At 32.8% G+C, this 72,089-nt stretch overlaps 1 protein-coding gene and 1 long non-coding RNA gene across 2 annotated transcripts; both read right to left on the minus strand.

Moving 5' to 3' along the window:
- Window positions 1-30,397: 30,397 nt before the first annotated feature.
- On the minus strand, window positions 30,398-34,733 carry LOC131631959 (mitogen-activated protein kinase 15-like). Its single transcript, XM_058902724.1, has 10 exons — window positions 34,261-34,733; window positions 33,473-33,881; window positions 33,221-33,348; window positions 33,081-33,140; window positions 32,630-32,779; window positions 32,398-32,553; window positions 32,096-32,307; window positions 31,652-31,756; window positions 31,332-31,495; window positions 30,398-31,172 (listed from the first exon to the last, which is right to left on the minus strand). Exons 1-10 carry the CDS (start codon window positions 34,282-34,284, stop codon window positions 30,898-30,900), a joined length of 1,683 nt encoding a protein of 560 aa, XP_058758707.1. The 5' UTR covers window positions 34,285-34,733; the 3' UTR covers window positions 30,398-30,897.
- Window positions 34,734-58,782: 24,049 nt separating this feature from the next.
- LOC131631961 (uncharacterized) lies at window positions 58,783-60,442 on the minus strand. Its single transcript, XR_009292884.1, has 3 exons — window positions 60,265-60,442; window positions 59,174-59,444; window positions 58,783-59,004 (listed from the first exon to the last, which is right to left on the minus strand). It is a non-coding gene; the product is annotated as an uncharacterized LOC131631961 (long non-coding RNA).
- Window positions 60,443-72,089: the final 11,647 nt, after the last annotated feature.

The raw sequence follows: 72,089 nt of genomic DNA on the forward strand, positions 1-72,089 counted from the left end.
TTATATAATAAGAATGAATTAAAGATTTTACAAAGAATATAAAAACACACACGCTCTCTCTTCTATATTTCAATTTTAAAATATTTTAATTTAATTTAGAATTTCTAAAAATATTTTTAAATTTTGTATAATTAATGTCACAAAATTTTAATATATTTTATTTATTTGGTGTTACAAATATTACAAAAATCACTTAAATAATATAATTTCTTAGGATTTTATGTGTTTAATGGTTTTTATAACGTGATTAAAGTAAATACCGTTTTTATAAACTTCTATATTTACTGCACAATAATACTAATAATATAACTTTAAAATAAATTTTCATATGTTTTTCTAATTTTATGTAATAAGAATGAATTAAATATTTTACAAAAAATATAAAAACATTCTCTCTTCTATATTTCAAGTTCAAAATATTTAAATTTAATTTACAATCTATAAATTTTTGAAATGTAGGTTTTTATAAAGTAGGTTTTTATAAAGTAGGTTTTTTATTTTGTTTTAAACAAATAGCTAAATTTTTGAAATGTTATTTTTGGTTTTAAATTTTAATTCTATAGTTCATCAACAATTCATATTTGGTGAGAGTGATTTTATATGAAATAATATATTGACAATCAAATAGTATTTTTTCACATTTAATCTTAATTTGTAATCTTTTTATTTATTTATTTCTAAACTTTATTTTACTTAAATTTAAAATAATGTCAACTAGAATAGTTAAATAAATTAATCTAAAACTTAAAAAGTTGTTTAAAATTTAAAATTTATGATATTTCAAAAACATTAAATTAATTAATTTTACATTAATTTAATAAATAATTTTTACAAATTAAAAAAATAATAATAATAACTGATTTTATAAAAATATAATTTGAAATCTCATTTTCTAAATTCGCCTTAAGCCTTAACATGGGTTGGGCCGGCCCTGATAAAGAAACATCTACAGAAGTATTGTGACTTAAATATCAATTTTATAAATATCTTTCTTTCTTTCTTTCTTTTTCTTTCTCCATTTTCATTGAAACATCTTTCTTTCTTATTCTTTGTCCATTCATTCAATCTTATTTAACCAATTTCATTTATTTTTAATGTTCTTTTATTATTAAATTTATTAAAGTGTTATGACTTAAGGATCAATCTTATGTCATTTAAGATATAATATAAATTATAATGTTTGATAATTGTATAATGAATTTTAAGTTTATGCATGTACGTTTGTATGCTATGTAAATGATAAGAGTTGTTTTAAGAGAATTAAAATTAATTCTAAAAATTTAGGTTTAGTTTTAATGGGTTTATGTTTAATATTATTAAATCATCTCTACAAGATGAATATTGAATATTATAAATATATGATGATGACTGTTTTGGGTATAAAAATTTGGTAATATTGTTGTTTTACATGTTTTTTTATTAAGTAAAGTATATTGTGTGCTTATTGAAGAAAATTTAAATTTAAAATTGTTTTTCTTGTTCTTAAATGATTTAATAACAAATGTTGAGTGATTAAGAATGTTAGCACGAGATACAAATTAATTCAGTGGTTACATTATCATGGTTGTGAAATAGTTGGTTAAACTACCATAAATAAATAAAAGATATATGTATGTCTGTGTGTTTGAATATTCAAAATTAATAAAATAGAAATATCTTGTAATTAGTTGACAAAATAATTGATAATGATATGACGTAGAAGGTATCATGTAGGGATGTGATACAAGCCCATATCTAATTAATCACCGATAATGAAAAATTAACTCACACTTGATTAACATCAAGTCTTGAGTTCAATGATGAAAGTATATTATTATAATGAATGAAGTACTTGACAAAAGATACATCCCAAGAGATAAAAATATCTTAACCATAATAATAAATGTCATAAGATGAAGTTTTCTTCTTTATAGACATTTATCATATGATTGTTGGAATGCATAATTATGGATGTATTTTTGATATAGTCTACCTATATGAGAATGAAGTGGAGTTGCTTTAGAGAGTTAAAGAACTTTTCTCTTAAATTCTCATGAAAAGGATATGTGACAGAAGACCATATTAAATATGTCAATTTTTATAATTCTTTTGATAGTACCGAGATTTCATATGTGAATTATGCACACATGCTCTAATAAATAATTGGTTCAAAGCTTGTCTATCAATCTATTTCAGGAAGAGTGAAAACTTAATTTACTAAGTAATTATTCAAATCTTGTCTACATGTATTAACAACACATTAGCCTTTCTCACATTGGGGTGGATACTATTGACCATTTTCCCTTGACTCCAGGATAACTCAAGTATCACATTGTGGCAGTGGACTACTTCACCAAATGGATTGAAGAAAAAGTAGTGGAAAATATCACGACACCCAACCTGTTAAATTTTTTCAAGAGAAGCATCCTAGCCAAATACGGGATCCCAAAAGCCATCATAATAGATAACATGGCGCAATTCAGAGACAAGAACTTCAAGAACATATTGGAAGATTTGAAGGTAAAGCAAAAATTCACATCACTAGAACACCCCCGTCACAACGAGTAAGTTGATCGAGTAATTCTCAAGGGGATAAAGTAAAGACTCGAGTAGGATAAAGGAAATTGGGAACATGAGCTCCCACACTTCCTTTGGGCATATATGACTACACCTCACTCCATAATAGGCGAGACTCCTTTTCTACTAACATATAGAACCAAAGTTGTGATCTCGGTTGAATTAGAAAAGTTAAATTGGAGGACACCTTATACCCTATCAAAAGACGAGAATGGTTGGGAAATCATAGAAGATATTGATGTCATAGAAGAAAAGAGAACAACAAATACCCTCATAAGTATCGTAGTCAAACAAGCAACGAAGGCCATGTACAAAAAATGAGTCCATCTCCGAGACTTATAGATGAGAAGCGCCAACATCGAAGGAAAGAATGCCATGGATAGGAAAAGGGACTTATAGCCTAGTAACTCTAACTGGTGAACCCATCTCAAGAACCTGGAACACTTTAAAGTTGAAACAATATTATAGTTAAAGTATCTTAAAGCTTGTAGTCACTTATTATTTTATGTAACACTTTGAAACGAGTGATACAATGTTGTTTGTCGAAAATTTTTAAAGATACCCCTAAAATAAATGGGAAACAAAGAAAATACTCACACATGCCTCTCTTGGTAGCTAGCCTTCCAGAGCAGAGACAGTGAAGCCTTTGATACATCAAAATCAAACTAGGTCCGATCCTAGGGACAGAAAAGAGAACCCGACCCTTGGTCAGCCATAGTCCTCCTCGACGTCAAAGATCACAATATCCTTGATTAAAATGATGAAACAATATTGCGCGTGCGTACAAAGTGATGAAACAAAATTGCAAGCAAACAATTAAATCGATGAAACAAAATCACAAATGATTAAAGCAATGAAATAAAATCGTAGGCGGCTAAAATAATGAAATAAAGTCGTGGGCGATTAAAGCGATGAAACAAAATTGCAGGCAGATAAAACATTGAAATAAAATTGAAGGAAAAACATTGTTTGAATTACAACTATAGAGGTCCACAACGACCGCAATATTATTCAAAGAAATTACAAATATCACACCTCATGCTCAGGACTAGGGCTGGAAATGAGTTGAGTCGAACTCAGTTCGACTCGGTAAGAATTAGCCGAGTTCGAGTTCATGACGAACTTTTTTTTCAGCTCAAGCTCGACTCGTTAAGAATTGGCCGAGTTCTATTTCGAGTTTATCACAATTTTTTTTAGCTCTAACTCGACTTGTTAGTGAAGGATAGAAAAACACTTAGAAAGGGGGATTTGAATAAGTGTAGTCTAAAAACTTGAACGATAAAAACAATTTGCACAGTTATTTTTATCCTGGTTCGTTGTTAACTAAACTACTCCAGTCCACCCCCACGGAGTGATTTACCTCACCTGAGGATTTAATCCACTAATCGCAACAGATTACAATGGTTTTCCACTTAGCCCACGACTAAGTCTTCTAGAGTATCCTGATCACAACCTGATCACTCTAGGAACAAATGCTTAGACACAAGCTAAGACTTTCTTAGAGTATCCTGACCACTCTAATTACAACTGCTTAGACACAAGCTAAGACTTCCTAGAGTATCCTGATCAACACTTGATCACTCTAGTTACTTACAAACTAATGTAATCAATTCTAAGAGTATTACAAATGCTTCTGAAAAGCTATAATCACAACAGTGATATTTCTCTTAACGTTTAAGCTTAATCTCACTAATATATTACAACAGCAATGTAGTGAGCTTTGATGAAGATGAAGTTTCTGAGCTTTGATTTGAACAGCGTTTCAGCAAGTTTTTCAGAGTAAGTTCGTTCAGGATCGTTAACCTTGCTTCTCATCAGAACTTCATTTATATAGGCGTTTGAGAAGATGACCGTTGGGAGCATTTAATGCTTTGCGTATTCCGTACAGCATTGCATTTAATGTTTCACGCTTTTGTCAACTACCTCGAGCCTTGTTCACGCTGTGTCTACTGACGTTGCCTTTAATAGCTTCCAACGTTCCTTTTGTCAGTCAGCGTAGCCTGCCACCTGTACTTTCTTCTGATCTGATGTTTGTGTATACAATATTTGAATATCATCAGAGTCAAACAGCTTGGTGCATAGCATCTTCTTGTCTTTTGACCTTGAAGTGCTTCTGAGCGTGATACCATGAGAACTTCAGTGCTTCTGCTTCTGATCTCAAGTTCTTCTGATGCTTCCATAGACCCATGTTCTGATTCTGCCTTGACCATCTTCTGATGTCTTGCCAGACCATGTTCTGATGTTGCATGCTGAACCTTCTGAGACAAAGCTTTTGAGCGCTGATTTGTGCATACTCTTTATATATTTCCTGAAAGGGAAATTGCAATGTATTAGAGTACCACATTATCTCACACAAAATTCATATCCTTGTTATCATCAAAACTAAGAATAATGATCAGAACAAATCTTGTTCTAACAATCTCCCCCTTTTTGATGATGACAAAAAACATATATAAATGATATGAATTTGCGATCAGAAAGAGCAGACGGCTAAAGACAAATTACACAGCTATAGCATAAGCATGTGAATATGTCTCCCCCTGAGATGAATAATCTCCCCCTGAAATTAATACTAGAAGAATTTTATAAATAAAAGACTTCCCTGATTATTTCGGTAGAGACGTTCACAGTGCTTGATCTTCAGAACATTCATGACTTCTGATTTCTGCTTCCATAGGACAGCTTCAGAATATTGAATTTTTTTAGATCCTCAGAACATTCACAGCTTCTGATTTCTGCTTCCATCGGACAGCTTCAGAACTTGAATTTCTTTGATCTTCAGAACATTCACAGCTTCTGATTCCTGCTTCCATCGGACAACTTCAGAACTTGAATTTCTTTAGATCTTCAGAACATTCACAGCTTCTGATTCTTGCTTCCAGCGGACAGCTTCAGAACTTGAATTTCTTTGAGCTTCAGAACATTCCCAGCTTCTGATTCTTGCTTCCATTGGGACAGCTTCAGAGCTTGAATTTCTTCTTACACACTTCATGCTAGATTGTATCAGAACATTGTTGAATGTACCAGAGCATCATCAGAGCATCTCTACATCCTTAAATGTTACAGAAACAAAACTAAACGACAAAAGTCAGCATGAATGAATCAGAACATAAAATATGTTTCTGAACACATAATATGTATCAGAGCCATGTAAGCCATATAGAATGTATCAGAACAAATAGACATAATGTTTCAGATAATATTCTATCATCAGAATATCTGAACATTCTTCCTTCTTGCTTCTGATTCTTAAGCTTCATAGCACTCAGCTTGCTTCATCTTGTTGCTTCTCATGTTGATCTTGAATCTTCGATTCCTGCAACAGCACAACTTAAAAACATAGAACTTTGCAAGTTCTGTTAGTAATGTGAGGCCTTTTTACCCGGTAACTGATAATATTTAATCAGATCATTTATCATATATTTTCTCCCCCTTTTTGTCATAACATCAAAAAGAATATAAAAGATTCAGATGTAGAAAACGACAAAGGAAAGAAACAGAATTGAACTTTTCATTGATTTAAACAAGCAGGATTACAAAAGATGTATGCAGAAAACAGATGCAACAAGGAAAGAAAACTACAAAGACCAAAGACTAAGACCCTAGCTTAGACAAAATCTGCGCCAGAACGTCATGAACCCCGTCAGTGCTTGCAGTTTGCCTTGCCATGAAGGAGCGAAACTCAGCATTGGCTGCTTCTTGCGCGTCCAAACGAGAAGCCAGCATAGCTTGATTCTGATGCAGAGCTTCCAAGGTCTCCATCAGAGCTGAGGGTACACCAGAAAAAGAAGCACCATAGTTTCTGCCAACAGGGACAGCAATCTCAGCAGGACGATCTTCTGGGAGGTCTTCAGCTTCTGTACCTTCCATCTCAACATCTGAGTCTGACTCAGGACCAGCCTCAGCATATTCTGGTTCAGGCAACTCAGAAGCTCCAACTTCCAACGCTTGAAGAATAGCTGCTAGGTTTGTTGGAGGAGTAGGACCAGCAACTTCAGCAGGATAAACCACTTCTGGAAAGACCATGTGAGGAGACCTTGGTCTCCATACCACAATGTCTCTGCAGGGATTTTCCTCTACCATCTCATCTGCAGGTATCCTCTCTTCAAGAACTCTTCTGTTCCTGATGAGATGGTGATAGCTGCTTTCACCAACTTCCAAGAGACGACCACGAACACCAGGTGCGTCAGACATGATCCTTCTCTGGACGTCCATAGCCCTAACCAGAAAATCCTGACGAAATGCATCCCAGAGGTTGCAAGTAGCATACTCATCCAGATGGTTAAGGTGAGCAGCGCCCAGAATCTCCAACCAGCTATTTACATCAGAATGTAAAAGCTCTAGAAATGATTGAGTGGTAGGTGTTGGAGGGTTGACAGTGAACCTGGAGTCGGGAAACACAAAACTGTAGGGGTTTGGTGTTCTGGTGGGAAAAGGGTGTGAGAGAGATGAGGATATATCTGAGGGATGGGTTGAAGGAGAGGAGATATCAGATGGTGAAGAAGGTGGTTCCAGAGGGATGAATGAAGAGGAAGAGGTGGTGGATGTTTGTGAAGAGGAAGGTGATTGAGGGATACCGTCAAGAGGTTGATACACACGTCTAGAGTAGTTTCCAGACATCATAGCTTCAAACGGGTTCACTTTGAGAGGGTCATAGGTGATCCTTACTCTTTTTGGTTTGATTTCTGGTTCATCAGTTGCCTTTCTCTTTTGTTTACGATCAGTTTCTTGATTTGCAGAACTTGACGAGGGATTCATGATGAAGTTGCAGATAGTGAAAACTACTAGGGTTTACGATATGAATGCAAAGAGAGAGAGGGCGAAAAAGAAACTGAATGCAAGAGAGAGAAATATAAGAGGGAAAAGAAACGTTTGAAGAGTATTAAAAGAAAACGAAATAAAAGGAAATGATGGATAGAATTTAATGTTACATGACGTGAGGAGAGATAATAATGACAAAAGAAATGATTAGCACAGTTACCTAAGTAGGTGTCCCCTCAACTACACGCACGCTTGTCCAGAAATAGTGAACACGTGTTTATCATCTGGATAGCCAGTTACAGCTGTTTTACTTTTAAAAAGATTCTGAGTCAACTTAGACAATGAAACGTTAGTAATAACTGAAACACTACTTCTAATTGATTACAATCAGAACTTCTTATAAAAGACTAATCCAATCTCATTTCAGAAGATACTCATACATAAGATCTTTTCATCTTCTCATTTTGGGCATAAATCCATACTGATATTCTTCAGAATGAACTTAAACCTATCTTCAGCAAGGGGTTTTGTAAAGATATCAGCCCATTGATGGTCTGTATCCACAAAGTTTAAGGATATAACACCCTTCTGAACATAGTCCCTTATGAAATGATGTTTAATCTCAATATGTTTAGCTTTTGAATGTAAGATAGGATTCTTAGATAAACATATAGCAGAAGTATTATCACAGAAGATAGGAATGTTACTCTCATATATCTGATAATCTTCTAATTGACTTCTCATCCAGAGCATTTGTGTGCTACAACCAGCAGCAACAACATATTCTGCTTCTGTTGTTGAGAGGGCAATAGTAGCTTGCTTCTTGTTGTACCATGAGATCAGATGACTTCCAAGAAATTGACAACTTCCAGAAGTGCTCTTCCTTTCAATTCTATCTCCAGCATAGTCAGCATCACAGAATCCTACTAAGTTGTAATCTTTGGATCTTCTGTAAACTAAACCAACATTAGTAGTACCTTTCAGATACCTCAGAATTCTCTTAACCGCAGTTAAATGAGATTCTCTCGGATCTGATTGGAATCTAGCACACAAACAAACACTGAAGAGAATGTCAGGTCTAGAAGCAGTTAGGTATAGAAGAAATCCAATCATACCTCTGTACAACTTCTGATCTACCTTCTTACTTACCTCATCCTTACCTAGGACACATGTTGGATGCATAGGAGTTTTGGCTTCTTTGCTTTCAGAAAGATTAAACTTCTTCAGAAGTTCTTTCACATACTTCGTTTGATGAACATAGGTTCCATCAGAAGTTTGGTTGATTTGAATCCCAAGGAAATACTTGAGTTCTCCCATCATGCTCATTTCAAATTCAGCCTGCATAGACTCAGCAAACTCCTTTCCAAGTGTAGCATTAGATGTTCCAAAGATAATATCATCAACATATATTTGACAAATTAAAATATCCTTTTTAAATGTTTTACAAAAGAGAGTAGTGTCCACTTTTCCTCTAGTGAAACCATTTTCCAGAAGGAAAGAACTCAAACGTTCATACCAAGCTCTAGGAGCTTGTTTCAATCCGTATAATGATTTCTTTAATTTAAAAACATGATTTGGAGACATGGAGTCTTCAAAACCAGGAGGTTGATGGACATAAACTTCTTCATCTATGTAACCATTTAAGAAGGCACTCTTAACATCCATCTGATAAAGAGTGATGTTGTGTTGAGTGGCAAAAGAAATTATTAGACGAATAGATTCTAACCTGGCCACTGGTGCAAAGGTTTCTGTATAATCAATCCCTTCTTGCTGACTATAACCCTGAGCCACAAGTCTGGCTTTGTTTCTTACCACTTCACCTTTCTCACTCAGCTTGTTTCCGAATACCCACTTAGTGTCGATAATGTTAAATCCTTTTGGTCTAGGAACCAAGTCCCATACATCATTCCTTGTAAACTGATTTAGTTCTTCTTGAATGGCAATTATCCAGTCTGGATCTTCTAGAGCTTGATCAACAGAAGTTGGCTCGATCAAAGAAACAAGACCTAATTGACATTCTGCATTGTTCTTAAGGAATGCCCTTGTTCTGATGGGATCATCTTTCTTCCCAAGGATCTCATCTTATGAATGAGTTGAGGCAAGTCTAGGTGATCTTCTGACTGTTGGTTCTTCAGAAATCCTGAGATTCTCTAAAGATGCAGCAACTTGATCTTCTGATCCATTTCTTCTGAGACTGCCAGCTTCTGCAGCTTTGCTTCTTGGTTCTACTGCTTCTAATATATCAATATCAAAATCTGCAAAATTCTCAAACTGCTTTGGTTTTTCACGACCAAGCTTATCATCAAACCTGATATTGATTGATTCTTCTACAATCAATGTTTCAGTATTGTACACTCTGTAGCCTTTAGAGCGTTCAGAATATCCAAGAAGGAAACACTTTTGTGCTTTAGAATCAAACTTACCAAGATGATCTTTAGTATTCAGAATAAAGCATACACATCCAAAAGGATGGAAATATGAAATGTTGGGCTTTCTGTTCTTCCACAATTCATAAGGAGTCTTATTTAGAATAGGTCTGATAGAGATTCTATTCTGAATATAACACGCAGTGTTTATTGCTTCTGCCCAGAAATGCTTAGCCATATTGGTTTCATTGATCATGGTTCTGGACATTTCTTGTAGAGTCCTATTCTTTCGCTCTACAACTCCATTTTGTTGTGGAGTTCTAGGACAAGAGAAATCATGGGCAATACCATTTTCTTTGAAGAACTCCTCAAAGAATTCGTTCTCAAATTCACCACCATGATCACTTCTGACCTTTATGATTTTGCACTCCTTCTCAGATTGGATCTGAGTGCAGAATTCAAAGAACACTGAATGAGACTCATCCTTGTGTTTCAAGAACTTTACCCATGTCCAGCGGCTATAATCATCAACGATGACTAATCCATATTTCTTCCCTCTGACAGATGTTGTTTTGACTGGGCCAAACAGATTAATGTGCAAGAGTTCTAACGGCCTTGAGGTAGAAACAACATTCTTAGACTTGAATGCAGGTCTGGAGAACTTGCCCTTCTGACATGCTTCACAAAGAGCATCTGATTTGTATTTTAGATTTGGGAGTCCTCTGACCAGATTTAGTTTGTTAATCTGAGAAATCTTTCTCAAACTAGCATGTCCTAATCTTCTGTGCCAGACCCATTGCTCCTCAGAAACAGACATAAGACAAGTCACCTTCTGCTTCTCAAGATCAGAAAGATCAATCTTATAAATGTTGTTCTTTCTCTTGCCTATAAAGAGGATTGAGCCATCCTTCTGACTTACAGCCTTGCAAGACTTTTGATTGAAGATTATATCATAACCATTGTCACTTAATTGACTTATGGACAATAAGTTATGCGTTAATCCTTCTACAAGAAGTACATTAGATATGGAAGGAGAGTTACCAAGACTAACGGTTCCAGAGCCAATGATTTTGCCCTTCTGATCTCCTCCAAACTTGACTTCTCCACCTGGTTTAAGCACCAGGTCTTGGAATGTAGACCTTCTTCCCATCATGTGTCGCGAGCACCCAGAGTCCAGGTACCATGACATTTTGCTTTTTGTCCTCTTTGCTGCCAAGGATATCTGCAACAGAAATTATCTTCTCCTTAGGTACCCACAATTTCTTGGGTCCTTTCTTGTTAGTTCTCCTCAAGTTCTGATTGAACTTGGGTTTAGCAAAATATTTAACAGGAGGAACATCAAGATATTCTTTAGGTTTGTCAGCATGATATTTCTTAGAATGTGTCACAAGCTTCTTGGTGTGAACAGTGTTAAACTTCTGTGCATGTGAAGTGAGCCTAATATCATGTGCATGGCCATATTTGAACTGATCATACAATGGCTTGTATGTGATCTTCAGATCATCAATAGGTTCAAATTTATGTGAGGTATCACCCTCATAGCCAAAACCAAACCTTCTGTTTCCAGAAACACCATATATCATAGAAGCAAGATGACTTCTGCCAATACTTCTAGATAAGAACTTTCTGAAGCTCGAGTCATATTCTTTCAGAATATGATTCATGCTAGGAATGGATTTTTCTGTTTCAGAAGGAGATCCACTATCTTTGGATAGATTTAAAGCTTTTTCCTTCAGTTCAGAATTTTCCAATTCCAGCTTCTTAGTTTCAAATTCAAACTGCTTTTTCAGCTTTTTGTATTTGATACTAAGATGAGCCTTGAGTTCCAGAAGTTCTGTTAAACTGGAACCTAACTCTTCTCTAGATAGTTCAGAAAATACCTCTTCAGAATCTGATTCTAATGTAGATTCTGATCCATCATCTTCTGTAGCCATCAGCGCAAAGTTGGCTTGCTCTCCTTCAGAGTCTGATTCTGATTCAGAATCATCCCATATTGCCATAAGACCTTTCTTCTTATGAAACTTCTTCTTGGGATTCTCCTTCTGAAGTTTTGGACACTCGTTCTTGTAATGTCCAGGCTCATTGCACTCATAGCAGACAGCCTTCTTCTTGTCAGATCTTCTGTCACCAGAAGATTCTCCTCGTTCAAATCTCTTTGAACTTCTGAAGCCTCTGAACTTCCTTTGCTTGCTCTTCCAGAGTTGGTTTACCCTTCTGGAGATCATGGACAGTTCATCTTCTTCTTCAGATTCTGATTCTTCAGGATCTTCTTCTCTAGCCTGAAAAGCGTTAGTGCATTTTTTAACATTAGATTTTAATGCAATAGACTTACCTTTCTTCTGAGGCTCGTTTGCATCCAGCTCTATTGCATGGCTTCTCAAGGCACTGATAAGCTCTTCCAAAAAAACTTCATTCATATTCTTGGCAATCTTGAATGCAGTCACCATTGGACCCCATCTTCTGGGTAAGCTTCTGATAATCTTCTTTACATGATCAGCTTTGGTGTAGCCTTTATCCAGAACTCTCAATCCAGCCGTTAGAGTTTGAAATCTTGAGAACATCTTCTCAATATCTTCATCACCCTCCATCTTGAAGGCTTCATATTTCTAGATTAGAACAAGAGCTTTAGTCTCCTTGACTTGAGCATTTCCCTCATGGGTCATTTTCAATGACTCATATATATCATGGGCAGTTTCCCTGTTAGATATCTTCTCATACTCAGCATGAGAGATAGCATTCAGCAAAACAGTCCTACATTTATGATGATTCTTGAAAAGCTTCTTTTGATCATCATCCATTTCTTGCCTTGTAAGCCTTACGCCACTGGCTTTCACTGGATGTTTGTAACCATCCAACAGAAGATCCCATAGTTCACCATCTAGACAAAGAAAGTAACTTTCCAGTTTAGCTTTCCAGTATTCAAAGTTTTCACCATCAAATACTGGTGGTCTAGTATAACCATTGTTACCGTTGTATTCCTCAGCAGAGCCAGATGTAGATGCAGTTGGATTTGTTTGAACTTCACCAGCCATCTTTTACTGAAGCGTTTTTCTCTTCCTGAATCTTTTCTAAACACGGTTAAGTGCTTGCACCTTAGAACCGGCGCTCTGATGCCAATTGAAGGATAGAAAAACACTTAGAAAGGGGGGTTTGAATAAGTGTAGTCTAAAAACTTGAACGATAAAAACAATTTGCACAGTTATTTTTATCCTGGTTCGTTGTTAACTAAACTACTCCAGTCCACCCCCACGGAGTGATTTACCTCACCTGAGGATTTAATCCACTAATCGCAACAGATTACAATGGTTTTCCACTTAGCCCACGACTAAGTCTTCTAGAGTATCCTGATCACAACCTGATCACTCTAGGAACAAATGCTTAGACACAAGCTAAGACTTTCTTAGAGTATCCTGACCACCACGTGATCACTCTAATTACAACTGCTTAGACACAAGCTAAGACTTCCTAGTGTATCCTGATCAACACTTGATCACTCTAGTTACTTACAAATTAATGTAATCAATTCTAAGAGTATTACAAATGCTTCTGAAAAGATATAATCACAACAGTGATATTTCTCTTAACGTTTAAGCTTAATCTCACTAATATATTACAACAACAATGTAGTGAGCTTTGATGAAGATGAAGTTTCTGAGCTTTGATTTGAACAGCGTTTCAGCAAGTTTTTCAGAGTAAGTTCGTTCAGGATCGTTAACCTTGCTTCTCATCAGAACTTCATTTATATAGGCGTTTGAGAAGATGACCGTTGGGAGCATTTAATGCTTTGCGTATTCCGTACAGCATTGCATTTAATGTTTCACGCTTTTGTCAACTACCTCGAGCCTTGTTCACGCTGTGTCTACTGACGTTGCCTTTAATAGCTTCCAACGTTCCTTTTGTCAGTCAGTGTAGCCTGCCACCTGTACTTTCTTCTGATCTGATGTTTGTGTATACAATATTTGAATATCATCAGAGTCAAACAGCTTGGTGCATAGCATCTTCTTGTCTTCTGACCTTGAAGTGCTTCTGAGCGTGATACCATGAGAACTTCAGTGCTTCTGCTTATGATCTCAAGTTCTTCTGATGCTTCCATAGACCCATGTTCTGATTTTGCCTTGACCATCTTCTGATGTCTTGTCAGACCATGTTCTGATGTTGCATGCCGAACCTTCTGAGACAAAGCTTCTGAGCGCTGATTTGTGCATACTCTTTATATATTTCCTGAAAGGGAAATTGCAATGTATTAGAGTACCACATTATCTCACACAAAATTCATATCCTTGTTATCATCAAAACTAAGAATATTGATCAGAACAAATCTTGTTCTAACAGTTAGAAGTTCACTAACATCTCGGTTCAACTCGCTTATTTCATGGGCTTAAAAGTAATTTTTTAAAGTTTATTCTTATATAAATATATATATATATATATATATATATATATATATATATATATATATATATATATATATATTTGATATTTTAAATTAAATTTTTTAAATAAAAAATATAGAAATAAAATAAAAGTTATAAGATTGGAATTTATACGATGTTAATTTTATTTGTATAATTATTTGTAGAAATATTTTGCTCACTTGAGAATATAAATTATCAATTAAAACCGTTAGATTAAAATAAAATATGATATTAAGGTTTAGAGCAAATCTTTAAACCTACTCTAAAAAGACAATATAATATATCACATATATAATCGAATTGACGCATGAATCTAACGAGTCGAACTATTAATAGTTCAAATTCAGCTCATTTAGTTAACGAACTTAGTTTTTAGCTCATACTCAACTCATTTGGTTCATGAATCTAGTTCAACGATTTAATTTTCGAATCGAGTTTTGAACTATTTTTAAATTAGTTTAGTTCATTGCCAGCCCTACTCAGGACCCTCGTCTTCTCCTATCTCCTTACTGATTTCACCTGCTTCCTCATCATCATTTATGACCTCTCCATCGAAAAATTTCTTTAGGAATCCCATCTTTTTCCCATGGAACCTCGATTTTCAGACAAATGATTTTAATAGGCTCAATAGCCCATTGGAAGGCATCCATGTCACTTTTTATACCTTCGTTAATGACATTGGCATACTTACTTCATAGCTTTTCAACCTACTTCCGAGAATATTCCTTTCACCGCTCAAAGGCCTCTTTAGCTGCCAAATGTTGAGAAGATAAAACCCTCTCAGAAGACTTTTCATCCTTCAGGGCTTTCTCTTTTTAACGAGGTTCCCCTGAAGATTGTTGATTCAGGCAGCCAAATTAAGGGGCACTATAAGCTTCCACCTCCTCATTTAAGAGCATACATTTTATCAGCCTCGTTTTTCCAACCTTTTATTATTTTCTTGGTCTCATCCAGATCTCCCTAGAGCTTGGTCGCCTTTTTTCTAAGAGGAGTATACTCACAAATGGTAGCTTCACCCTTTCTCTTCGATGCTTTCTTCTCCTTAGAGATAATGCCTGGAGCAAAGATCTCTGTTTTGCCGGCACTAACCAAGGTCATCAGAAAAACATTGTGGTGATCATGGTAGGAGTTATCGGAAAGTAGCTCCTTCTTACTAGTATTAGAGAGGCTCCAAAGGTAGACGATATATTCCTAAGAAATGCATCCATGTGCCTCCAATAAAGTTCATGGGATTTTAGAATGGAGAGGAGATGGGAACATGGGAAGAAATCCTGAAATCGTAAGATCCATAGGAATTTGAATCCAAGTAAGAATTGTGTTGAATTCAAGTTGTTGAGGCACAATGTCTTGCATCCAAGGTTTAACTGCGAGCCATGTGTTGAGAAAAGTTCAAGTGTTACCTTTAAGAATCCTTTTGACGTCTCTAAGAAATTCTATGGTGATGTGATAGATGCTTGATTCCATTTCTGTTATTTTGAGACTGACTTGATCACACCATTTTTTTTCCAATTTAGACATTAGCGAGTTCTTGTGTATTGGTTTTTCTAACAAAAAATTTCTTATTATGGCATCTTGAGAGTCTATATACGCATCTTTAATATCATCATCATTTCACACAAAAAAAAATCAAGTATTTCCTTAATTTTGTTGTTGTTAATGTTTGAGTTTTTTTTTAGGATTGATTTATATGATCACTACTTTCTCCAACCAAAAAATTCTTTGAAATGTGCAAATAAGAGGGATTTGAATTTTATGCTAGATCTGTTTCATTTGACCTTGTCTTGAGCATCTTGCAATTCCATAATAGATGAAGGTGTCGGACTGACATATCAAATCGTTGAGAGGAGGGATAGACTGAATAAGAAGATGACTGAAACTATAACACATGGTGATCCACACCATTTAACAAGGAGCAAGAGAGAAAAACAATCTTAAAAGAAACGAGATGGAACTGATATGACACTCACAAATGGAAAAAAAGATAGACTAGGTAAAGTATTTATACAAAATTTAAAATAAGCATAACATTATTTCATTTGAATTTTTTTAAAAAAAATTTAAGATAAAGTAAGTAAATAAAACATAGTAATTAAATTTTGAACTATGTTTTTTGGAAGAGGTTTTATAAAGTTTTAATCAAACATTTAAAAAATCACTTAATAACATATATTTTTGTTAAAGGATACAATATATTGTGATTGGAGTTTAAATCATAACTTTTTATTAAATAAATAACCTTTATAATAAAATTTAATTATATGGCTAATGCATGCAATACCTAACTGTTATCATACAATCATACAATATAATCATACAATATAATAAAGCTAAATGAGTATTTTGGCAAGTTTGACACTTGTCAAACTCTCTGCCCATCTTCTATTTATATTTTAGCTATAAATGGAAACTTCCTTTAAATATATTATTACTATTAAATTTTTATATATTTTTTAATTTTTAATTTATCTAATTAATATACTCTGTTTTTGTATCGGGCTATTCTTGCATGGACACGGCCATAAATCTATATTCTTAGGCACAACCAATAAGAAGAGAGTAAACACGGCCATAAATCTATATTCTTAGGCACAACCAATAAGAAATGAGTAATTTTTAATTTATTTTAATTTTAATTTTGGTTTTAATTGGATTTATGGGGTGGTTGAGATTATGAAGGAAAGAGAAAATTCTTAATTTATCTTTTAATTAATTAAAATTATGTGATTGGTTATGTGTAAAATGTAACACCCCATTTCTACCCGGCAAAATATATATAAATCAGAGTTTTTAAAATTTCTCAATAAACAAATGAGGCATCACATAATCAAAACAAAACAAATCAACTCGTCGCATACGGCGGATACATAGCACCTTTGAAACAAAATAACTTATTTTATTAAAACACAACAGAATCACTTAAACAAGTATTCAATAAAATATCTTCAGTTAACTTATCATTTTGTTCAACCAAGATAACACAATTAAACAACAACATCATGAATGACATAAATCGTTTCCCCCAGAGTGCTACGTATCAGAGCGACAACCGACTCGAGTAACGGCAACTAAATCTTCATACTTGAATACCTGCACGTTACCAATATAAAGGCAACGGCGAAACAAGAGAAAAGGGTGAGATATCAAATCGTATAAGTGGGCGCATGATAAATTGTATATTAGGATTCAGGCATATAAAATCATTACATCGCAAGTATCAACAGTTACCATACACATTATACTTCCACAGTTCATTAATCTCTCATACTTTTCATCGCACAACCAGTCATAATCATGTAAATAGTATCATCCAATAAATTTCACATATTCAATTATGCACGAAGTTCAATCGTATAATAATCACAGGATTCAATACTATTATTCCAAATATATACACAATCCATCATTATCACATATTCTCGCATTTAACCAATTGCGTATTCAAGCATCACCCCTTCTCAATTCTCAATTAATACAATTATCACTACAACACCAAGTGTACATAATCAATTACCAAACTCATACACATAGCATCACAACATCAATGCACATAATCAATTGTTCACTCGTACACTTATCACACCAACATAATGCACATAATCAATTATCACATTCATACACACATCATCACAACATAATGCACATAATCAACTATCACATAACTCTAATGTGACTCAATGAAACATGTGACACTATGCATGTGGTACCAATGTGAAATTCTAAGTTTCACCGGCCTCCGATTCATAACTCTAGAATCTAAGCCACACTTCCGATCCGGACAAGACCAAATTCCACCAATTGTAAACATATAGTTTACGGCTTCCGATTCACTCTAGAATCCAAGCCCGCTTGTGTTTCAAAGCAAATCCACCTGTGTTTCAAGGCACACTATGATATGAATGTATGTACAATATCACAAATATATACAATTAAGATCATCTCTACCATCTTAACTTTCCGCATATCTCAATAATTCAACTCTATGAATTATCCACCAATTGTACACAACATTCGCAACACACACATCATTAACATATAAGAGGCCAATTAATCAATTACGATTCACACAATCCAATTAACACTAGTAACCATATTATCTCATGTTAATTCTCATTTTTGCCAATTATACATAAACACACACTTTCAACATCAAGCAATTAATCATTAAAATTAATGCTATCCAACTACCCACAGAGAATCAATATCAAAACAACATCATTGGCATAGCAATATATATTTCTCAACATACATATTCACGCCAAAACACAATTACGGATAATTTCTCAAAATATCGTAATTTACCGACAAACCGAATAGTTGATCTAATTTCAAATTATATTCCAATCAGTTAAACACATTGAAATTAATTCAACTATTAATTTAATCAACCAATTAATAATCACACTATATTAATTTAATTCACTTCTATTTCTACTCCATTTCCAATTTCTAGAATTCTATTGCTCAAGACCATTTTTATTGAAAAGAATATCGCGCTAGCTTTCTAACGCTTCGAACGGGGACTCGAACGGAGTTACGGTTTAAAAGATATGAATTGTTAAAGTTCCAATGAAAAAGAAAACACCGACATTATATACTGACAACTCTAAACATATCAAAATTACTCAAAACAAACAAAAGTATGACTCTTAGTAATTCAAAACAACTCTAACAACTTTATTGTCAACTCTAACAACTCTATTGACAAATTTAATAACTCTATTTACAGCTCTATTAGCAACTCTAACAACTCTATTCAAATTAAAATAATTAAATTAGTTTATTAATCTAATTATTTATCTCTAATTCCAAAACTCCTAAAATTATTACAAATAATATTAATTCCAATTCCAATATATTCTATTCCTAAAATGTGTGTCAATTTCTATCACAAAACCAATATTTATTTATAAAAATATTTAAATTAAAATCCAATTTCGGTCGATTCGTAAAATATCACAATTTCAACAAAATAACGTCACCACATTAATGTACTAATTAAGCTTAGCTACCACGTCAATTTTCATCAAATTCCGGTCAATTGATTATACCGCTTAATTCGACTATTTTGATCAAACATGACTATTTTATATTTTATTAGTCATATTCTACCGTTTTTAATTTATTTCCTTTCATAATTAGAGTCCATTTCCAATATATATTAATATAGGAAATGCTTGTTTGTACCATTAATTCATATAATAATCTATCCATGATTTCTATCAATTACAAAAATAATTGTTTCCACTTAACTAGAAGTGATGCCACAGTATATATTCTTGTTATAGTGAAACAGAGAACATGGTAATTTAGAAATAGTGCTACTGTTGTTGCATACTATCTATAAGTATCAAATAAATATAGTGTATGTTCTAATTCACTACTACTTATATTTAACATGTTCGTATATTCCAACAAATGAATTATAGTTTAATAGCTAGTAGTCAAACAGTAAGGAAACAATATTCAGAATATATAAAAATGGCATAAAAACGAAATGGAAAGCAGCTTCATAGCACGGGTTTAGCATTTCCAGTATACTAAAATAGTAGCAAACAGCAACAAGCAACAATGACAGGAATGCAGAATTTCAAATCTTGGTAACAGTTTATCATAGCACAAAAACCATAACCTAAATCCCTAATCCCCAACATACAATTGCTCATAAGCCCCATTATAAGAAGAGAACCCCACCCTTACCTTATTCACGGAAGCAACTCAATGGGTCTCCAATTGTATCTTCAATTTGACACCATGGATGAAATCTCTAAGCTTGTTATTCTCCTCCAAAAGTTGCCTCTTTCTCTTCTATTCTTGTTTTCCCCCAAATAAGAACACTCCTCTTCCCAATCTCTAAAACCCTATTTAATATTCCAATTGGGCTTAACATGTAACAACTCTTCTTTATTATTTTCCAGAAATCAATTTAGGCCCAATAAAATAAATAACTCCAATTAACCAATTATATCACTTTTATTAATATTCCAACAATATAATAAATTCCGACTTGTAAATAATATTATTCTTAATATTATTCTTCGACCGTCCGACTAAAATCCGACTTTTAACTTAATAAATTCAAATACGCTTCTTAAAATAACACCGTCAATCCAAATTCGACCAATATATCATATTTTTGGTCTAATCTTAATTACTCAGAAAATTCCCAAAACTTTAAATATTATTCCAATAATATTTCTAATACTGAAAATATCAAAACTCTTGATTAAATATCGATCCGCTATCCCGAATTAATACCGACTAAATCGTCTCAAAATACAAAAACTTCACTAAACACTCCGAACGTCTAGATTAAGCGAATAATCGAATTTCCGGGCGTTACATAAAACAATATTCTTAGGTCCGTGTCCACCTATGAATTTTCCTTTTGTATCTCACGCTTCACATACCAATCTCGGTACATGTATAAGCAAATATGTATAAGTAAATGTTTGGGGAAGACCAAAGAAAATATACCTTGAGCCGTTTCACATTCATCGTCAATTTATATTCTCCCAATCCCATTCATCTCATCTTCAATGTCACACCTTCAATTTTTCAAGTAATCAATTAAAGTTTTTATTGATTTCTCTCTTGCGCGTTTCCATTTCAATCTCGGTAACAACACCAAAACACTCGAATCAAATCTCTACATGATCTCTCGCTCATTCTCGATCCTCAAACGCATCGATTCAGCAATATAAAGCAAAGAAGAAACGAACCCTAAACCCATCAAATCTCATACCCCATATTTGATATTCACGGTACATACATGGTGAAAAAATGAAGATGCAACAACAACTTACAAACAAAAGATAAAAACGAATTCGAAAAGGGTCAGGTACATGGAATAGTTGATCTTCTATTCTCAAGTCCTCTTTTGTATGCTTTGTCTTCTTCTCTCTGATTTCTTATTCGTTCTTCTTCTTTGTTTTCTTTTGCGGGTTATTGTTATCTGTACGGTGTTTTAGCGGTGTCTGAGTTTGGGTTGTGGGAGTTCTAAGTGGTTTAGTGAAGGTGCTAATGATTTGATTATGATTTGTGATGAGAGTAGGCGTGTAGTGACATTGACAGGGAAAAAAAGATGCGAATTAAATGGTTTTTTTGAAGTTTATTCTTATCAAGGTTTTGGTTGGTCTGGTTTAGGTGAATGATATTGAATTTTGATTAATAATTTTAGTTTTGCTTATTATGGTTTACAGTATTCTATAGATATGGTGTAATGAAGAAAGTTCAAGATTCTAGCATGTCATGACAGCAGAAAGCTCAAGAAAGGTAAATGTTATTAGGTGTTGTTTGTCTAAGATAAATAGTTACATGGGAAATTTATAGCTTATAATTATTTCTTCCCTGAATAACTAAACTTTTTATTTTGTTAGGCATTGAAGAGTTCTACAGCTATTGTGTTACACCCTGGTCGAAATACTATAACCTTTGATCTGCCACCTCATAAACCAGGATCATATGTTCTTGAGGTTCTTACTGAACATATTAGGTAGTTGAGGTTTAGATCCCATGGTGTTTCAAAATTTGGTCCTGCAGAGAGGGATGATGTTATGAGTTATGAAAAGCCAGCTCAACCTATTTTGAAGGTAACATCTATTTAGCACTATAAAAAGGAATGTGATGATTCAATAGAAGATATGGAGTATGTTCATATGAACATAATCCTCCCTTTGATGTTTCCTATTTAACTTTAATTTTCTTTAGGATTTTGATAGACATGTTCTATCATTTGTTTTCATTAGTGTTTTTTATCCTTTGTATCATTAAAATAAGCTACTATCTATGTTTTCAAAATCTTATTTTGTCCTTTGTAGGCATATTCTTTAGGATTTTGATTTATTTTGTCCAGATTCTTTAAATGGACACTTATTCTCCATACATTATTCTCAAAGAGTTGTGTATTTAAGTGCGTGGATAAGGACTTTATGCTATCACCGGCTTAATCTTCTGGAACAAGTAATTATAATTTTTAGTTTCTGAGTATGACTAAGAAAGTATATGATATGCATATACTTTAATCACAGGAAAAATCAGCTGGTTTTTGACAATTTTTGTATGTACTCATTAATTCATTCTTCATTTTATGCTAAATGCGAATAAGGAATGTCTCTCCCAAAAGAGTACTCTTCATCGAGACTTCTTCAATGTTAGGAAAGTTGATACTCATGTCTACCTCTTAACATGCATGAACCAGAAGCATCTTAGCTTGGTTGCACATCATGATTTTCAAGCTTGCTTGTACAGAGCTTGCGATTTTCACGGTGAAAGAAATGGATTTGGATTTGGCGGTTGATCTGTTATCACTTCAAAGACTCCCGATTATTGTTGGTTTTGGCTACGCAGTAGAGTTGACTTTGACGGCGAGAAGGTACACTCCTCTAGGATGGATTAATTAAAGGTAACATTTGAGCATAGCCCATTTGTTCTCTCTTATTTGTGTTAATCACATTTATAACCTTTTTAATTCGTGATTCAATTAAATGTCATGTGGATTTAAATAACAAGTTATTTACATAGTATGCATTGTATATTCAGGAAACGAGTAATTGGAAAGGGTTTAGATGGGAAATTTATTGTTGAAGATGGAGGCGAAAATTCACGGACACAAGCGACATTGAGTGTTTAACAAGGTGTTTGCAGATGATTCCTTCTTTGTGAAAAGAAAAGTCTGATTTCTTCTCTTTAAATATTAAGTCAGAACATATAGACGATGATATGCTAGCTAAATTGAATGATCAATCATCTTAGGTGAGTTTCTTCTGTAAAATTTTCTTAAATATAACATAGAGAAATCCACATCATCTGAGGTGAGTTTACTTTACATACAGTACTCACCACATCTATTCAAATTTGAATACAACACAATAGTTGGACGCATAAAGGATAGTCAAGATGACATTGAGGTTCAAAAGCATGATTTTGCTGTTGTCGTTTTCCCAAGCCATTACTTCCATCTGCCTATAGGATTGGGCATCTTAACTACTGTATATTTTGTTTGTTAATTTAAGGGAGTCTGCAATGTCAATAAATTCTATGTACCTAGATGGTTGGTTTGCATTTGAGGTTGCTGCATTGAAGGTAAATTGTGTGATGTGCCTTAAACTTGCTTATCATCTATTTGTTTATAAACTATAGGTTTTCAATCAAATCCGCAACTATTGTACAATTTATCTCTTGTGAGTGTCTGGATATACCTATGAAAAATAATGTGGCACAATAATCTATTTAGTGTATTGTGATATGAATATTATAATGCGGTGTATGTTTTTGAGTTTTAGTATGGAAGGTATAAAATGCATTTGTTGGCATGACTAAGAAAGCTCGAGCACGTCGTATTAATACATTTCATTCTTTTCTGAACACTGAACTCATGCTGGATTTTCTCATAAATGTTTTACTTTTATATATGACTCTATGCTTGATTAATTTCGGTTAGCGGACTATCATCTCGATGTCCTTCTGTGTATAAGATAAAGGCCAACCATATCTTATATATTATGTGCAACTGCATGTGTGGTTTATGTGCAACTGCATGTATTTCAAAGTCTCATTTTAAATTCTTCATCTCACATTTCTCACGCGTTGTTTTTGTGCAGGTGGTACTTTTGCTCTCTATTCATTAATTTTTAGGAATGCTAAAGTTAGTCTTATACAAAATATACAACAATCTAATGAAGCACTTTTTTCATATAAGATGGAGGAGCTTCTGGAGAAAGATAGTTCTAAAGTGAAGATTTTGCTTGAGAAGTATAAGACTTTGCATACAACTTTGTTGATTCTGGTTCTTTATTGTAGTTCTATGGTAATTGGGGATGGAATGCTTAAAGTTACAACTGCTATTTCTGGTAACAATCCTATCCTCCTTATTTCACAAATTTTATAAATAGCTACTTGATTAGGCTTAACCGGTTAATTATTTTCAGCTAAAGTCGAATTGATCGGGAGTATATGGCCATTCAGATACGGGAAAGTACTATGCTAAAATCAAAAAATTGTTTTCTTCTTATGAATTAATGAGAATAATGCATGAACATTGTGAAATTATGAGAAAATTGGATGAAAATTACATTGAGGTTATCTCTGCACATTCTTCACTGCTGGGGATTTAGTTATTTATGTTGTGCATGCATGTATATATATATATATATATATATATATATATATATATATATATATATATACATGAATGTAATTTTTGGTGATAATAACTTATAGATTGAGAAAACTCTACCTATGTAGTATATTAAAAGGAAACTTCTACCTATGAACATGATTGATTTCACCGGTAAGTTTTGCATATAATTGTTTTGTTATTAACCCAACTTGGTTGAAGGATTTTATATTTGAAGTAAAGAGACTTATATATTTGTTTTGAATAAAGTAAAAAGTTTAGCTTATATAGAAGTTTGATTTGTATTTGTTTTGAATAAAGTAAAAAGTTTAGCTTATATAGAAGTTTGATTTGTGTGCTTCAATCTATAAGTTATAAAAGTTATGGTGAAGCCTCACTTTTAAACTATTAGATAAACAATATGATCAATTTTCGAAACACATATATTATCTTTTTTGAAAATACTAATTTTTATTGGTTATTCTATTATATTATTTTAATTTTAATATTTAATTACTGAATAACTTCATAAATAAATTAGTTCTATTATTCGGTTAACTTTTGTGTTTTGTCTAATCTATAAAATAATAACTCTCTATTATATTATTTGAATTGTATTTTTCATAACTTATAAAAAACAAAATAAAATTTAAACTTTACATATCTCTTTTTTATTATTTTGTTATATATATATATATATATATATATATATATATATATATATATATATATATATATATATATATATATATATTGTTTTAACTAATACAAGTTAAACCCGTGCCTCGCACGGGTATACACAATAGTAATAAATTTAGAATTCTACCGGTTATTATCCATTAACTGAAGAAAATAACAATATTATTAATTCATCTTTTCTTTTACAGTTTTTAATATACCAATGTAACTAACATGCTATAACATGATAATTTGAAGCAAGTATGTTGGGAAGTCTTTCTTGTGTCGATAAAATATTATTGCGCATATCACATATGAACAAACTTTGTGAGTCTTGTTCACGTTTCCTTACATGCTTCAACAATATTCGTGGCAACACAAAATCTTTATTTTTTTAATCAGATCTTAACAGAAATGATTTTGCAAAACTTTTTACATGATTAAAATATGTTCAATTTGTATAAATTTCAAGCTACATTGTTTTCTTTTTTTCTAGTCTAAAAACAGAGATTTAATTTTCTTCATTATGTTTATTTCTAAACTTTGTTTTATATAATCTTTTTTTCCACAGACTTCCAAGTTTGTAAGATGAAAATTTTATTCTTGTGATCTTTTTTTCCTATATGGGTCAATTACACGATAATGTGAAAATATATTGAAGAAAATAGATATTCACTATTCTTTTGATTCTTCTTTTTAAGTGTCACTTTTAAACGTTTTATTATTATATATTATTTTTTAATATTTAAACAATAATTATTTTTAATATATTGAAATTATCTCTAACAATGGTAATATTATGAATTTTCATGAATAGATTTTAACTAATTGTCGTGAGATTACAACTAAAAGCAAAAAGAGAGTATAAACCTTTCTATTTGCCATTTGGGGCACATGTTCTTCATAGCAACTGTGCTCAACATATTTGAAGTTTGAGACAAAACTTAAAGTAAATATTTTAATATAATAAAAATATTATTTTAGATAATATATTTTAGTTTTAAGTTTTTTTAAATATAAAACCATTAAATTATAGCAATCAATTTTATTTAATATTTTCTTTTTAATTGATGATAAAATCGACACATCTAAACACATACATCTTATCCTTTAAAAAAATCATAATTGAAAAAACATTACCAAAATTATTTAATAAAATACTTATATTTTAAGTATTCTTTTATATAAGAGAACTTAAAAGTTTATTATTCATAATTATGATTTTTAAATTAATTTTTAGTTATATAATATACATTTTAAATGATTGTTATTATTATATAAATTCTTAATAGATATCATTGTTTAATTGATATAAAAAATAATTTAATTTTTAAAAAAAATTAATTAATCAAAATTATATAAATAAAAAATTGAAATCCTTTAAATCCACTTTTGTAACCTACCCCTAATTACGGAGTGACAAGAACAGAAACTCAGTAAAAGAAATTTCCCATGATAGCGTGGGAAGACATGGCATGAGGTTTTTAATACTGTAAAAACTATTTGAAATAGAATGAATTGGTGCGATCGTGGGTTCCCTACCTTCCGCACGAGAAAAGTAGGTGACTTTTCAGAACTAATGTCGGTTAGATATATCCAATCATTCCTGATATATCTTTGTTTTCACTATCGGACTTATACTTTATAACTACTTTTTATTATTTTGCAAAATAAATCATTTATTTTTAATGTAGTCAGATGACTTTTACCAACTAAAGTCCATTAGATATAACCAATTTTTTGATTTCAATGTAGCTTTAATTTCTTTAGTTTCTTTAGTGGTTTATTTTATATATTTACTTTATTTGATTTTTGTAATTTAATTAAAAATAAATTTGTTTTATTTTGTTCATTTGTATTATTATGCAATTACTTCATTAAAAAAAATAATTTTACCAATAATATTATATTAATTAATATAATTAGAATGCACTAACAAATAACAATGTAAGAGAATGTTATACAATTAATTAGTCATCTACCTTGATGTTAAAAGAAATTTGGCTTTTATTTTAACCATCTATAAATTAACATAGACGGATGTTGGTGATAAATTGACAATGTAATTTTTTTTAGTACATAAAAATTAATGGGTCATGTTAACCGGTACCCGAGGGAACGGTTAAAAATTATAAATTTTATTTTATGTTCAATGTTTTGAATACATCCAATATTCTTAAAAAAAAAATTATTTATGTTTTCAATCCATTGAATACACATTTTTTTAAAAAAACTTATCTTTTTAATTTCTTAACGACTATCCAACTTATTTTTTTAATCTCTTAACCAGTGCGCTTCAGGGTATAATTAATATCATCTAACTAATGTTTATTTTATATTTTATATATTTTTAAGAAATTAAATTTTTTATTAAAAAGAGTTAGTCAAAATATTAAATATAAATTCTCAACAATGATTCAGTTTTTTTTATAAGTGATTACATTAAAGAGACATTTTTCTTAACTATTAAAATGAATGTTTTAAATTTTTTTTTGTTATGTTAACCCTTGGGTTTATCTAGTAATTCTTCAAAATGTATTAGGGTAGTCTTTTATAAATTAGTTAATAAAGTTATTATTAATTAGATAAAAAAGAATTAACTTAATACGTTTTGAAGAATTAAGGAATCAATATATCATCTATCATCTAAGGTTAACATGCCAAATCAAAAACTATTGAACATAAAATATAAGATAAAAACTAAATGATAATAAGACATAAAATATAAAATGAAAACTAAAATAAAAAATATATAAAAAAAGTAAATCAAACATTAATTATATCAACCAAAATGGCATGAATTGTGAAAATTACTTTTTAACAATGTTACGCATAATAAGACAGATGAACAAAAAAAACATAAATTTATTTTTAATTAAATTATAAAAATCAAATCAAATAAATATATTATAGATAAGAACAACTAAAAAAGTTAAGAGAAACTCTAACACATCCTTTGGGTGTCTTATGTCCTTGTTGCCACAAATGCCCTTATGTTTTATGTTTTTGTAGATGTACATTCGAAAGTACTTTTAAAAAAAAAATTAATTTTTTCTATAAATACATTTATGGAAGCGTAAAAAACATAATGAACTTTGAAAAAATGCAAATCATTTTAGTTTAGTAAATCTTTCGGAGATGTATCTACGGAACGTGTTAAAAATAGAGTGTTTCGTAGATGTACCTACATAACATTCTTGTTACATTTTTTTTAAACCTTAAACCCTAAATCATAAGCCTCAAACCCTAAACCCTAAGGCAATGGAAAATAGTACACCAAAAGAATACATCGTACACATTGCATAAATTGCACTATAATTTAATGTTCCATTTTTGTAAACCATATAAACCTTAGACTTTAAACTCTAAACCCTAAGGCAATGGAAAATAGTACATCAAAAGAATACATCGTATACATAGTATAAATTGCACTATAATTTGATGTTCCATTTTTGTTATAAAAATTGGAATTTAGAATGTTTCGTAGGTGCATCTACGGAACACTCTGTTTTTAACACGTTCTGTAGATGTATCTCCGGAAGATTTACTAAACTGAAATGATTTTCATTTTTTCAACATTCACTATGTTTTTAACGCTTCCATATATATACCTTCGGAGTAAACCAATTTTTTTATAGAAAAAGTACTTCCAGATGTACATCTACAAATGAATAGGTGACTGAGATAATCAATAGGTGTAATGAGATATTCTTAAAATTAAAGTTACAAATTAAACAATCGCAAAAGTATAGAAAACAATAGTTATAAAATATGTATGCACTTCAGATATTATTGAAACGAAAGACATGTCATGGATGGTTGGATATATCTAATGGATATTAGTTGACAAAATTCACCTCCCGTTCCCGCGCGGAAGGCAGAGAATCCAGATCTGCGATTGTGCAAACATGCCATCATTATCCAGTTAAAAGTTGTATTTGGAGCCGTGACATTAGGAGTGACTCTATTGGAAAAAACATTATGAAAAAGTGACACTTAGGAGTGACTATTAGAAAAACCATTATGAAAAAGTGGATTAACAATCAAATAGGTTGAGAGCATTTGTATACGGAAACAAACGTCGCCTTTTGATATAAGGGAGAGTTGTTTGAGTGGGCCTCAGAAGCAAGGTGCGTACGACATTATTGTTAAAAACCTCATGATTAATAATGTAAAACAATGGGATTTGAGAGTTTTAATGGATTTGTTTGATTATGCAACAGTGGAGGAAATTCTTAAAGTGCCTCTAGTGGTGGAGGTTAAGGAAGATAGGTTGTTGTGGAAGGAATAACAAAATGGGTGTTCGCCGGGCGATCGGGATACATGGTCTGGAGGAATGCTAAGAAGATCTCTTCTAATCTTAATACCAATGAAAATTGGAATAGTATCTGAAATATTAAAGCATCGGCTAGAGCGAAAGAACTTTTTCGGAGAATCTGTCAGGATTGTTTACCTACCCGTATGCGGCTTAGGCAACATCATGTCCAGTGCATAGGAGCCTGTCCGTTTTGCGGTAATAACGACGAGGATGACTGACATATTTCCTTTGGATGTCATGCTACGTACAGTTGTTGGATCCCTGCAAGTTTGAGCAACATTATTGACCATAGAACTCATTCTTTTCATGATATAAAATCGCTCATCCTTGATATTTGCAGCAAGAAAGATAGGAACACTGCGGAAAAATTTGTTGTTACGATTGAAGCTATGTGGAAAAATAGAAACAGTCTTATTTGGAACGATGAACACTATGAAGGTTCCAAAATTGGTTGGCTTGCATATAATAACTAGCGTGAATTGATCGGATTATATTTGAAAGTGACTCTCTTAAAGTGATTCAACCTTTTCAATCAGTTTCTGCAGGAAACTCTGAATTCTATTATATAGTTAGCGATATTAAGTTGTTACTTCATAACTTTTTCAACTTTGAGGTCAAGTTTGTTAAACGTCAAGCGAACATGGTTGCTCACTTGTATTGAACTTTTGATTATGAATGAGAAATAATAGTTTTGCATTGTTCAAAAGAAAAATATTTTTAGGTTCTCTTATATTAAAATATTTAACTGTATTTGCCAATAAATTTAGAGAGTTTTAATATTTTTAAAAACTTAAGGTTTATTTCACAAAAAGAAAAAAATATTAAATATATAAATTTACTTTTCTCTTGAAAGAATCATGAGCCTTTAGGAATTTCAAATTCAATTTTCTCTTATGATCGCTCGGAATTTCAAATTCATATATTTAATATTTTAGAATTTTATAATTATAAAATATAAGACATAAAATTTCAAATTCACTCCAAAAAAACTTCAAAAACTAACATGTCAATACAAAAAGAAGATTTGAAAAAGTTTTAAAGAATTTAGATAAAACTTTCAAATTCAATTAATAATGTTACAATAATCAAAATATTAATAATAAATATTTATTTATCATTCTACACAAAATTCTCAAAAAAAATTTAAAGTGTATTTATTTTTACTCTACTCATCTGCTGAGAGTTAAAAGTTAAAAGGCACTTATTTTGTCTCTTGTTAACACCAAATTAAGTTATTCGGATAGAAAGAAGAGATTTTGATTTTTTGGCTACAAATTAAAATCTTTTTAAAAAATACATCATCTTTATAATGGTAGTCAATAATACTATTAAGTAACAGCTTCAATTCTATTAAGTAACAGCTTATATTCTGCATTGAAGCCTGCCTTCAAATTCATGTTATGAGGTCTCTTGTGTTTCTATTATTTCACAAATTAGTGTAAGAAAATCATAATTAGACCAAATCACCCTTCCAATCCTCCGATTGACGAAATCGTTCGCTAGAAACTTGTTCCTTGTAAGTGAATTTCTCAAGCTATCTTAAGTTGATCATAGTCAAGGTTATGCCCACTTCAACTTTTTGCAGCCCAGAAGATCAAGATTAGGTGTGGCACATGAAATCCATGTATCACAAGATCTTCATGGCACAAGGCAATTTTAAGCGGCGTAAACTTCACGTTTTATCAAAAATCAATACCACTGGCTACCTGATCCGCCTTGAGCAGCAGCAACTTTCCTAGCTATGTATTGAGGTTTTGGTTGCATCCCGTTAGAAACTTCAATCCCGTCATCTTCTATCCTCTCGCTTTTATAGTTCGGATTTCTCCGCGGATAGCTTGAAGCAGCATACTGATTCGAAACAGATGCATTCTTAACCACCCTCCGTTGTTCAGTTTCTGCTGCCACCCCACAGTTGTTATAATGCATTGCAGAACCAACAACTTTTCCAGGCCTTGCAGCAAGACCTGAAGAAATTAAACTATGATTGTACAATAGACAGAGTATTATAATTCCAAATATCTATGCAAAATTAGCATATTCTATACTATAAATTCTTAACTCGGAAGTATTTGTGTTGGGACATTTTAATGCCAGTTTGTAAATACTCAAGTTAGTAATCAAACCTTGAACGTTTTGAGGAGTGTGTAAAGGAAGCCGGGTCATTGGAAGAATATCACTACTCCTATCTACAGGCGGTTTCTCAACTTCTTTGATGCAACATTTGGATAGATCCTCTGCAACCTCAGCCGTATTCTGCATCGTGTCATCAGAATACAACACACACGCTCTGCATGTACATCATTGAATCAGCAGAGACAGTAGGCGATTTTAAAGCAAACAAATGGGTGTCTTTGAAATTAGCATTTGTCAAGATTAAATAACGGCATTGGCCAAAGAGGAAAGTGGAAATTTTCAACAAAAAAAAACAACAAAATTAGGATACCTAGGCAACGAAGACGCATGTTGCCGCTCAGGTGGAGCAACAGTTCCCCCTTTTCCGTAATGCTCCTCAAGATATGCAAATTGCTTCTTGAAAAGGTCTACAGCACTATTCAAAATAAATTGGGAACAAAGGGGCAAAATCAGAGACTGAACTTACACAATTATATTAGGGGTAAAAACATATATCCAAAAATACAATCCCATAAAGAATGAATTTGTAGTTAAAATTATGTTTCGGTAATAGCATAATCAGGTAAATTTTCAAAAAGAAAACAAAGAGTGATATGTTGAGTATGTGGAAAAGAAATAAAAAATGTGCATAAGTTAAATGTAAATAAATAAGGGACGGGTTTAGACAAATGCCAATAATTATCCAAATTTACGAACTGTTGAGTAACAACATCGAGTGAAACAAATAATGAAATGAATTCATAAAGTGCTAAACCTTGGATACATGAAACCCGTTGGCTCTGATCCCTCTAGAAATTCCTTTAACATCTTCGGATGGTACTCCAATATTTCTCGGTATATAAGCTCTCTTACATCTTCCTTTGTTATCCTCCGCCTCTCAAATTCAAATTCCATCTTAGTAACTGGCTGAGCAGAAGGTTCTCTCTCGACCTTGGCCAAGCCTTTAAAATAAGGATCTGCTAGAGCCTGACATTATGATGCATAAGATACACAGTTAACCAGATACAACTATGGAAGAGAAAGTGAACTACAGATAGTTGGATGTCAAGATTCTACCTCTTCAGCAGTAGGCCGATCCTTAGCCTCAAATGCCAGCATTCTTTCTAACAGCCGTAGAGCAAGGGGGTCTGTATTAGGAAATTTATGCGCAAAAGGAACTGGTTTCTTCTTACGCATGCTGCTCAAGTATCTCCGAGCTTTCTCATTCCGTACCTATTAATTAATATACTTCCAGTAAGTAACAGAATAAAATAAACAAACCGGTACGAAGAAGAGCTGAACAACAAACCCTTGCAATGGCATCAGGAGATGGTGTTCCAAGAAAATCAGTCATGATATCCAATTGATGGACAACATTCTTCCCGGGGAAAAGAGGTTTTCCGGTTAAAAGTTCTGCAAATATGCAGCCAATGCTCCATATGTCTATAGCCGGTGTGTACTGGAAAATAAAAAGTTTTCAATCATATATAGTGAGATATTAGGTTCAATTCAAATTCGAAGAACTAGCTTATAAACAAAGCTTGCATGCCTATATAAGTCAACATTCATTGATTGATTGGTTTTTTCTTTTCAAATATCAATCATGGATGTCATGATATCCATAGAATGCACAGAACAAATAAGTCCCGGCATTCTATGGATACCACTGAGGGAGGATGAAAAGGATGGACCCAAACTATCAGATATAAAATGAAAATATATCACGAAATCTTGTATGATAAATATAACATAAATTGCACCTTGGAGAAAAAAGATCCACACAACTCAGGAGCCCTATACCACCTTGTTGCAACATAATCCTGTTAGCAAACAAACTGAATTAATAAAGATAAATCGAGAGCAATACAGTAGGTGATAGTTACGGCGCAAAGATTCATACTGTCCAGAATATAGCAGTGGGTGTATCATTAAAAGCTACTCTGGCAAGACCAAAGTCACAAATCTTCAGTTTGCAGTCAGCATTCGCCAAAATGTTTTTTGGCTTTAAATCTCGGTGAAAAACATTTGCTACAAGACCATTACAAAGTTTAAGATCAGTAACTACGGTCATATGATTTAGCATCTAGTTTTATGCAATAATAAAAGTAAACATGCTACGGCAATCAAATCTTCTACCCAAAACGATCATAACCTGTGTGTATATACTTCAAGCCTCGTAGAAGCTGATAGAGGAAAAACTGGTAATGCTCCGGTGTCAGGTCATCATTTGCTTTGATGACCTGATGTAAATCAGATTCCATGAGTTCAAAAACAACGTATATATCTTTGAACTCCCTTCTTGAAGGAGGCAACAAAATATGTTTGATCTCTACAATATCCGGATGACGTAAAAGTCTAAGAAGCTTAATCTCACGAAGAATGCGAGTCGCGTCAGATACATGTTCAAATATGTCATTGATTTTCTTTATAGCAACCTTTTCTCCAGTGTGTGTATCAAACGCAGAGCAAACAACACCGTAACTTCCTTTACCAATCACTTCCTCTATTTTGTATCTGCTCCCTTCACCATATTCAGTAAAGAAATCTACCTCCACCGATGACTGCATAAACATAGCAAAACCAAACTACTTAACAAAGATACTAAGCATTAAGCAAACTAAAAGCTACAAATAAGTCGAAATGATTGTGATTGCAACCCTCGAAACCGAACGAGTACTAAGTACCAACCAGGTGGTCCAGTGTTCAATTCAAACTCAAACCCTAGAAACTAACATAATCTACTAACACTTTTTTATCCAAAACTAAATTAAAAAAACAGTTCCAAGGAAAGTGGAATAGTTAGATTTAAGCACAATAACAGTATAAAAGAACAAAATTTTAAACATGAATAGTAAACAAAATGCTATATCTATACCCTACATGTGAAGAACTCATATAATACAAACTACAATACAAAATCAACCAGTTGAGTAACTTTACCTTTTTCCTCTGATCAGGATGCATTTTTGCAACCAAAGCATAAAACCCCTCCAAATTATTTCTCAATTCAAATCCAGATCACTCAAACCCCCACTTCCAAATGCAAAGAAAAACCCAAATCCGCAACAAGTAGAACCAAATCAAAAGGAGCAAACTTTGAATTCTATACAGAACAGAACTCAAAAATAAAAACGACCCAGTAAAATTAAGCGACCAATAGAGGTACTACGATTGAAAAATTCCAACAACAAAAAAAACGACACGCGTACTAGGATACAACAACAACAACTATGTTACAATCGAAAACCCTTAAAAATGGACGAGTGAAGTATCGAAATGTGTCTTCAAAACTGTAACAGAAATTGAAAAACGTGAAGTATTGGATCTTAGAGATAACGCGCAGTTGAAATTCGAAGTTGAGGTTGAACAAGGGTGTGGTGAAGATACAGAGTTAAGACACAGACAGAGACAGGGACATTAAGGACCGAATATGAAAAGAGAAAGAAAATATATATTTTTTTTATTTTATTATTATAATATTCGAAAATGATGTGATTTTTGTTTTTTGGTTTGAAAAATAAAAAATGATGTGATTTAAAAGGAATAATAGTATTATTTGTGGCCAAGTTACGAGGATGCGTATTTGCCACTCAATTTTCTCTATCCTTTAAAATTTTAATTGTCAATGTACAATGTATATTAGGTATAATAAAAATAAAAATAAAAATTAAATATAATTAATATCAATAATATAAATAATTATAATTTAAAATAAATATTTTTTAATTTATTTTGCAATTTCTTTTTACCAAACAATATTTTCTAATAATTAATAATAAAAGTGATTTTGATAAGATATTAAGTAGAAGAGAGGTCGAAACTCACGAGTGTTTTATCTATCATAAATAAATGTTAATTGTTTAACTAATTGATGATAATCATAAGATACGTAATTCAAAACTTTAAAATAATAAAACTATGTTCAAAGTAAATAAAAAATAATAATGTTTAAATAAAACAAAACAAAGAAATTGAAAGACTAAGTGGAAAATTTGAGAAAAAAAGAAATTGAAAGATTTTATAATATTATTTATAATATAAGAACATAATATGCTCTGAATAAGACATTTCTACTCTTTGATCTGCTTTTGCCACCTCATGCTTTTGAGATTATTTTGCGTTCAACAATTGCTTTTTTCAATTAAGTTTGTAAATTAATCCTAATGTAACCAAAAATATTTATTTTTGGTCTACTTCACTATGTAACACGTTACTTCTATGATTTTTAACACCCCACTTTTGCTACTTTTCATAAAACTTCATTTCTTCTCTCTTTCTCTATCTATCTTATTTTAAGCTTCAAGTTTTTTATCATTTGAGTTTTGGGTTTTCTTGTATAGATGCTTTTATTTTTTGGTTTTGAGATCTTACACTACAATGGGAAGTAAATGGAAGAAAGCAAAGGCGGCTCTTGGTCTTCGTCTCTGAAGGTTTGTTCCAAGAACATTAGACGATGATTTTCCTCCTTCCATGGTGGTTTCAGAGAGGTTGTCGCATGTTGTTATTCTCTTTCTGACCAACTGGAAGAAGGTTCCTTCCGGCCAACTACTCTAGTGTTGGTGTCGTCTTTTGATGGTTTAAGACTTTTCAAAAGTAGCAGCAGATCGATTTGTGTTGTGTCTCTCTATCTTCCTCTATATGTTTCTCTCTTCAATTTAGTTTCAAATTTTTATAAGATTTATTTTTGTTTGTTTTCTAAAATCTTCAAGTTGTTTGAATATTCTAAATAGGAAACATTCATATGGTTTCTGCTTATAACTTTTTGTTATAAAAAGATTTTTTTGTGAAGAAGAAATTGCTTGCTTTTCATGAAAAAGTTTATGGTGACTAAAATGCATACATTGATGCTTCTTTTTTTGAATCTCTATATGAATATGGGAGGATATGAAGGAAGAAGCGATGAAGATTCAGGAGGTAATGGATGAACAGAATGCATTCATTGATGCTTTTGTGGTGCATTTAGGGTTCAGTTTATATTTTTTGATTTTATGGATTTCGTTTATGCTTTTTAATTTTATGGGTTTTGATGTAGAATTGTGCTTTTTGAATCTTTCATTTTTTATGTTTAGGGTTTAGTTTATACTTTTTGTTTTTATGGGTTTCGATGAAGAACCGTTTAAGGTGTCCAGGATGTAAATTTTTTATATATCGGTTATGCATTAAAAAAGTTCTTTGAGGATGATGTTGTTAAGTGTGATGAGTATGCACCTGGAGGTGAACTCTTTGAGAGGTTATGTAGTATTGGACGGTTTAGCGAAGACGAGGTTGATAACTCGATGGTTTTGATTTATGAATGTTTCGCTGCTCTGTGAATGTTTCCCTGCTCTGTGAATGTACCTTGTTTTGAGTTTGCTTTTTTGTTAAAGCTTAAAAATTATTTTTAATGTCTTTGTTTTAATGGTTTATGCATTTCTAAATGTGATTTTTACACTAAAATTTAGTGTTCAACTCACTTTTGTAAGAATGTATCCAAATATAAATCACTTAATTTTAAGTAGAATTAGTTTTATCGAATCAATTCACAAAATTATTTTTTATCACTGCATAATCAAATATACGCAAGTCTTTAGAATTTGTGAAACAAGTTTACAGTCTTTTGTAAATTATTTTAATATGTATAAAGAATAAATCATGGTGTGAAGAATTTTCTTTCTCAATCTGTTAGTGACCATGAAGCTTTATTGTTGGAGTGTCCCTTTGGTGAAGAAAAGGTGAAGATAGCAATGCAGTGTGGGATTGGGATAGTTTTAAAATTTTAGATTTTGATGGCGTTAATTTCAACTTTTTGGAATTTTATAGTTGTCCTAAATATGATTTTATGACAGTTTAATATAACTTTCTTGATAATGGTGAATTACTTAAGGCATCTAATTGCAAGTTTGTAGCATTGATTTTGAAAATTGTGAGTTTTAAAATGCTTATATATTTTTGTTATATCTCTTTGGTGGAGTGTGCATATAAAGTTATAGCAAAGTGATTTTATAAACTCATTCAATTTTTTGTGAAAATTTTGATAAATTTTTAATGGTATTATTGTGGTAGATGAGGTAATGGACAAGGCAAAGAAGATGAAGAAGAAATGTGTTTTATTCAAAGTGAAATTTAAAAAATTATGTGATTCAACAAAGCTGGAATACTGGGAAGCTATTATGATGAAAATGATATTTCTAGCAAAATCGAGGAAATAAATTATGAAATGCATTAGTTCAGCTTTTGTCCCAATTTTTGTTACTGGAAGTTCTAATTTGAAAGGAAAAGAGGTTGATTTTGATGGAGAAAAGTTAGGCTAGTGTTAGACTTATTAATATAAATATTTGTTTTTCGAGCTTATATACGGTTTGAAAGTTAATTTTCTTAAGGGTTAACTAGTTCTTATCAATGTATCTCATTCATGGTTGGATGAGACTTTTGTGGTGCTTAATTGTAAAACTAAGCTGTCACCTTTTATATATTCCGACCTTTTAATAAGGGGGCAATCCAAAATGTTTATATTTCTGAAATCATCTATTTTATAGAATAATAAATAGGTTCTTTTGATAAAAGTGTAAAAGTTTATCCATGAAAGGTTATCTTGTGTTACTTAAATTTGATTTGTCATCTCTTTCATAATAAATATGATTTAAATGTGTGTAGACTGTGCGAATTTAATCTTGTGTTATTAGGTAAATAATGGTGGATGTTACGAGTGAGTCAAGAGGGGTTGCGGTTCAAGATTTAAACTAATAATAAGTACATGTTTGGTTTGACTTTTGGATGGGTCAAAAGCAATTCTAGAGGTGTAGAATTGATTTTGGGTGATTTTGATATGTTTGGTTAGGCAAAAGTAGAATTGATTCTACTTGAAGCTAGAATTTGTAGCTTTTGTCTCCATAATTGATTATGGATGATTTTTATACTGAAATTTATTGTTCAATTCACTTTTACATAAATGTATCTAAACATAAATCGATTATGCTAAACTTAATTATGATAAAATCAATTATATCAAACTCAATTATATCAGTTATGTTCACCGTCAATCCAAACACACCCTAAATATGGTATGGAGAATGTTCTGGTTGTGTTGTGGAGAATAAGGCAATTATTAGGTGGAAGATGGATATCACGTAGTTAGGGGACGGTTTAGTTATTAAGACTCGTTTAATGATTTTGTTTTGTGGTTGGTTAGTAATAGGTAAAATACATTTGTTTTGGTGTGATCTTTGGTTGAAAGGGTGTTGCTTAGTGAGCAATTTAGTAGGCGTTTTAGTCTAGTTATAGATAAAAATGTGTAAGTGGCCGAGATATGTAGGTTGTGGTGGGAAATGAATTGTGGTTGGAAGAGGTGGAGGCGAGACCTTTTTTGCGTGGCAGTAATAAGAAGATTTAGTTGGATAGTGTATTGTTTTTTTTTACAAAAGGTTTTATTTTCCAGGATAATGTTCTTAACTATGGATATGGAGATGTAAAAATAGTCAATATTTCGTCAAACATATATATTAGTTGCTGACTCATAACGCGGTTGATAAGCGATGGTCTTTTTCATAACTAGTTTGGCATAAAGTAGCTCCTTTAAATGTATATATTTGCTTGATGTTTACTAAAAGCATGCTTCAAACAAGAGAATATGACTCAATGTGACAATATTATTTTGGACAGATTGTATAATATTAGTGGTTTTGAGAAGGTTAAGAGTGCTCAACCTATTTTTGTTCAATGCAATTCTTATTATTCTAGAAAGTTGGGAAGGAACCTTAAAGTGGTAACATATATCTTATGTGTTATATAATTCAGTTCCTTTAAATACCACACGAGTTCAATTATCTTTTTCACGTAAAAGAAAGTTTTGTGTTATTTTTCAAGTGCTTTGAGATGCTAAAAGTATACTTCAAAGAAGATATAAGTAGACTCAATGTGATAGTATTATTTTTTAATAAATCGTTTATGTTAGTGATTTTGAAAAGGACAAGACTGTTCAACATATTTTTGTTAAATGTAATTGATTAATTTAAAAGGCGTGAGAACAAATTTTAAAGTAATATTACCTCTATTCTTTTTTATAAGAGACATGTCACTTTTTAAGTTCATTGAATAACCAATGTATTTGGTCTATTTATAGACTAGATACATTGATTATTCAGTGAACCTAAAAAATGAATTGTCTCTTATAAAAAGGAACGAAGATAGTATTATATATCTTGTGTGTTATCCAATCTAATTTCTTTGCATACACATAAGTTCAACGGTTTTTTTCACGTCAAAATAGTTGTGTGTTATCTTTTAAACGCTTTGGGGGACATGTTTATAAATATTTAAAAAAGGAAAGTGATTATTAGTAAGAAAGTATGAAAGCAAGAAGAGCAAAAATTAAATCTCAATCATTCATTACTACCACTATCCCGTGATTCCTATTAAAAGGAAATTACATTTAAAATAAATTTCAAATTATCCTCTAAAATAATGACAAGTATGCATTCTTGTCTTTCTTGCTCAAATGATTCTTACTGTATAACATTACTCTTTAAAAAATAATGAAGTTTTTAGTTATGTACTATCTCCGTTCCTTTATATAAGGGATAATTTATTATTGTAGATTTATTGAATAATTAATATATATAATCAATATACATATCAGATACATTGATTATTCAATTAATTTAAAAAATAAAATACCTATTATATAAAAGAACGGGGGTACTATTTATCTAACTGCATATAAATTATGTTGTGGTGGCGGCTAAAATTTAAAAATCAATAAATTTAATGATTTGAATATGTGATGTCTTAACTTTTTGAACTAGCTTTTATTTTTGAAAAAAATAATACATTTGGATTGGTTTGGTTTTTAGCTCTTGGTGTCATATAATTAATTATTGTTGATTTATATGCTTGACACACCTTACATTTATCATTCATCAGTAATTTATTTTTGAATTTTTCTTACAAGATTTATATAACTAAAATGATAATTTATTTTGTTTTTTTATTGAAACTCTAACATCCGTTTATTTTATATCTTCTATCTTTTCATATATAAATTCAGATTATTAACAACTAGTATATCCAAACAAATATATGTGGTGATTAGGTATTATTGAATGAGTATAACCATGAGATACTTTCATATCCAAGATGAAACATTTGACCACTTGTTTAAATAGTTCAAATTCCTTACCACTTAAATAAATTTCCATTTAAATACATTCATATTAATAAAGGAAACAATAAATTTTAAGATAAAAATTTATATTTAAAATAAATAATTATAAATTTTAACTTCAGATACCTTCAATTTTAAAAACAAAAGTATTTATATTTAAAAAATAAGCAGTTAAAAATCAATTTTACATTTATAATAATATGATTGGTTTGTCTTTTAAAAGAGACAAAAAGAATTTTAAAAATATAAAATTCTGGAATAATTTTAAGGTGTTTGATTTTTTTTTTAAATATAATTGATTTTGTCTTTAAAAGTAATTTTATTTAAAATTAATATAATTTATATTTTTGAAGTTAAACATATTTTTGTACTAAAATTTATTATTCAATTCACCAAACATAAATCAATTATATTTTGAAACTATATTAAAATTAATTATACAAATTTATTCTGTAAATTCAATTCACCAAACATAAATCAATTCTATTGAAACTATATTAAAAATTAATTATACAAATTTATTCTATTAAAATCAATTATATCCAAACTGCTTGAAACACACACTAAATCTCATAATTGTTTTTTTTTTTAGAAAACCTCAAAGTCTATTTTGATAACTATATTTAACTGAATGCCATTTTCTACTTGTAAAGAAGAAAAGGTATACATATGCATAAACTAATATAGCATAGGAATGCCATAGGGATAGAAGAAATATTGTCCTACTTTTAACATTTGTCAATTCAAGACAGAACTTTATCCATTTGAAAATATATCCACATTAAAAAAAGTTATTTCCTGTCTTGCTGTTTCCAAATAATTTTTTGGCATGTGCTTCACATGAGTTCAACAAATCTTTAAAGTTTAATTCATGGGAATATCTTGATTGCAACTATAAATATTAAATATCATGTTTTGTGTATGCCACGTGGGTGTGAATGTTTATCATAATGTCCAATTAGAATATTAAACAAAATTGAATCAAAATATTAAGTAAAATGTGATCCGAATAGAACTCTTCCAATTACTCGAACCGAACTAAAATTATTAGTTTAGTATCAAGTTGAACTAGTTGTTAAATAAGCGAACCATAATCTTTTTTCTTTTTTATAAAAAATTTTAAAATTATTTAGCACTTTTCATTTTTTTCTGATTTGATTTCAATTTTGATTTGATTTATTTGTTATTTAATTCAGTCATAGAATTTTTTGTGTAACATAGGTTCGATTCACTAACCAAACATAATAGTTTAGTTATTTTAACTATGAAGAAGAGCCTCGCATTGACTTTGGCTAGGGTTTGATGAAGACAAATACATCAACAAAAGAAGAAAAAGAAAACGTCAATAATGATCAACAATGAAGAAAAAGATGAAGACAATGAACGATAAAGATAAAGAGAATAATCGATCATGAGAATGTGACAAAGATCAACATTAAACAAAGTTGAAATTGTATTTATCTTTGATATATCATCATTCATCGTATATATCCCTAAAAGCTCTGAAATTATTATTCAAACTTAATCTAAAATGTTTTCAAAGCTAATGCATAAAACCCATGGAAGCCTTATCTTAAAAAGTTGTTTTCAATTATAAAAAAAGAGAGTTTATTTTAGTGCTGCCAAGAAAGTGGTAATCGAATACCACATTCTTGTATTCGAATACTAGTGTCAATTTTTTGAAAATTTTGAGCGTTGTAAAATGGTATTCGGCTATCACAATGTGGTATTCAAATACCACCTAAACCAATGTGTTTTTTTTCATCAAACAAAATCATTGTTTTGAATGGCAAAGTTTCATGGTATATTTTCTAACTTATATAATCATTCTAGAGAGAAGAGTATATAAAGCATCATACACTAGAAAACTAATTACCAACTTTTAAAATTAAATTAATAAGAATTAAATATCGCTTTCAAAGTATTCTTCATTTTTCAAATGGTTTGAAAACTGTATGAACTTGCATAAACCAAAAAAAAAAAATTCATAAACCAACATAAAATATGAGCAATTAAATAATATACTTTGAATTTTGATTTTGAAAAAATAAAGTATAATTCCAAGATTGAATCTGACATTCAATAGCCTACTACATTATTCATTTTTCAACAAAGTCTAAGTGTTTATATTTTTTTTTATCATAATGTGTTGGTGAAAATTGTTTGTAAATAGAAAGTAGTGCATTTTTTTTGGTTTTTGTGAGGATCATCATAGTGTTTAATGATTGTTGAAGAGATTCTTTGAGTCGGGAAGATTCAAATTCCATCGTAGATAATGGTGATTATGTATGTATTAGAAGGTTGTAAAAATGTCTTGGTGAAGAGTTGTGCAAGGATCTAAACATAATAGAAAATCCTCTAAGGAGTAGAGTGATTAGATGTAACATTGGTTGATAAGGAGAACTAAAATAATTCTTGTTTCATTTATTTTTATGTCTTTAAAATTCAGAACTTTACTTTAATCTTAAAGTAGCATTCAGTCACTTATTTTCGGTAAAATATATTGCATAAAATCAAGAAAAATCCAATAATACTAATTCACCCCCTCTTAGATTGCATCCCATAGTTATATTTTCCTTCAGAGCAAGAGTTAGAAAACTTGCTCCTAGATTCGGGATAAAATGGCTTTCACGAAACCTTTCTCAGGAGAAGGCAATACACCAACATACCACCAAGTTTCATCGGTGGGTGTTACAAATTTTGGAATATTAGAATGCAAATATTTTTAAAATCACAAGGGGTGATAGTTTGGAAATTCCTGGAAAATGGTCCTTACATTCCTACTTTACTTGTTGAAGGTGTAAATCAACCAAAACCTGAAGATACATGGAATGATGATGATAATATGAATGTGATATATGATAAGAAAGCCAAAAACGTAATAGCATCTTCCTTAGAGATGAATGAATTCTTTAGGATATCTAATTGTCAAACCTCTTATGAAATACTGGAGATCACACACGAAGGTACGATCTAGACTAAACACATACACACATTCTCTCTCTCTCTCTCTCTCTCTCTCAAGAATGTGAGATATTTAGAATGCAACGGGCGAAAATATACTAAATTTTCAAAAGAGGTTCACTCATTTGACAAACCATTTAACCGTTTTTGGAAAACCCTTCACCAAAAATGAATTAAATTTAAAGGTACTTAGATATTTAACAAGGACATGACAACTAAAAGTGACATCTATTTCGAAAAGAAAAGTTTATACAAGATAACATCAACGACATTGTTTTAAAAATTACAAGAACATGAATTATAACTTGAGCGATTGGAGAAGCATGAAGGATATGAGCATAAAGTTAGACCTTTTGCATTAAAGACTAAAGTCAATGATTATGATAGTGATAAAAAAGAAGAATCTCAATGTGATAATGAAAAAGATGATGAAGATATAGAAGTACTTGTCAAGAAGTTTGAAAAATTCTTAAAAAGATACAAAAACAATAAAAATTGGTCAAAGAAAGAAGTTTAATGAAGAATCAACTTCAAAACAAAAGATCACTTGCGTTGAATATGGAAAACAATGACATATTAAGAGTGATTGTCCTTTTCTTAAAAAAAAAAAAAGAACAAATTCAACAACAAGAAGGATAAAAAGGGAAAATGAACATATATCACTTGGGAAGACAATAATGTGAGTACAAATTTTGAAAATGAAGCACAAGTACATCTATCTTTCATGGTTGCACATCACTCGGATGATGATAATGATGATGATGAGGTTAGTACTTTTGACTCAAGTGATAAACCTTCTTATGATGAACTACAATATGCCTTTAATAATTTGCATGATGAATATCTAAAGCTTTCTAGATTATGTGCTAAGCAAAATAAAATGATTTCATCTCTAGAAATTAAATCTAATACCATGCAAGTAGAATTGGACAAAGTTAAAACAATTTCATCATGTAATAAATGTATATCCCTTGTATAAAATATTGTTGAATTAAATCATGTGATATGCAATTACGAAAAAAGGAAAAAATAAATTGAATAATTTTCTAAGTGATCAAAGATATGTTAATATTAAAAGTGGTCTAGGATATTATCAATTTGAAAATTTTAGTCAAATAAAAAAATACTATCTTTGTCAAATCTAGCAATGCTTGGCATAATGTTCAACTTAGAAAAGCATATAACAAGAATCATTTCAACGATCATAAAAAGAAAATTTCTAACATGACAGATACTTGTTTTTATTTTAATTGTAAGGGCTACATCCCTGATACATGTTATATGAGAAGATTTGGTGTACCAAGTAGAAAATATGTGTGAATTGAGAAAGAAACTAATCCAAAAATATCCGAAGAGTTTTGGGTATCTAGAAAGAAACATTGATTTACCTTTGGAAACCAAATGCTAATATTGTAATATAAAAAAAAAATACTTGTTCAATACACAATGATAGCATTTGATATGGTAAGGTAAAATTTCATTTTAAAATTTTTGGTCTCCCTATTTCAAACCTCATATTTTTTATCCATCAACTTTACTTCTCTTGCAATTTGTTTGGCCTCCCTTCATTTTTACACACGTGGCAGTAATGAATAAGATAAAAAATTAATTTTTAATGATGTGGCAATAATGATTAGTATAAAAAATAAAAAATATAACTTATTCATATTTATAATATTATTTAGTAATATCATAAATGATTATACTTTAAAAAAATTGAAAATTAAGTTTACATGTGCTCGCCTTTCCTTTCTCAAATATTACCCGATACATTACAAGGCCATGGGAAATAATCCTTCATTAGAGCTATCTAACCTTAAAGAGCCCCATGTGATAAGGGTTCTTCTTATGGAACATCTTGATAGGGACAAGCATGCTCAGACTGAAAATGAATTAAGGACGAAGCTTTCTAACTACAAATGGAACCTGACCAAGGGGCAAGTGATAATCGAGGCTTTGTAGAAGAAGAAGGAGACCCTGATGGAAATATCTAGTAAGCGGAGTCAAAGGCCAAAGATTTTGCTATCAAGGAGCAAAAACTGCAGCAATCCTTGAATCAAGCTCTTAACACCCATAAGAAGTTAGATAATGAGGTATCTATGCTCAATGACGACTTTATATAGACATCTAACATCTACTTTGAAAGGGAGAAATAAAAAAATGGCCTTCCTCCATCATGGGATGGATATAAGCCTCTTGTACAGGTTCAAATTTGTTCATGGTGGCCAACTGGTGGATGGTACAGGCGATCCGCGTCCTACTGACCATGTCACTTCTCCTGCCAAGGATAATAGAGTTGAGTACGAGGACAATAAGGCGACACAGGATGCTAATCTAGAGGCGGCTCACCATGGAAGAACTCTAGAGGAAGTCAAGGAAATGTAGACTTCTCCTTTTTTTACCCTTTCTTTGTAATCCTGCCCCTAATGGTTATTCCCAGGGGTATCTTATGTATTGTTGAATATTTTCCCTAAGGGCTCCAGTTATATTTGATCTTATTTATCTGTTACTATCTTGTTATGACTAATCAGGGAACTTTCTCACTTAGATTTGTTGCTCTCGTGAAGGGCCAAAATTCCTCACGCTATCACATAGGGATCCAATACTCATAATATCCTTAAAAGCGGAAAGGATTCTTGCATAATAATCCATCATATATAATATCCTTAGAGGTGGCAAGAATTGCTACATAAGGATCCAACATATTCAATAGCCTTAAAATGTGGCAAGGATTCCCAAATAAGGTCGTAGGAAATTCAATAGCCTTAGAGGCAACAATGATTCTCACATAAGGATCAATCATATTAAATAGCCTTAAAGGCAACAATGATTCCCGCATTGGGATCCATCTTATTCAATAGCCTTAAAGGAGACAAGGATTCCCATATAAGGATCCAACATATTTAATAGCCTTAGAGGTGATAAGGATTTCCACATAAGGATCCAACATATTCAATAGCCTTCGAGGCGGTGAGAATTCATGTTCTATAGCCTTAATGGCGACAAGGATTCGCACATGAGGATCCATCATATTCAATAGCCTTATAGGCAATTTCAATAAGATTCCTTTGCTCCATGACATCTTGTATGTGAATTAACAATAATACAAAACTTATATAAATAAAGTGAGAGACTCATTGAAAACCTACCATCAATTTGCATAAGAAAAGATTGACCCCACAAAAACATTATTATCCTTACCAAAATGGCTGAGGATGCAACTTTCTTAAACAAAATAAAACAACAAATAATATGAACTAAGTGAGGTTCATTTCCTTAGCAATCATTCCTTGACAATGGGTCTCCTTTTTGCAGCCTTTGTGATCTTCTCATTTGGAATGGTCAAGCACCTTTCTACGAGAGATTCCCCTGGCGGCTTTACCTCTGCCTTCATGCATATGACATTCACGTTTATTATTCTGAACTTTTTTAATTTAAAGCTCTCTACATGTCACTTTTTGGAAATCTCACAGTGTCATACCCTAATTTTTGACCCCCTGAGATGTCACATCATATAAACATCTCAATTAATCCATCAACTCAAAACAGACACCCAGGGCAGTCAATTATTCACCAAGTAGTCAAATCAGGGTTTCAAGTCAGGAGGTTCAAGCAAAGGATCAATCAATGATTGAGGTGATCCTCAGCACAGTCATAGAGGTCAAGATACTCCATACATGTCCATATGATCTTCAATATCAAGGCATCAGGCCTCGAGTCCATCAAAGTCACCAAATTAGGGTTTTAGGGCCATTAGGGACTGAAATCAAGGCTTTCATTTGGGAAGACGCACAAAGCTTCAAAAGATAATTCAAAAAACTCAAACATCTTCAAATTATTCCTACATCAATATCCAATGTAAGATGTACTTCAATTCCAGTTCAACAACTCCTAATTTCATCTGGTCCACAATTAGGGTTTTTGACCTAATTCACCTAGAAAGTTGACTTTTGACCAGGACAAGATCCCATGGCTCAAATCATAGCTCAAGTACCTCCATTTCCTCATTATAATCCACTCACAACATTCATTTAATTAGGAGATCTTGATTCATTTGAAATCTCCAAGATTATAGTTCATCTAGAAAAAGTCAACCGTTGGAGATCACCCTTGACTTTTTGGAATTTTGGTCAACTATGGACTTTTAAGGATCAAAATCATTAACATATGATTATTTGAGTCATTTGATCAAATAAATTCAATAAAATCAATCAAAGATCAAAAAGTCAAAGTTGGAAATTTCAAATACTTAGAATTTTTCTAAGTGTTTTTAAGTGTTTTTGTCCAAACTTCATGAGGGAATAACTTTAATTTTTAAGTACAAAATGAAGAAAACTTCCAACATGAAAGTTGTATATTTTGATCCAATAAACAACTTGGCCACATACAATGTTTCCTAAAAAAATCAACCATTTGAGAGATATGGGCTCCCAAAGTTCCTGCAAAAAACACTTAAGTGTTAAAACCCTAGTTTTTCTCAAACTTCATGGCCAATTTTCATCAAGTTCCCAAATGATTTTGAGGAAACATAAACCAAGTGAATTGAATTACATCCTCTAAGTTTTCCAAAAATATTGAATCACCTCTTAATTCAAATTTAGCAAGAAGTTATGCATGATCGAAGTAAGGCATTCAAAGTAGGATCTCAAGGCATGACCAACTTTGCATTTGGTCAATTTTGTGCAAGTGCCTCTACTAATTGGTGCGTCATAACTCCAATAATATCAGAAGAGATTGAATGGAATCAATTTCATCATTTCATCAAGATTGTAGAATATTCGAAAATTCAAAACCATGTGATAACGTAATGATTACAAAATGGAATTTATGGCAAAATTGGTGAATCATAAAAGGAATATTTCCAATGCCAATTGGATGCCTCTATGCATCAGAAATGATCCCTAAGATCAGATGAGATCAATGGCTAGGGGCTTGATCAAGTGGAATAAAAAATTCCTTCATTACATTTCAAAGATATCTCATATTTCTTCATGCTTAAGTTTCACAAAAGTGACCTCATCAAGATCACCTCACTCTCTCAAGAACTCAGATCACTTGCCCACAAATAGAAGGCTCACTTTCAGTTCAAATGACTCCAAAGCAACTTCAATACTTGCTTTCTTCAAATTCTCTCTCTTTTACTCATTTTTCAAAAGTTCATGGAGTGAAGAAGCCAATTCTTCAAACCAGAGCTTATTCATTGAAAGTGAGTGTTCTAACACTTCATACACATCATGTGAAAGTGATCCAAGTCCTTGTTGGAGTTCTAACACTTCATATACTTTTATTAGGTTTAAAATGGTATATTTTTAAGTATTTTTTAATACTTAAAATATGTTTTCCTTTTGATTTTCAAAAACCTAATCTTCTGTAAATATTTTTGTGAACAAACCATAATCTCTTAGGTCTTAATTAAGTGTAGACATTGTGTCTTACCTTAATTTGTTTGTTTTGTCATTCAAAAAACTAGTTTCTTCAACTCTCGATTAAACAGACAATTAGGGTTTTCAATCAACAAAACCCTACATCCTTCAATCAAAGATCAATCTTTTCATTCAAAATTCATGGGCCTCTAATAGAGTGTAAGTCCCAACCCCTTTCTTCATTCTTCCTTCAGTTCAAATCTATTTCTTTCAAATCAAACAATTTCAAACAATTTCAAACATCATCATATCTTTCATTTGTTTTTCACAAACATTAAATGGGCCTCTTGATTTTTAAAGAGTGTAAGACCTAACCCTTTTTTTATACATACTTGTTTGTTTTAAAACCTTGTCTTCTGTACAAAACTCTCTCATCTGTTTTAAATCTCTTGTACTAGGAGGGACATTATTCCCGGTGAAACTGCTCCTAGATCATTTGGGGCCCTTTTCTGAGGTATAAGACCCAAGCCTTCTCTTATTCTATTTTCATCTGTTTTTCAAAACAAAATTTTGGTACTAAGAGGGGCATTATTCTCGATGAAACTCTTAGACCTTTGGGCCCCTCTTTTGAGGTATAAGCCCCAAACTTCAATTCTTCTGTTTTCAAACTCTTAAACTGTTTTCAATCAAACTTCAAACAGTCTTTTCAATCAATCTTTCAATCTATATTCAGCTCAATCTTTCAACTGTTTTCAAGTTAATCTTTCAAACTATTTTCAATTCAATCTTTCAACTATTTTCAAATCAACTTCTCATTTGTTTTCAATTTGAATCAATGGGCTTCTCCTTGAGTATAAGTCTCAACCCTTCTTTCTCATCTCAGATTCTTGGGCCTCTATTACAGTATAACACCTAACACATTTTGTTCATACAGTAAATAAATGGGCTTTCTCTTTGAGTTATAAGACCCAACACCTTTTCTTTTTCCTTTCAATGAAACATTTCACTGTGTTTCAATAAAACATTCAATTATCTTTCAATAAAACATTCAACAGTTCAATAAGGCTCTGTACATACATCCTAAGTCTCCTGTTCACCCTGGTAAGTTTTTATAGCTTTCATTTACTACTTTAAATACTTTGTCAAATATAAACTGTAAATATACACTGTTTAAATCTTCGTCAGAGAAAAATCTTAAGACATATGAACATGTATATATATTATAGGACTATGACCTGAGATTGAGGTTTACTTCTCGGTGAAGCCTATCCTGATTAGAATAACATAGATTCTTGCCACAAGATGAATTATTCCAGGTGAAACATCTTGAAAACCCTTAGATCAACAATAGGGCACATCTACCCAAGAGGAATTATTCCCGGTGAAACCTCTTATCCCTTTTTCTTAGATCCAAATTAGTCAAGACAACATAACTTTCTCTTGTGGTATAACAAGGATCCTCGATGACCCTCGATTAGCCTCCTCTTGGGATTACAATGCAAGGGCCCACAGGCTTCTTATAAGCATCCCTTCCGCTTCCTCCTGAGCTTGTATACAATGACCCTTAGGCTTCCTAAAAGAATAGGACAGGTCTTTAGTCACCTTTACTCCTAGTTTACTATATTTATTCATTCATAATTTGCAGAGATGGAATTATGAATGAGTTTTCATAATTATAGTGCTTTATTACTCTTATCGATATTGATATTCTGAGAGATCGAATCTCATAACAGTGAAAGATTATCTAACTTGATCATCAGACATGAGCTCAAGTTTGAGGATAAGTGAAGATAATTATTCAAATGATGGTTCACTTATGATTTAATTAATAAATTGCGTAGGAATGGGTTGATGAACCCTAAAGCTCAACATATCTCTTTCATTGTTAACCAATTTTCAGCATTCTGGTTTTAATAATTGTTTAGGTTTAAAATCAACTTTAGAATAATACAACAAAAACAACTATTTTTACTCTCTCAAAATAATCTGATTATAGAACGACAGTGATATTAAACCAATCCCTGTGGATACGATATATAGAAAATATTTACCCAAAAATACTTTCAACAGACAACCCTAGCTAGTTAAAATCAGACCTCCCTGTGATAATATTAAATGATGAGGGAAAATTAATGACTAGATACCTTATCTTGACCTATTTGACATTTTCTTCTGCCCCTAAAGGTGACCTTCAATATTATATAACCCTTAACTTATACTACTTTGCCCGAAAAAACAACAATGACCCCTGGTAGGATTTGAGGTCATCTAACTCCAGGAGAAGCCTCTTAAATGCATCCAATAAAGGATGTTTGCATGCCTCCTTTGATCAATAAAGACTTTTTTCATTTCTTAATCGTCACATTGACGGTGATAACCATGGGGTCATTATTGTATGACTGAATGTCACTTGCATCCTTCTTGGAAAAGGTAATGTTGGCCTTTAGAGCTTCTGATTCGCCTGCCCTAGAGTCAATGGGAAACCCATAAATGACTAGAATTTGGATGGCATATCTCTTTTGGGCAAAACTGGTCTCTCTGCCTCCGGAAAATCCCTCTACGATTGTGTTCAGGGTATGGCGAATCAATTTGTATATGCTTGCTTTGTTTGGCTCCTTCCCGTTCTTGGATCCTAGAATATCTGAATACTTTTGCTCCTAAGATTTGGACTCGCCTGGTCCCATAGTGGAGCTACCCTTTACGTATTTCTTTAGGTGCCTTTCTTGGATGAAGTGTTATATCTATTTTTTTTAGTTGGTAATAGTCCTCCATTTAACGTCCTATGATCTTATGGAACTAAAATCAACTATGGGGATCAGGACTCAAGACACTTGTCTTTGGAGATGGCGATTGGGGTACGTAATGCATATCTAAGACCTCTCGTCATATTTGCTCCTGACGAGCATTCAGGGTAGTGAAGCTTTTGGTGGGTTCTCCACTTTGTTTAAACGCTGTTATATCCCTCATGGCCGTTGTGTACTAGTGATAAGTGCCATTTTGTAGTTATTTTGTGTATAGTTTTGCGGCACTTATCTTCTCTTTTTCCTCAATTTAGACGCGTTTTAGTGTATATTCCATACAATACGTATACTTTGTGTTTTATCGAGTTTTTAATTCATTTATGTACCGACTAATAGTTTTTCATTCATTTTATAGTTATTTAAGCATGTATGGAGCATTGAGTAATAAAGCTTCAAGGATGCAATTTTAGATCAATAAAAGAAGAAGCAAATGAAGAAAATAAGAAGCTGCTTCTGGTGTGAGTCGCCCGACGGAGCAATTGGCTCGTCGGGCGAGCGTTGGAAAATTAATGTCTTGCTCCTGCCTTGGCCCGCCTCTTGGTCGCCGGGCGGAAGAAGAAGGACTTGCCGGGCAAAAGAAGATATTTTGCCTAGCTTATTGACGTGGCAGAGGCTGTGTGGCCAGGAATAAAGGTTTCGCTGGGCGGAGCAATTGGCTCGCCAGGCGAAAGTCGCGTAGCAGATTTTTCATTTTAGGTTTAGTGTGGTTGGTTTTGGGGATTTTTGTGCTCCCATGCAAATTTCACCCATTTTTCTTTAGGATTAACTTAGATAACAACTGTGGGTCTTGCATTCAGCTATTCGGAGGTGGATTGCTCATCAACCGGCGCTGACAAACCGGAAGATTTGTGGTTTTATCTCTATTTCTCTCTATGTATTTCTCTTAGTAGGGTTTTGTATATATATTTACTTTGAACTCATGTATATTTGTCGCCCATGACATTATATAAATCTTGCTTTACAAATCTTTGTTGATTGTTGTCTTAGATTTTTGCTCTGTGCTAGGGATTTGGGTTGTTTTAGAGATAGACTTCTTGAATCCTTATCTAGGATGATTATCTGTTAGTTTCTGGATTTTAGAGATAGATTTAGAGTTGACAATTTTTTTTGGGTGTCGAAGCTTAATGCTCTCGTGTTGGTTGTGTCGGTTGAGAGATCGTCGATACGATTGATATGGATGTCTGCTCTGCTGTTGAGGTGTGCCGAGAGATCGTCGCTGAGATGATATAGTAGTTCTCGCTACTTTGGGTTAGAAATGACTTAGGGTGTGAGCGATGTCGGATGACATTGACGAGTATTGTAGGTTGAGTGTAACTGCTCGATAAGTTTAAGTTTGTGAGAACTAGATTATATGCAATGCCTGATAAGTCTTTTCTTTCTGAAGAATAAATTTCTTTTTTTGTTGATATTTACTTTTCCGTTTTTATAATTTAAACAATTAAATCCAAACTCATAACTTTGGAAAATTTTGAACGGCAGTTCAGTGCACTAGTCCTTGTGGAGACGATAATTTCCCGGATAAATACTTCCAAAACTTTTGTTGCTTGCTGCTTTACCGCTTCAACAAAATGGCTCTGTTGCCGGGGAATGGTGTTTTATCGAACTTGCATCGTAATAGTTCCTTTTGTTTTGAGTTTTGTATATATAGTACATATTGTATATTCTCACTTGTTTATATTGATACTTGTACATGTTTACTATACTTGCAGATTGTTTTCTATACTTGTAAACTTGTTATATCATTGTTTGTTTCCTTTCACGTTTGCTTGTGTGTGGTTAGGAATAGCTGGGCAGAAATAACTTGAAAGAACGTTCTTAAATAACAGGTGTCTAGCTTACGATGTAAAACAAGCATGTTTATTCTTTTTAGTTTTTGTTTAGTTTAGGTAGTGTGATGCAATTGTCTAAACAAATTTAGATCGGACTAGTTCTTGAATTTCAAATATTTACTTTTAAATTTGTTTAGACAATTTCATATGGTCTTTTAGTTTGTTAATATTAATAGTTTGTGTGTTTGCCTTTGAACTCGTTTTGAGTAGTTATGGAATTGGAGGTGATTTTCCAAGTTTGATCGTTTCAACTTGCGGGTGTATGGTAATAATTTTGTTAAACTTTTGTACACGTCAAAGGTATGTGTTTATCGCTTTATTGACTTTATCATATTCATGATACTTAGACTTTTTACAACTTTTATGCCATTCATTCTTTTGTATACTTGTTCGTTTGTGAATCACTTTAGTTCCTACCCTTTTTGTGAGGTAGCTTTCCATTGTTCACATATGCTGGAGACCACAATTATTGTTTTAACTGGATTTTATTATGCTTAATCTTTTATTTGTGTTGACTATATGAAAGCATGAAAAGGATCAAGGCATTTTTTGTTTCATTTTGAGCACAACTACCTTGGCCAAATAGTTAATTTACCTTGTGAGTGTGTGATGATTAGTAACCCCTTTGAGCTTTTTTGTCAACATCCATGTTATTTTTGAACTTAATGCTTGTCTATGAGTGTTTGGTTTTCCTTTTTGTATGGATGTTGATTTCTTTTTTCTTGAACCCTCAACCATGATTTTTGGTTTGAATTTTTACCTTAACTTAGAAAGAAGGGAGTATTCATATTATGATGTGGTTGAATTCAAGTTGGAGAGAGAATGGTTGTGTATTTGTGGTTGATTTATTTGAGGTTGAAAGAATAAAAGAAAAGAGAAAAGAAAAAAAATGTGAAAAAGAAGTGAAAAGAAAAATTAAGAAAAAAGAGAAAAAGTTTTGAAAAAGAAAAAAAATAGTATGGAATAATGTTGTGTTAATAAATTTGGGTTTTGGTTTGAAAATTTTGGGATTATGAAAAAGTTTGATTGAAATTTTGTGTTTGAACTTTTGTGAGTTGATCACTCCCTTAGGTTTGGGCAATTTTTGTTTCGATTAGCCTTAGGAATTATCCCTTGTTTGTTCACCCGACCATATTACAAACTTGAAAAGTTCTTGTGATTCTTGCTTTTATGTTTTCAACATGATTTTTGGATGGTTGCATGGTTTAGTCTTTTGTTTGCAAGATTGTTGGATGAGTGAAAGTTACCCCACTTTTGTGTTTTTCATCTATCGATGATTGTGTGCTAGGTGTGTTTCATTTTTGAACTAGTGTTGTTTTAGAAATGTTTGGCATATTCTTTGTATTTTGCATTTGTGTTGTGTTTATGTTATCGTTGTAGTTTAGTGGTAAGTATGTTACTTTGTGTGTACCATTTTGCATTTGAGTCTTACATTTGATGTCGTTTTTCAAAACTTGTTGATTCATGATTTTTGGATTTTTGCTTTTGTTTCCTCAAGTTAGTTGATTCTTGTTTAGGAACAAACAAGTTTAAGTAGGGGGGAGTTTGATAAGTGTCATTTTGTAGTTATTTTGTGTATAGTTTTGCGGCACTTATCTTCTCTTTTCCCTCAAGTTAGACGCGTTTTAATGTATATTCCATACAATACGTATACTTTGTGTTTTATCGAGTTTTTGATTCATTTATGTACCGACTAATAGTTTTTCATTCATTTTGTAGGTATTTGAGCATGTATGGAGCATTGAGTAATAAAGCTTCAAGGATGCAATTTTGGATCAATAAAAGAATAAGCAAATGAAGAAAATAAGAAGCTGCTTCTGGTGTGAGTCGCTCGGCAGAGCAATTGGCTCGCCGGCACGAGCATTGGAAAATTAATGTCTTGCTTCTTCCTTGGCCCGCCTCTTGGTCGCCGGGCGGAAGAAGAAGGAATCGTCGGGCGAAGTAATCCCTTCACCCGGCGAAAGAAGATATTTTGCCAAGATTATTGACACGGCAGAGGCTGTGTGGCCAAGAATAAAGGTTTCGCCGGGTGGAGAAATTGGCTCGACCGACGAAAGTCGCGTAGCAGATTTTGTATATAATTTCATTTTATTTTAGGTTTGGTGTGGTTGGTTTTGGAGATTCTTTTGCTCCCGTGCCAATTTCACCCATTTTTATTTTGAATTAGCTTAGATAACAATTGTGGGTCTTGCATTCAGTAATTCGGAGGTGGATTGCTCATCAACCGGCACTGACAAACCGGAAGATTTGTGGGTTTATCTTTATTTCTCTCTATGTATTTCTCTTAGTTGGGTTTTGTATATATATTTACTTTGAACTCATGTATATTTATCGCCCATGGCATTATATAAAGCTTGCTTTACAAATCTTTGTTGATTGTTGTCTTAGATTTTTTCTCTGTGCTAGGGATTTGGGTTGTTTTAGAGATAAACTCCTTGAATCCTTATCTAGGATGATTATCTGTTAGTTTCTGGATTTTAGAGATAGATTTAGAGCTAACAATCTTTTTGGGTGTCGAAGCTTAATGCTTTCGTGTTGGTTGTGTCGGTTGAGAGATTGTTGATACGATTGATATGGATGTCTGTTGTGTTATTGAGGTGTGCTGAGAGATCGTCGCCGAGATGATATAGTAGTTCTCGCTACTTTGGGTTAGAAATGACTTAGGGTGTGAGCGATGCTGGATGACATTGACGAGTATTGTAGGTTGAGTGTAACTGGTTGATAAGTTTAAGTTTGTGAGAAGTAGATTATATGCAATTCCTGATAAGTCTTTTCTTTCTGAAGAATGAATTCTTTTTGTGTTGAGGTTTACTTTTCCGTTTTTATGCTTTAAACAATTAAATCCAAACTTATAACTTTGGAAACTGTTGAACGGCAGTTCAATGCACCAGTCCTTGTGGAGACGATAATTTCCCAGATAAATACTTCCGAAACTTTTGTTGCTTGCCACTTTACCGCTTCAACAACTAGTTATTTGGTTAGCTGACAATATTGGGAGTTCGTTGGATGCATTACCTTTTTCAGCCAAAGACACAGTTGGCCTTTGGGAGAGAGATTCATTGAAGAATCGCACCCTGGGCCTTATATGGAATGCTCCTATGAACATTTTATAATTTGGATGAATTAACTTGATTGTTGCTTTGTTGAAGAGGGCGAGGTACTCTCTCAGAGATTCTGAGGGACCTGGTGGAATGTTGAATAGATTGGTGATAGTCAACTTCCTATGCTTTCTTGTTGCGAATTGGTGGACTGACATCTTCACCATATATTAGTAGCTTGTGGCAGAGAGTAGTGGAAGATCCATATACCACCCAAGAGTTGTGTCTCTAAAAAACCTAGATAGGATCTTGCACTTCAAGGAGTCAGGTGCCCCAATAATGTCTATCTGAGTATTGATGGTGGCAACATGTTCACACGGGCCACTACGCCCGTCGAACTTAGCCAAGATTGCGGTTTAAAATTCTGTAGGACGGGCGCCTCCCATATCTCATTTGATAGCGGTTAGGGATCCAATACCTTCCATTCGTCTACCATGTATGTCTCTTGCTAGTGCTGCTAGCGGTTAGGGATCCAACTCTTCTGTGGCATTTTCCTCTTTTTCAAATTCCTTTCTAGTCGGAGTTGTTGTCTTTTTGTTTATTATGATGGATGGTGAAGATGAACGCGAGAACAATAATCCGGCTAAATGTTGTAATAGTAGCCTAGGATATTTTAACGGACCCTATGGTAGGCACCAATTGTACTTGCTAAAAGTAAAAAATGCATGACAATCCCTAGTGATTAAGAGTTTTCAAAGACTTTAAGGATTATTGTGAGGTTGAGAGCTATCTCACGTGGGGTGAGAAGTTCTGTATGCATGTATTTATGTGTTGAAGTAAGGTTATCCTTCTCAATTGCGATGTTGAGGTATTTATATGCACATTGGGATGGGATCAAAGACTTCCTTGGAAATAGCAATCACTGAGGGAATGAAAAGTTTATCTCCTGGTATTCACAAGAGTGTGACCTGAAGGAAAATTGTGATACATGCATGATCAGTGATAGAAACGATTACCTCTTGTGGCGATTAATACCTTTGATGCAGAATTGAATGAGTGATCACGAGTGTTGATGAAGAACAACGCCTCTACTCAATCCACAAGAACATATGCCTTCAGTCACAGTGCTAGCTAATACGAATGAAGGATTTGAGTGAGAGAGAAGGAAAATACGGCTAGGGTTTCCTAAACCGAATTTTCATCAAGTGAGAATGCTTCTGCACAGGGGTTCTATTTATAGAACCACTTATGTGGGCTGCAAGCTAAAAGGCCCACTTAAGTGTACATGCACCATACCTTATGATGTACTGTATATCACTTAAGTGCATGATACCTTACCATATTCCGTATTCTACTTAAGTGCACCATACCTTACGGTGTTCTACAATTCACTTAAGTGCATTGTTCCTTACGATGTTCCTTATTTGCTTTATCTGTCATCAATCTGTCCTTGAGTGTGACCCTGTAGGTTCTCGCAATGTTGGCAATTATATTAAATCATAAATTTAACATAATAAACAGTTAGTGGTATCTAGCAACACATCACTGCTACCCAAGTCACAAAAATGTCATGTGATCTGACAAAACATTTTCCGTGATAATACGTTTGTGTATAATTACCCTTTTCCCCTGATGTCTATATTGAATACAAGGCATAGACCGTGTCACCCTTGTCTAGTTTAATATTGGGCCCTTAGACATTTATTTTGTTACGCAGGATGGGAAAATTCCATCTAGGTCACTCATGTCCCTCAACATGCTTTGTGGAGTACCCATCAATTGTCTTCATGGTCATCCAGTTACGGACAATGTTTGCTTAACAATAAAGTACTCGACTCTACATCTAGGGTTCATAGTTATTTCAGGTCGAAGGGTGGTATACACCATTTATCACCATGAAAATAACTTATGAAACTTTGCATAACATTTTATGTAGTATTCTCATAGCGGGTCAATCCAGTATAAATATTACTCCTAATATTCATACCTATGTCAAGACTTGATAACTCCTTATCCATGATCCATGAGATTTAATCATCAGTCTATTTTCATAATAGTCTAAATGCTTTATTATTATCCCACTTTACAATAAAACTCGACTACAGATAATTTAAGAATAATGTCCTTATGTTTAATGAGGTATTGTGATTAAGCCACACTTAACATTTCATTAAACGGACTAGCTATTATAGGGACTTTATTATTTTGGAAAAACAAACATAATAAAGAAATGCTTTTTATTATTAATAAATTATTTGATACAAGTACCAAAAGTATTGGCCTCCTACGACTTTCACGTGAATATACCAATACAAAATCCATCTCATATTGTATTTAATAAATTAAGAAAATACATTTATTATTTGTGTGCATTTCTTTCTATGTATACATCATTATTATATTCAATTGACACTCAATTGACATACTTGATAAACCAATTCAACACGTCCTCGTGAGCTTCTTCTGCATTCTTAACTGCAACTTCATCTTCAACATTATACTTCGTTGACCAACCATGGGTAGCGCCAAGGTACAACTTCACAAGGCTTTCTATCGAACATATCATAAATAATATGAAGTTAATTTTTGTGAACCATATTTTGACTATGACTATTATAGAAATGAAAATGTAAATCTTAGTAACTCATAATTAAATTTAGCTACTTAACCAAAAAGTTGATAATTTTATTTATTAAGAGAATCAACAAGAGTTTTTCACCTCTGCTTTTGTAGACAATAATTCTTCAACTTGCTTCAACTTTTCTTTTGGGAAAATTTCATCAATTTCTGCTCCCAAAAAAAGCAATAGGAACCCTAATATCTGAAAGAAAAAAGTTAACGTTGTAATAACTGTTATAATAATTTTTTTAATAGACAATTAAACAACATAAGCTTACCATTAAATTCTTTATCTGTGATTGGACCAGGATGTAAAATAACTGCAGCCTGAATAATGTCACTGGAGACTGCTAATTTTGTAACCACAACACCTGCAACAAACCTTATAAGTTAAATTGGTTTTGTATGAGTGAGTTAGACCTAATATTAAAAAAGGATGAAATTGCGAACTATACGATATGGTATGTTATCACCCTAAAAATCGATTTTCTAAGAATGGAGTTAACTAAATTTATCACAAGAAAAGACTAGGGCTATATATGGTATACTTTAGTGAAAAATCAAACCGAACTGAATTAAATTATAGTAAATTTTTTTTTCATACTAAACTGTTTCGATTTATTCAAAATCTAACTGAACTAAAATCATTAGTTTAGTGTACTGTTTTGAAATTGCAAACTGTACCTAATTTTTAGAAGTTATTTTTTCTTAAACCTAACCATTTGTTAAAGAACCGAATCACTAAACTATTTTTAATTTTTTTTAAAAAATAAATTTAAAACTTGTCTTTAGTATTTTCATTTTTATTTTTGTTCAGTTTGGTTTTAGTTTCGATTTGATTCAGTATTAGTTTCTGTTCGATTCTAGAACTATTTGTGTAATATGATTTGATGCACTAACCAAACACAACGATTCAATCATTTTAACTTCCGTTCGATTCGGTTCGACACTTCGGTTTAGTTTATGGGTTTTTTTAATAGCCCTACAAAGGACTGAGAGTGAAAGGAGCCACACTGCCGACAATTTATTTACCTTAGATTTGGTACTTCGTACCCAAAAATGAGATAAAAACAACTTATAATCAAATTTTATTTTGAAGATACCTTCAAAATATAATGGTGTTGTTGAAATAACTTCATTTTCCTTAATAGAATTAAAAATAATAAATTGAAGAAGGATATTGAATTTTACCAAAGACATCAGAAATTAGGATGAGTGCCAATTTAGAATGAGGGGGACCAGTGACATAGGATTGAAGTCCTCCAAGTTGAAGGACAGTCCCAACTCCATTGAAACCTGAGTTCAAGTTGGGTGGATTTTTAACACAATGAGAACTTGACATGTCTGCTAGAAGAATTGGTAGAGAGGGTTAATGGAAATGGAAATGGAAATGTTAATATCACCAAGTATATACTCTTATATATATATAAAAGTTTCTTGCATAAAAAGAAAACTTTTTATTGATAAATCAAAAAGCATTTAGGCATAAAAAACGTCATTGAATACGTAAAAACTAACAACATTTCTATTGCTTTAGATAGTAAATGCACTATGTGGTCAAAAATGAGTAAGGGTTGATTCTTATCTAGAGACTTTTAAATCTTGGGTAATAAGTTGTCAAACATAAACATGAATGTGTTAATTATGTCATTAATATTATTAGATAGAGATAATACTATTAGTTAATTGTAGATTTTACCTCAAATATCTTAATTATAGTTTTCATTTTTAATTCAAATTTGTTCACCAAAAAATTTATAATTTAATCATATTAAACTAGCTCAATTAATAGCATTCATATTTTTTTTTGGTAGCATTGATATTTAATTATAAGAGTATTTGTTGAAATATGCAATCTATCATTTATTTACATTTAAGGAATAGGAATTTTCTCATTAGACTATTTGATGAAAAATACTGAATTTAAGTCTTTTAACTATTTTCAAAGGACGTGAAAAAAAAATACAACATTATGTAACAAATATTTATTATTTATTATAATATATTAAATTAGAAGCAGCTGATCTAATACTAATATTTTATGTTAATTCGCGTCACATCATCTATATTTATATATGGCAATTAGGGATGACAATATACTAGGTCGATTTACATGAGTCTATAATCTAATTTATTTAAGGTCAGATGAGATCAAATCTATTTAATAAAAAAAATTAGAATTATATTTTTTTTTAAAGTTTATTTAATTAAATAAATCAGACTTAGACTTTTAAAAAAACCTATGAAGCTTTATAGGCCGACCTATATTTTCATATATATTAAAAATAATCTAAATAGGTGACTACCAAAATATGTGACTACCAAAAATCTAGGCGCGAAAGTAGGGATCCTGGATGGCTGCCCGTAACTAGCCGTTGGGGCGGGCAGAGATGCTTTTATGGGGGCAGCAAGGGAGCCCAGCGAGCAGGCGACCATATGCCCCCGACGGAGGAACGTAAGGGATGACTTCGTACTGGCTTGCGTGGAGGCATTGTCGATGACAACGATGGTCTGTTGTCCCCAGGCCAGACGAAGATGTGTCCTCAATAGAGAGGAAGGAGGGAAAGAGCTTTCCTTTGCAAAACCTTTCTTCGAAGAAGCCAATCGCACAAATAGACCACCAAGTTTCACTAATGAGTGTTATGAATTTTGGAAGATTAGAATGCAAATGTTTCTAAAATCACAAAGGATAAAGGTTTGGAAATCCATAAAAAATGGTTCTAGATTCCTACTTTACTTATTGAAGATGTAAATCAACTAAAACTTGAAGACACTTGGAATGATGATAATAACAGAAAGTGATATATGATAAGAAATCCAAATACACAATACATTTTCTTTATGCGTGGATGAATTCTTTAGGGTGCCTAATTGTCAAAGTGCTAAATAAATTCGGGAAACCTTGGAGATCACACACAAAGATATGGAGGAAGTAAAATGATCTAGACTAAATATACACTCGCACGCACACACACTCAAACTCATACACATACAATCTATCTCTATCTCCCTCTCTCTCTCTCTCTCTCTCTCTCTCTCTCTCTCTCTAGAATATGAGATGTTTAGAATGCCACAAGGAGAAAGGATACTAGATTTGTAAATGAGGTTCACTCATTTGACAAACTATTTAACCAATCTTGGGAAAACTTTTACCAATAATGAATTAAATTTAAATGTACTTACATCTTTAACAAAGGCATGACAACCAAAAGTGACAACTAATTCATAAAAGAAAATTCTATCCATAATTACATCGGCGACATTGTTTGAAAAATTACAAGAAAATGAATAGGAGCTTGAACAATTGGAGAAGCATGAAAGACATGATCATAAAGTTAGATCCCTTGCATTATAGACTAAAGTAAAATATTATGGTAGTAAGAAAGATGAATAATCTCAATCTGATAGTGAATAAGATGATAAAGATATTTAAGTACTTGTCAATAAGTTTGATTTTTTTTTTTTAAAAAAAGAGACAAAACAATAAAAATTGGTCAAATAAAGAAGTTTAATAAATAATCAATTCAATAGAAAATTTCACTTGATTTGAATGTGGAAAACAAGGACATATAAGAGTGATTGCCATTTTCTCCAAAAGAATAACAAATTTAACAACAAGAAGGATAAAAATCCAAGAAGAACATATATTGCTTGGGAAGACAGTGATGTGAGTGAAATTTCTGAAATTGAAGAACAAGCATACTTATCTTTCATGGTATCACATAAATATGATGAATATGGTGTGGTTAGTAATTTTGACTCAAGTTATAAACCTTCTTTTGTTTAAAAGTGTTTGTAAATAGAAAGAGGTGTACTTCCTGGTTGTTGTGAGGATCAGCATAATGTTTAATGATTGTTGAAAAGGTTATTTAAGACATGGATATTCAAATTCCATCATAGGGTTTGGTGTTTGTGTATGTATTAGAAATTTGTAAGGAGGTCATGGTGAATACTCGTACAAGGGTCTAAACATAATGGAAAATTCTTTAAGGAGTAGAGGGATTAGGTGTACCCTTGGTTGTACAGGGAACTAGTATAATTTTTGCGTATTAATTATTCTTATGCCTTTAAAGTTAAGAACTTTACTTTAATCTTAAAGTAGCATTTATTCCCTTGTTTCTAGTAAAATTACAAGTTAAGTAACATTGCATAAAATCAAAAAAAATCTAGCAATAGTATTCACCCCTATCTTTGATTGCCTCTCATAGTTACATTAACTTAAGTTCGTTTCGTTTTGATGGTTCTGTTCCACACTTATTAACAGTTCTAGACGTGTGATAATGTGTGTGTCTCATGGAAATATGCATGGGAGAAATTGGGAAGTTGGTTGGATCATTTCATTTTGTGAGATCTCAGGTTAAGGGTTATAGGGTGGTAGTGTTGGGTTTTCTGTAGGATGGGTTAAAGATGAAGATTGATTTTGAAGATGTTGAATATTGTAAGGAAACAATTCATTATCTAAAACTCATGATCAACGAGTTTCGGCTAATGGACGCTAATAAAGGAAAATTTTCTCTCATTAAAATAAACATGTCGACAAATGATAATCTTATCACTTTACAAATCTGAACACTTATAATTACTATGATTCAAAGGTTATCTCTAGAATAAAAAAGGAGTTGAACAAATTTGGATTTTACTTATTATAGTAGACGAAAAAATATGATATTATGGATCAATGTGCTTGCATGTACAGTCAAGATAATCCAAGGTGGTGAAGCTAATGGATAACAAAGTTGTAAGTCAATTGAGTAGTTGTTTAGTTTTGATGATGTCAATGTTTAATATCAAATGATATATAGTGAAGTCAAGTATCTGCTGGAGATAGCACAATAGGTCAAAGACGCTCAAGATCGTTTATTAACCTATCCTCCTTAATCAAGTTATCACCTTGAGTATATTCTTGAAGATCAAGTCAACACTGTGGTCAAATGACATTCAAAATAAGACTATTATTTCAAGGATCATCGGTGGTTTAAACCTCTCAACTCTCAAATGATGACAATTAACATGAATATATCTCAAGCCTCATTAATAAGTATCAAAGTTCTTGTCTAATGTTAAACTCAAAGACAATTATGCCAAGACTTAGAGCTTCAGAGTTATGAAAGAGAGGAAGTATAAAAGCTATTTTGGTCATGTCTGTTTAAGTGACCAGTGTCTTGTAAAGACACAAGAGTATTTCTAGAAATACTATGACTAAGTCTCACACACTAAAAATATTTAAGAGGCCTATCATATTTTATTTAAACCACCTAAAAAACTTTGGCTTAAATTCACTTTTAGTCTCCCTATTTGAGTGTTTTTAACTTTTTGGCCCCCTATTTCAAAACTTAGCTTCTTGAGCCATCAACTTTGCTTTACCTGCGATTTGTTTGGCCCCCTTCATTTTTACACACGTGACAATGATGATTAAGATAAAAATTAATTTTTAATGATATGGCAATACTGATTAGGATAAAAAATAAAAAATTATATTAATCATATTTATAATATTATTTAATAATATCATAAATGATTATACTTAAAAAGAATTAAAAAAATAAAGTTTACATGTGCTCGCCTTTCCTTTCCTGAATATTACCCGGGGGGTTACAAGGCCATGGGAAATAATCCTTCCCCGGAGCTATCTAACCTTAAAGATACCCACATGCTAAGGGTTCTTCTTATGGAACATGCTAACAGGGACAAGCATGCTCATAGTGAAAATGAGTTAAGGGTGAAGCTTTCCAACTACAAAGGGGACCTGACCAAGGGACAGGTGTAACACCCTCCTAATACCCCGCATAAATAATAAACAATAATCAGAGTAAACATGAAAAGGGCATTACAACTACCATATAATTCAAACAACATTACTCATGTCATGCCATAAAGGAGAACGTCAACCAAATTTATTCAGATTCATCATGTTAACACAGCGGAATTATCTTTAACATCTGAATAACAAACAGCCAAGTCACAGACTTAGAGCGTCAACATACAAATCCATCCAAAATAAAAAGTTCAACAAATAATTCTAAACGACGCCCCCAGTGTTACACGACCAGAGCATGACACGGACCCAACTGACTCTAACACTACTTGACGAGCTAATCCTCACCAAGTACGAGAGCTACTCCTCAATCTGAAAAATAACAACAGTAAGGGTGAGTCTCATTCACATTTAACTAATGTTATAAGATATAAATAATAAAATATCATTTCACATGCCATTCACCCAATTACAGTTATGATCAGATTCAAACCATAGAATCAGAAGGCAAACAACCAACTTAACACATATTATAACATTGGACAATCTTCCATTCATGTTATAATAGGAAAACAACCTAATGCAATGCACTACATGCATGTGGTACCAAAAATCTGGGATATAACCCAACTCACCGATCCACCATCATCAAGGATACGGTAACACCCACTCACTAATTCCTCACAATGGGAATTAGCTACCACTGATCCACCATCGTCAAGGACCAGCCACATAATGATTATGAATGCATGCATCAACCATAACATGCTCATCACCCACATACATCAATTAATGTCATAATCATCAATAAGACACATATTTATACCAACAATACATGTACAATAGACACCAGTTACAACCACAACATTATACAGGTAAACATTCATTAGTGTACCTACAAGCATATCATACCACAAACAAATAAGCTCGGTGTTTTTAAAAAAAATAGTTTGAGCCACAACTCCAAACACCATTTGAGTATATAAATTATCTGATTAGCCTCACTGTACTCGAAACGGCACCAAAATCCGGTTTACGGTTTAAAAGTTACACCTCTTTAAAACTTTTCAAAATGGACAGTCGCAACAACTAACAGCACGCGGCGCCACACACGGTTCGCGGCGCGGAACGAATAGGAACTACGCCTTCGCGGCGCAAACAAAGGTTCGCGGCGCGGAACGAATAAAAACTACGCCTTCGCGGCGCGTCATATGTTCGCGGCGCGTACTGAGCGCAACAAAGCTTCCTGGCCTTCTGCCAAGCTGTTCGCGGCGCCAACTCCTGGACGCGGCGCGAACTGGCGAATCCCAGCGCTCCGAATAGTAGAAAACAGCCTGCGATTTTACCCTTCCTTCACCAAATCATTACCAATTCAACCCATTCCAATCAGATTTCGCATACAGTACAACAAACACATATTATAGCACATTATAATACATTCAAACCATCCAAATAACACCATTACACGAATCGGCATATTTATTACGTGTAAATCCTCCCAAAACCTAACATTTCTACAACCTAAGCACAACCCAATTGGTACGGATAACACGATCAATTCTATCATATTATCTATAATCCCATAATAGAAGATAAACGGAAGAGTCCCCCCTTACCTGAAGGTTGATTCTTCGTTCTTCCTCGGTCGCACTTCTCCGTTCCTCTTCTCTTTTCACGTTCAGACTTCTTTTCCCAATACTGTAACCTTCTCTATTCTACCACTCCTTCTATTTTATTAAGAATAAAATAAAATTATTTTAATTAGTAATAGGGCCTACCAATGCACCCCCTCCCTTACTAACCACAACTCAAACCCAATTGCTTAATTCCTCATAATTCAATTAATTTAATTAAATTAAATTATGAAAATAAATGGAGTGTTACAACTCTCCCCCACTAAATAGTTTTCGTCCTCGAAAACATACCTTAGGCAAATAACTCTGGATAGGAATCCTTCATCTGACTCTCCAATTCCCAAGTCACATTCCCACCTGCTGGTCCTCCCCAAGCTACTTTGACCAGTGCTATCTCCTTGCCACGCAATTGTTTCAGCCTTCGGTCTTCAATTCTCATAGGCAAAGTTTCAACTGTCAGATTGTCCTTTACCTGTACATCATCGACTTGGATCACATGAGATGGATCAGCAATGTATTTCCTCAACTGTGATACGTGGAATACATCATGCAGATTCGCAAGCGTCGGTGGCAACGCAATACGATACGCCACTTCTCCCACCCTCTCCGTAATCTGGAACGGACCAATGAATCGCGGAGTCAACTTCCTTGATTTCAGTGCTCTACCAACACCAGTTGTGGGGGTCACCCTCAAGAACACATGATCTCCTGCTTGAAATTCAAGTGTCCTCCTTCTTTTATCATGATAACTCTTCTGACGACTCTGAGAAGTCTTCATCTTCTCCTGAATCATCTTAATCCTTTCTGTTGTCTCCTGAACAATTTCCGGCCCAATCACAGCACTTTCGCCAGATTCGTACCAACATAAAGGCGTTCTACACCTCCGACCATACAAAGCTTCAAACGGAGCCATACCAATACTCGAGTGAAAACTATTATTGTAAGTAAATTCGATCAAGGGTAGATAACTATCCCAAGCATCGCCTCTTTCCAACACACAAGCACGCAACAAATCTTCTAGTGATTGAATAGTTCTCTCCGTCTGTCCATCCGTCTGCGGATGATAAGCAGAACTCAATCTCAGCTTAGTACCCAAAGCCCTCTGCAAACCTTCCCAGAATCTGGATGTAAACCTTGGATCTCTATCCGACACGATACTCGAAGGAATACCATGTAAACTCACTATCCTGTCAATATACAATTGAGCCAGCTTCTCCATTGGGTAATCCATTCTCATTGGTATAAAGTGAGCAGACTTTGTCAACCTGTCTACAATAACCCAAATAGCTTCACAATTCTTCACCGTCCTCGGCAAACCTGAAACAAAATCCATAGATATACTATCCCACTTCCATTCTGGAATAAATAACGGTTGCATAGCTCCATACGGTTTCTGATGCTCAATCTTCGACTTCTGGCAAGTCAGACAAGCATAGACAAATTCAGCTATTTCCTTTTTCATTCCAGGCCACCAAAACAGCTTCTTTAAGTCATGATACATCTTGGTAGCACCAGGATGAATACTCAATCCGCTACGATGTCCTTCTTCAAGAATACTCTTCCTCAATTCGGCAACATCAGGAACACAAACACGATTACCAAACCTCATTATACCATTCTCGTCGATTCTGAATTCACCTCCTTTATCTTGATTAATCAGAGCCAACTTATCAACCAACTCTACATCAGTCTTCTGACCTTCTCGGATTTCCTCAAGAATACTACTAGTCAGCTTCAGCATTGTCATACCCCAAAATTTGCCTCATATAATTATAAGTTTTGTTTTAAATGACATGACACAATTGGTAAGGAGGTAAGGCTTACAGGTATACAGTCACGTGTTTGAATTCTACTACTAACATTTCTTCCTTTTATTCACTAACTTTAGTTTTATTTTCATTCAAGAAAATCACAAAAATTGTTTTTTATTATTTATATATTATTTTTGTATTTAGTTACTAGGCTTTAAAAATAAAAAAAATGTTTTTTACTTTTTCTATCTTATTCATAAAAATACACAAAAAAAAAAAAAAGAAATCATAAAGTAAATAAGGATGTAAAAAGATTTGTCTCTCTTTTAAATATTACATTTTTAGATATATTTTGGAAAAAATCAATATAATTAACTAAATAAGTCAAGATTGAGATCAAACCAAATTTGATTTGCATATTGAATTATATTAGTTAAATAGATTGATAGTTTCTTTTTTTATTTAACCTATTTTGTTTCTATATAAACAAATTTTTTTTCACGGTACGGGACCCTAATTTTTCCAACCCTTATTCCACTCTTCTTCTCTCACAGTCTTCCACCAAAAACTGACAATCACCCAGTCCCCTGCCTCTCATCCTGTAAATATTTTCCACTCACATTCTAACACGCAGAAAAACTTTGTCTCACACTAACACTTTCTTTCACATATACCATTAACAATCCTAACTCAGAATTCTGCAGCATATAACATAAATTAAAGAAGCGCGAAATTCTAGGAAAATAGAAGTTTGTTATACTAATTTATTTTTGCAGGAAGAAACAAGAATAAGAAGAAGAGAAAATTGAATCGCAAAGAGAACGTAAAACAATGACGCAGCTGTTTCAATCGAAACAACACCGAATCGTAAAATGCTGCAACAACACTCACGAGACAACAAGCTCACGCTGCCGCTTCTGCAATCGGAGAATGTTGCCGCACAACCACCCTTCTGTCCGCCTCGGATCTCACAGCGGTCAACCGATCTCACATCGTGTTGGGGATGGCTGCTTTCCTACAACCGCAAGTCGCTAACGAACGCCGCTCCACCGTGCAACCGCCTGCAACACCACCGGCCTCCCTTCACCGGATTTGCATGCCCACTGAAGCGAGTTCCGACCAGTCACCTACAAGCTTTTAGAACTCACGTGTAGCTTTCCGATCCGGTAATGACTTCTCGCTTTTGGTTTCTTTTTTTTTAGTTGATGTTTGATTATGAGATTTTGATAAGTTAATGTGAGACAGTATTGGTTTTACAATTAATTGATTTAAGGGAAGAAGAATGTTGGGTTATTGTTGTTGAAGGTAAATGGGTATACTCTCTGTATTGTAGCGTATGAGAGAAGGAGACCATAAATTCTTTTGGCTTTACTGATTCATTATTACTTGGGTTTATTTGTTAAGATCTATTTGCCACGTGTTGCAATACTAATGGCTCTGACATATTGGAAAAGAAGTGTTTTATTTTTGGTTTGTTTAGAACTAACATGAAGATAATAATTACAGGAGACAGACACTCTTTACATTTCAATGAAAATATATTCTAACTCATTCTTGCATTATAAAAATTTAGTAATTTTATTAATTCTATTTAGATTATTTAATTATTATAAGAAATGTAATTATTTGTTTCTCCTAATTATTTAAATTATTTAGTTCTTACTTATAAATAATTCTAATATTTACCAACATTACTCACTAAAAATCAAACATGTCAAAACATTAAAAATATAATTTATTTCTTTTTTTACTAAGTTATGTTTGGTTTATACCTTAGATTTCTCTATTTCTCATCACTATTTTATACACTCCTTCCTACTATTTTCTTGTTTATTGCGAGGAACATTCGAGCAAGTACATTCGAGTTGTTTAACTATTCTCGTGGATAGTTGTAGATTCATCCTCACTCTCTCGCCACGAGATCTCCAATAATCCAGATCTAACGTCTAAGAACTGCACCTCCTCCATGCACCTTCACAAGGTTAACCAAAATCCTTCAGCCACGCGCCACGCCTATTACGAAGCTAAGTCCCGACTCTATTTTATTATTTATTTACATTATAAAATTGTTATAGGGTCAAAAACCTCGAAAGTCAATGGACTATTTTACACTCACGCGCCTTGCCTTTTTGCCTTTTCAGGGTTAATCTCGAAGCTACCCCCGACCGCCAACCATGTCAGATCAAATTCAAAACGCAAAGCTAAGTGCCTTTGTATTTATTCATTCTTAATTTCTTTATCTTTTATTTTTATTATGGTTAACTATGATTGCCTCTGAACTATAATGCACTCACTCCCTTCTTTTATTTACTCTTCCTTTTCCAATCTTCAGGCTTTGTCAAAATGCCAAAGCGACGAGTCTGGTAACCCTAAACCCTATCTTAAATATTTTTTCTATTTTATTATTACTTGTGTCAACCCTGATAAGGGATCCGCTGGTTACAATTTCCCGCCCCCTTTATTGCTTTATATTATTATATACTGCGTGGTTAGTAATCTTAGGGAGTGCAAGCCTTAAACTGAATTAGAATAACTAATTAAAAGATAATATAATTTGAATTGAATCACGTGATTGATGCACACACGCACGCTTTTTGGGTAACCCTCTCTGTTGCCTTGCTGCCTGTTGCCTGTTGCCTTTGTGTTTTGCAGAATAAGCCTCGTCCCTCGAATTCGAGGATACCTCAGCCATGTTGCCTCGATAAAAAGGTCACGACCCTAATGATGCTGCCTTCGATACACAAATGACCTCGACCCTCGGATGTTGCCTACGGAAAAAGGCTGAGGTATCTTCTGGCTGCCTACGAAAATGGCTTATTCTGATCCTTGCCTTAGACTACCTGCCCTTCTATGGCATGGGACAGTCTTATGGCAAAGGATGCTTCGATGACCCTTCAACCTCCAAACGAAAGGCTTCCTGCCCTCTTATGGCAAGGATAGACCCTTTCATTCTGAAAGGCAAAAAGAGACCTATCATCTGAGTTTAAGGTAATTGCCCCTAATTGCCTTGCAATGCTCAAACCTTTTTTTTATATATTCTTTCTCATAATTTTTCAAAAGGGCAACGCTTATTCACAAGCTAAAGTCCCTATCTCTTTCATCTACATTTTCTAAACAAACGAGCAAGCAAAGCAATTAAGAGCCCATGGAAAACCATGGATGCAAAGGGTGCCTTACACCTTCCCTTTGCATAAATTACCCCCCGAACTCAGATTTCTTAAAAGGTTTTTTTCTGTTTCTTTTTGCCTTTCTGAATTTGTTTGGATAAAATAAAAGTCGGTGGCGACTCTTGCTTAACCGCGACATTTTCGATTATAAAAAGTCAGTTCACCGTATTACAGAACTGGCGACTCTGCTGGGGACATTTCGATTAAGAGGGGTTACCTTAAAGGTTTAGGATTCATTTTAAATGTTTTCTATTGTTTGCTTTGTTTGTTTTATTTTTCAGGGGCGTTTTGGGAAAACTGAAGGACGAATCCTATTCCCGGATTCAAGAACACCTAAGATTAGGAGTGGCATAGTCATGGAGACCCCCCTTGTGCATGCTTGGGGTTGGTCAAAATGAAGTTCACACTTGAGTTAGGCCTCCACTGGTTATTGTGTACCTCTTTTGCATGAGAGAGGTTTATGCATGTATCTTTGGGTGCGTCGGAGCTCAAGGACCTTTAGTAACCCTTAACCCATCCTAACTTTTAGGAACGTAGTGGGGGGGCTATTCTTGGTGCATGCCAAGTTATGGTCGCTACCCGATACTACAGCTCAGATAGGTTTCTTCCTAAAGTATCATTGCGTGGTATGCATGTACCATGTTCGAGGGTGCTTTAGAGGGGGCTGACAATTTTGAGTCACTTGGTAGAACCCGTTGATGAAATCTCC

This window comes from Vicia villosa, unplaced genomic scaffold, assembly GCF_029867415.1.
Source record: "Vicia villosa cultivar HV-30 ecotype Madison, WI unplaced genomic scaffold, Vvil1.0 ctg.000891F_1_1, whole genome shotgun sequence".
Classification (NCBI taxonomy): Eukaryota; Viridiplantae; Streptophyta; class Magnoliopsida; order Fabales; family Fabaceae; genus Vicia; species Vicia villosa.

Excerpts from the sequence above, each read along its gene's own strand:
- LOC131631959 (XM_058902724.1), bottom strand. The coding sequence starts at position 34,284 with ATGCATCCTGATCAGAGGAAAAAG. Across the intron at positions 33,141-33,220 it reads CCACTGCTATATTCTGGACA|GATTATGTTGCAACAAGGTG; the intron begins GTATGAATCTTT and ends GTTTGCTAACAG. Across the intron at positions 31,757-32,095 it reads ACGGGTTTCATGTATCCAAG|TGCTGTAGACCTTTTCAAGA; the intron begins GTTTAGCACTTT and ends TATTTTGAATAG.